A 62,806-nucleotide genomic window follows, 5' to 3' on the forward strand; every position below is an offset into this window, starting at 1 on the left:
GTCAGTGGAGGAAAACAAGGCATCCGCCCCTGGAGCAGGGAGGAGCCCAGGCGAGACTGACTCAGCTGTGAGCTTCACTAATGGGTGATGGTCCAGATCTCCAAGGGGCTCCAAGGAAAGCTCTCGGCAGAAGCCAGAAGAGCAGAGAGTGTAATCCTTCCACTTAGAAATAAAGCACATTTTATTTTTGTGAATGTCATGTGTGAGCCTGATGATTCCAGGTTTTCCTCTTTCTATTTTTTTTTTTTTTTTTTTTGCTAGATGTATTCAATTCCTGCACCACTTTACCTCTTTGAACATCCCATTTTCTTGCTCCTTCCTTCCTTCTCCCTTCCCTCCATCCCTCCCTCCCTCTCTCTTCTTTCTCTTTCTTTCCTTCTTTCCTTCTTTTTCTTTCTCTTTCTTTCTTTCCGTCATTCTTTTCTTCCTTTCTTTCTTTTCTTTTCTTTTTTTTTTGAGACGGAGTCTTGCTCTATCGCCCAGGCTGAAGTGCAGTGGCATGATCTCGGCTCACTGCAAGCTCTGCCTCCCGGGTTCATGCCATTCTCCTGTGTCAGCCTCTCGAGGAGCTGGGACCACAGGCGCCCGCCACCACACTCAGCTAGTTTTTTTTGTATTTTTAGTAGACAGGGGGTTTCACTGTGTTAGCCAGGATGGTCTCAATCTCCTAACTTCGTGATCTGCCCACTTTGGCCTCCCAAAGTGCTGGGATTACAGGCGTTAGCCACTGCACCCGGCCTCTTTCTTTTTTTTCTTTCTTTCTTTCTTTTCTTTCTTTCTTTCTTTCTTTCTTTCTTTCTTTCTTTCTTTCTTTCTTTCTTTCTTTCTTTTCTTTCTTTCTTTCTCTCTCTCTCTCTCTCTCTCTTTCTTTCTCTTTTTGTTTTCTTTTACTTTTCTTCTTTTCTTTTTTTTGACACAGGGTTCCACTCTTCCCCAGGGTGGAGTGCAGTGGGGCCATCATGGCTCATTGCAGCCTCAATCTCCAGGGCTCAAGTGATCCTCCCACCTCAGCCTCCCAAGTAGCTGGGATTACAGGTGTGCGCCACCATGCCCCGAATTTTTTTTTTTTTTTTTTTTTTGAGACAGAGTCTTGCTCTTGTCGCCCAGGCTGGAGTGCAATGGCACAATCTCAGCTCACTGCAACCTCCACCTCCCGGGTTCAAATGATTCTCCTGCCTCAGCCTCCCAAGCAGCTGGGATTACAGGTGCCCGCCACTATGCCCAGCTAATTCTTATATTTTTTTATTTTATTTATTTATATTTTTGAGACAGAGTTTTGCTCTTATTGTCCCGGTTAGAGTGGAATGGTGCAGTCTCACAGGTGCCCGCCACCATGCCCGGCTAATTTATTGTGTTTTTAGTAGAGACACAGTTTCACTATGTTGGCCAGGCTGGTCTTGAACTCCTGACTTCAGGCAATCCACCTGCCTCAGCTTCCCAAAGTGCTGGGATTACAGGCATGAGCCACCGTGCCCAGCTGATTTTTGTATTTTTAGTAGAGATGGGGTTTCACCATGTTGGCCAGGCTGGTCTCGAACTTCTGACCTCAGATGATCCACCCGCCTTGGTCTCCCAAAGTGCTGGGATTACAGGTGTGAGCTGTCGCGCCCAGCCCATGCCCAGCTAATTTTTTAATTTTTTTGTAGAGATGGGGTTTCATCATGTTGCCCAGACTGGTCTCAAAATCCTGGGCTCAAGCAATCTTCCTGCCTTGGCCTCTCAAAGTGCTGGGATTACAGGTGTGAGCCACTGCACCCAGCCCATCCCCTTCTTTCTTTTTTTTCTGTTCTTTTTTTTTTTTATTGAAACTGAGTCTCGCTCTGCTGCCCAGGTTAGAGTGCACTGGTGCGATCTCAGCTCACTGCAGCCTCTGCCTCCCGGGTTCAAGCAATTCTCCTGTCTCAGCCTCTGAGTAGCTGAGACTACAGGTGCGCACCACCATGCGCAGCTAATTTTTATATTTTTAGTGCTGGGATTACAGACGTGAGCCACCGCGCCCAGCCTGCAAGTAGCAGTCTATTGCTCCTTTGAGAATAAAGTGTCTTTATTCTCTAGTTGCTTTAAAATATATTTTCTGGCTGGGCGAGATGGCTCATGCCTATAGTCCCAGCTACTTAGGAGACTGAGGCAGGAAGGAGGGTTGCTTGAGCCCAGGAGGTTGAATCTGGAGTCAGTGCATGACGGCACCACTGCACTCCAGATTCGGCAACAGAGCAGGACTGTGTCTCAAAAACAAACAAACAAGGCTGGGTGCAGTGGCTCATGCTTGTAATCCCAGTACTTTGGGAGACTGAGGTGGGTGGATCACGAGGTCAGGAGTTCAAGACCAGCCTGGCCAAGATGGTGAAACCCCGTCTCTACTAAAAATACAAAAATTATCCAGGCATGGTGGCAGAAGCCTGTAATCCCAGCTACTTGGGAGGCTGAGGCAGAGAAGTGCTTGAACCTGGGAGATGGAGGTTGCCATGAGCAGAGATCACGCCACTGCACTCCAGCCTGGGCAACAGAGCGAGGCTCCATCTCAAAGGAAAAAAAAAAAAAAAAAAAAAAATATATATATATATATATATATATATATATATGTATACACACACACACACACACACACACAGGCCGGCAGATTCCAACTTTTTGTCCCTTTAGCTCTCCCACTCCTTCAAGGCCCTCAAAAACACAGCTCAGGGCAGAGCGTGGTGGCTCACACCTGTAATCCCAGCACCTGGGGAGGCCCAGGCTGGTGGATCACCTGAGGTCAGGAGTTCGAGATCAGCCTGGCCAACACGGTGAAACCCCGTCTCTACTAAAAATACAAAAATTTGCTGGGCGTGATGGCACGTGCCTGTAATCCCAGCTACTTGGGAGGCTGAGGCAGGAGAATCACTTGAACCTGGGCGTGGGAGGTTGCAGTGAGCTGAGACTGCACCACTGCACTCCAGCCTGGGCGACAAGAGTGAAACTCCATCTCAAAAAAAAAAAAAAAGAAAACAAAACAAAAAAAAACCACAGCTCAGCCTCTCAGCAACCTTTCCCTAATTGGCCTCCAGATCAAAGACAGCCAGTCTTTAGAGCTTTCTTTCCCCTCTGGGTTCCCAGTCAGTCTTACTCACTCTTTGATGCTTTTTAGATTTTTCATGTATTTTTCCCAGATTTTAAAATATCTAGTGAGAGTATTGATCTCAGGCATCTAGTCTACCATTATCAAAGTGGAACCTCCCACTCTTGGCTTATTCATGTTCCACAAAACCGTAGTCCATAACTTCACTGTACAAAAGATAAAACCCCACAGGTGTGAAAAGACTTCCTCAAACTTACATGATTAGTGGTAATGCTAGGTTTAGTCTCAGAGCTCAAGATTAATAACTACCAAATATTACTTGCAGAAAACCCGACTGCAAGAGTTTTTGTTTTACTTTTTTTTTTTTTTTCTGAGACGGAGTCTTGCTTTGTCGCCTCTAGGCTGGAGTGCGTGGCACAATCTCAGCTCACTGCAATCTCTGTCTCCCTGGTACCAGGGATTCTCCTGCCTCAGCCTCCCAAGTAGCTGAGATTACAGGCGCCTGCCACTGTGCTTGGCTACTTTTTGTATTTTTAGTAGAGACAGGGTTTCACCATCTTGTCCAGGCTGGTCTCGAACTCCTGACCTTGTGATCTACCCGCCTCGGCCTCCCAAAGTGCTAGGATTACAGGCGTGAGCCACCATGCCTGGCCTTGTTTCACTTTTTAACCTAAGGTAAGGGGAGGGCAATCTTGCCAAAAGATCAGAGGATGGAGGCAATAATCTTACAATTCATAGTTTCCTCTACCACACCTGACCCTAAGGGGAAGTGGGAGAAGAGATCTCAGATATCCAGTGGTCTAAGGATGGGGAATGGAAGAATGCAATCCTCCCCATTCCCAAGTCATATATTATTGATACCTCCATCATCAGTTATCCTTTAACCTTCTCTCTCTCTCTCTCTCTATATATATATATATAAATTTTTTTTTTCTTTTGATACAGGGTATCACTTTGTCACCAAGGTTGGAGTGCAGCGGCGCAATCACAGCTCACTGCAGCCTTGACTTCTTGGGCTCAAGTGATTCTCCTGCCTCGGCCTCCCACATAGCTGGGACTACAGGCCCACACCACCATGCCTGGCTAATTTTTAAATTTTGTAGAGACAAGGTCTCCCTATGTTGCCAGGCTAAAACCTTTAATATTTGTTTTTTTGAGACGGAGTTTCGCTCTTGTTGCCCAGGCTGTAGTGCAATGGCGTGATCTCGGCCACTTTTAATACTTCTTAACATCTGTAGTAACTGAACCAAACCTCAAATTCCTCTAGATCACAATTCTTGCCCTGGAAAACCAAGAATTTGTCATCAGCCAGTTTCTTGTTCCTCAAAAAACAAATGCAGGCCGGGCGCTGTGGCTCAAGCCTGTAATCCCAGCACTTTGGGAGGCCGAGGCGGGTGGATCATGAGGTCAGGAGGTCGAGACCATCCTGGCTAACATGGTGAAACCCGTCTCTACTAAAAAAACTAGCCGGTGGTGGCCGGGGCACCTGTAGTCCCAACTACTGGAGGGCTAGAGGCAGGAGAATGAAGCGTGAACCTGGGAGGCCCGAGGAGCTTGCAGTGAGAGCGAGATCGCCCACTGCACTCCAGCCTGGGTGACACAGCTGTGAGACTCAGGTCTCAAAAAAAAAAAAAAAAAAAAAAAAAAAAAAAACAAATGCAAACACACTCTCACAACAAAGACCACGCCATTTATTTACAAAGGCCAGTGTGGGAGCTGGGGGAAGTAGGGAGGGAAAGCCACACAGACATCTTCTCTGGACTGCTTGGGACCTTTCCCACTTGGAGCAAACTCTGTTCCTCTTGCCGTCATATTCTCAGCCATGGGGTCGGTCCTCCAAGCAGCTGGGCCAAGTAGCAGAGGGAAGAGGTGATATGAGCCTCCTCTGTGCTCTGACAGAGCAATGTCCAATTCCAGATCAAAGGCATCATTGCCACCCTCTCCTCTCCTTCCTCAAAGAAAACTTTCTGGCCTGGAGGAAAATAGTTAAGAACTGAAAGGCCAGGGGCTCTGGAGGAAAAAAAACCCTCTACTATTCCCATAAGGCAGTGAGGGGTGATAAGGGTGCTAGTCACAGCTCTGACAGCTTCCAAAAGGATACCCACATTACCTCTGGGTTACTCAGCATCCAGAGCCCCAAGGGACCTAGCTCTCCTGTATTCCTGCGATGGACTGACCCTTTTACCCACTTGTCTCTGGTAGTGGGAAAGCACTCTGAACCAGAAACCAACAAAGAATCCACTTCCCACACAACTTAAAAGTGTAAGGACACATGCGGATACACACGCACTCCCGTACTACTCACACAGACCCCAACCCCCTTCATGTCTTTGGAGGGGGGCTCAAATTACTGGTGCCTGGGGACACAAGCAAGTCCTGGGTCCATGGAAATGTGTGTGTGTGCATATAAGCACGTGTGTTTGAGGACATAAAGCCAGTATGACCCCTCGTGGGGCATGGCGCTTAGCTTCATTGAGCTCCTTTCTTCAGTTCAAATTCCATTAGCATCTCTAAGTCTCTTCTGCCAGCTTGGGCCTGGATTCTTCTGCCTAAAAGAGCTAAGAGTGCTTCTGCTCCCCAATTCCAACTTCCAAGCCTTTTACTCAGGCTGTCTCCCCTATTCCCTTCCTCCGAATAATCTCATTCCCTCCTCTTTCACACCAGTTTCCAATGGGCTGGTCCAGGGTTTGTTAATTCCTGTCCAGAGGGCTGTCTCATCTCCCTCTTCAGACAGAGAGAACAAGCGTCTTCCTCCTTACCCTGGAAGTCCCAACAGTGCCCACGAAAAAGTGCTGAATGAAGTGACCAGAATAGGGGCCAAGGAGGAAAATTACCACGTGTTTCACCTGCTCCTCCTTTAGAGCAAGAAATTCTAGCATTGGTTGGGCTAGGGGTGGGGAGTAGGGAGAAAAAGAAGGAAGAGAGTTACCAAAAGTAAACATAAGACAAAACCCTAGTGGTATAGATGGAAGACTATGTTCCAGTAAACCAGACAGCTGGTTCCTCCTTCGACTATGCACAGCCACTGAAAGTTTAAAGATTGCAAAAGGTGGTGTGGGGCAAGGAGGTAGAGTCAATCAATGAAACTGTGAAAACTATTTAAGTAGCACTGCTCAAGGAGACCAGGAGAGAAGATTCTGTTAGAGATGTAGCAGTAAAACCATAATTCTCAGATAGAGCTAAGGGGTTGGAGCCCATGCCTCTAAAGTCACCCTGCTGTTTGGAGAGGATGAGGGAGAAGACGGAAGGGATGACAAGCTGCAGAGGGTAAGGGCTGACAGAAGAACCAAACGCTGACATCGAGGGAGGGGAGAGGCAGGAGGCATGGGCCGAGGGATTAGGAGAGCTGGGAGCCCAGCAGTCTCTCGATAGCTGCGTTGATGTCCCCTCCTGTGGCAATCAGGGCCTGCAGGTTGGCCTCACGATTGATGAAGCCCATGGAGTTGAGCTGCTCCAGCTGCTGCTGAAATCTCACTTCTGGAGTCTGCACCTGGAGGGAACAGGCCTTGTGAAGTGGGCACACGACGAATCTTGGGGGCCCTATTTGAATTAAGGGTTTCTAAGACCAGCAGGTCTTCTCTAGTATCCTGAGTCAATCAGGAGGGCAGGGAAGATGAGCTGTAAATGGGGGCCCAGGAGCCTAGGTCCTAAGTCCTAAATAACTGTGTAATGGCTGGGTGCGGTGGCTCACGCCTGTAATCCCAGCACTTTGGGGGGCTGAGGCGGGCGGATCACGAGGTCAGGAAATCGAGACCATCCTGGCTAACACGGTGAAACCCCATCTCTACTAAAAATACAAAAAATTCACTGGGCGTGGTGGTGGGCGCCTATAGTCCCAGCTACTCAGGAGGCCGAGGCAGGAGAATGGCATGAACCCGGGAGGCAGAGCTTGCAGTGAGGTGAGATAGCGCCACTGCACTCCAGCCTGGGCAACAAAGCAAGACTAAGTCTCAAAAATAAAATAAAATAAAATAAAATAAGATAAAATAAAATAACTGTATAATAATAAGGCAGGCGGATATCTTTTTTTTAGATTTTCAAGTTAACTGATAGGCCTAGATCAGTGTATATTCCTCATTACCTTCTGTAAACACTGGAGATGTTAACAGGCACTCCAAAAGCCAAATACTCTGTGGTCAAATAAGATGCATACTAAGCATGACCTCCAAATCCCCTCCTAATAGTCATCACACATACAGCCATATGAAAGGCTAAGAAGGGTCCCAGTTAAGAAGCTATTTAATTTTGTTTCACTGATCAATAGTTATCTATAAAGGAGAAGTATTTCCTTTTTTTATGAGACAGGGTCTTGCACCCAGGCTGGAAAATAGTGGCAGAATCATAGCTCACTGCAGCCTCTATCTGCTGGGCTCAAGTGATCCTCCTAGCTGAGCCTCCTGAGTAGCTGGGGCTACAGGTGTGTACCACCATGCCCAGCTAATTTAAAAAAAATTTTTTTTGGCTGGGCACAGTGGCTTATGCCTATAATCCTAGCACTTTGGGAGGCCAAGACTGGCAGTTTGCCTGAGGTCAGGAGTTCAAGACCAGCCTGGCCAACATGGTGAAACCTCATGTCTACCAAAAACACAAAAAATTACCCAGGTGTGGTGGTGCATGCCTGTAGTCCCAGCTACTTGAGAATCTGAGGTAGAAGAATTACTTGAACCCGGGAGGCAGAGGTTGCAGTGAGCTGAAATTGCACCATTGTACTCCAGCCTGGACGACAGAGTACGTCTTTAAAAAAAAAAAAAAAAAAAAGTGCGTGTGCGTGGTGCCTCATGCCTGTAATCACAGCACTTTGGGAGGCTCAGGCAGGTGGATCACCTGAGGTCAGGAGTTCGAGACCAGACTGGCCAACATGGCAATACCCTGAGACTAAATATACAAAAATTAGTTGGGCGTGGTGACAGGAGCCTACAGTCCCAGCTACTCAAGAGGCTGAGGCAGGAGAATCACTTGAACCCGGGAGGCGGAGGTTCACTCCAGCATGGGGGACAGAGTGAGACTCCATCTCAAAAAAATAAAAATAAAATAAAAAATAAAGAAAAAAATTTTTTTAGTAGAGAAAGGGTCTTGCTATGTTGCCCAGGCTAGTCTCAAGTGATCCTCCTGCCTTGGCCTCTCTAAATGCTAGGATCACAGGCATGAGCCACTGCACTAGGTCTTTTGTTTGTTTGTTTGTTTTTGACACGGAGTCTTGCTCTGTCGCCCAGGCTGGAGTGCAGTGGCATGATCTGCCTCCCAGGTTGAAGCGATTCTCCTGCCTCAGCCTCCCGAATAGCTGGGATTACAGGCACATGCCACCAAGCCCGGCTAATTTTTGTATTTTTAGTAGAGACGGGGTTTCATCATGTTGGCCAGGTGGGTTTTGAACTCCTGACCTCAAGTGATCCACCCGCTTTGGCCTCCCAAAGTGTTGGGATTACAGGCGTCAGCCACCATGCCCAGCCTGCACTAGGCTTTTTTTAAAAAGAAAAAAAATTTTACAGACTCGGTCTCCCTGCATTGCCCAGGCTGGTCTCGAACTCCTGGCCTCAAGCAGTCCTCCTGCCTCGGCCTCCCAAAGCATTGGGATTACAGGCATGAGTCACACTCCTGGCCTGGCTTTTTTTTTTTTTTTTGAGATGGAGTTTCGCTCTTGTTGCCCAGGCTGGAGTGCAATGGCATGATCTCGGCTCACTGCAACCTCTGCCTCCCAGGTTCAAGTGATTCTCCTGCCTCAACCTCTTGAGTAGCTGGGATGATATGCATGCGCCAAGACACCCAGCTAATTTTGTATTTTTAGTAGAGATGGGGTTTCTCCATATTGGTCAGGCTGGTCTCGAACTTCTGACCTCAGGTGATCTGCCTGCCTTGGCCTCCCAAATTGCTGGGATTACAGAAGTGAGCCACTGCCTGGCTAGCCTGGCTTTTCATTCTTGTCATTCGTCTAAATATCTCCTGTAAATGTCTGCTCAAGGGGTGTCTGGGAAGCACGAGCCTTGATTATGAACGAAAGACTCCTATAGCTAGAAAGAGTCCAGCAAGCACTGTCCACCTGGTGTTGAAAGGAACAATGTTTGATCCAGAGAAAGACAGGACTTACCTGGGGTCACAGAGCAAGTCAGTCACTAAGGCCCCCTGACTTGCAGTATAAAAACCCTTTCTGGCCAGGTGCAGTTGCTCACTCCTATAATCCCAGCACTTTGGGAGCCCGAGGCAGGCAGATCACCTAAGGTCAGGAGTTCAAGACCAGCCTGGACAACATGGTGAAACCCCATCTCTACTAACAATACAAAAAATTAGCCGGGTGTGGTAGCGCATGCCTGTAATGCTAGGAGAATCACTTGAACCCGGGAGGCAGAGGTGTCACCACTGCATTCCAGCCTGGGCAACAAGAGCAAAACTCCACATCAAAAAAAAGAAAGCCCTTTCCAGTGCTCCTTGTTGCTTCTCATCACAGTCCACAGAATCTTTTTTTGTTTTTGAGATGGAGTCTCGCTCTGTTGCCCAGGCTGGAGTGCAGTGGTGCGATCTTGGCTCACTGCAAGCTCCGCCTCCTGGGTTCACACCATTCTCCTGCCTCAGCCCCCTGAGTAGCTGGGACTACACATGCCTACCACCACATCTGGCTAATTTTTTTTTTTTTTAATTTTTCAGTGGAGATGGGGTTTCACCACATTAGCCAGAATGGTCTCGATCTCCTGACCTCATGATCTGCCTGCCTCAGCCTCCCAAAGTGCTAGGATTACAAGCGTGAGCCACTGCGCCCGGCCAGTCCACAGAATTTAACTTGGGTTGCACCTGGACTGGATACCACCTAGTCTAGCTCTCTCATGCCTTGCACAAAGCTGTATAAACATACATTTTGGTGGAATGGCTTTTCCAGATGAGTCACAGAGGTCAGAGAAAGGTTAAGAGGCTCACTCAAGGTAGGTCATCCCTGCCCCTCCTGCCAGCCCCTGGCCTTGGCTTTCCCAGGGCTTTGGTTACCTCACCTCGCAGAATCCCCCTTCCCAGAGTCTCGGAGATGGGGGCTGCTTTAATTATCAAAAGGATCCTTTGATATAAGCAGAAATGGTATAGTGCAAATTCTGGAGGTGGAATGCCCGGGTTTGAGTCTTGGCTTCATTATCTACTAGCTATGTAAGTGAGTAAACCACTTAACCTTTCTGGACCTTAGTTTTCCCCATCTTTAACACAGAAATAATAATAATATCTTTCTCATGAAGCTGTTGTGAGGAATGCGGTAAATGAGTCGTAAATGAGCTCTGAAATCTAAAGCATTTAGAACAGTAGGTAGTGCACAGTAAGTACCATTACTCTTCTCATCTCTATTTCACATCTGCACAAACTGAACTCAGGGAGGATCAGTAACCTGCCCAAGGCTAGTAAGTGGCAGAACACGACCTGACTCCCAAGCTTGCCCTACTGCCTCCATTCTATTGCTTCCCTTGAAACCTCCCAGGATCAAAGTGGTGCTCCCAGCACCTGCCCCCACTGCCTCATGTACCTGTGAGTTTCCACTTCCAGCCAAAAGCTGGATCATCTGCTGCATGAGCTGCTGCTGGGCACTGGAAGCCCCTGTTGGAGAAGATGTGGCTGGCGTGGCTGGCGAGGAAGTGGGGGCCTCGGGCGTAGACCCAGCATTGCTGCCGGCTGAGGGTGCTGGGGTCCGGGACATCCCAAAGGAGCCAAGGCTGTAGGCAAGAGAGACCAAGAGGTAGGAGATGGCATCCAAGAAAGTGATGAGAATGTTAAGATCCAGAAGGAAAAGCAGTTGGAAGAAACAGGAAAACAGACCCTCAGAGACAAAAAGGATGCTGAGAGAGTGGCAGAGAGAAGAGTTGAAGGGGAGAAGTTGCCAGAACCTTGCTGCCCTCCTACCACCCTACCCTCACCTGGGTACCAGCCCAGGGGCCTCGGTCTGCAAGGTCTGTAGTCCCTGCTGGATCTGCAGCAATGCCTGCATGGCTCGGGGATTGGTAAGGATGGAGAGTGACTCTGGGTTCTGCATCTGGTGGGAAATAAGCAGAGAAAGGCATCAAGAGGTGGCAGGAAATAGGAGACAATCTCAACTAGGAGTCCAGAGTCAAGCTCTGCCCCAACTTCATTTCCACCCATTGGGCTTCAGGGACTACCCCTTGCCCTCAACCTCCACCCATCTAGGCTCCTCACTCACCTGCTGCAGGAAGACTGGGAGCTGCAGGCGGAGCTGCTCCTGCAGTTGGGGGTTCCCCGCGAAGAGCGGCACATTCACCATCATCTGCCAGGGTGAAGGTAGCAGGGGGAAACCTGGGCCTTTTCACCCTAAGAATTTCCCCACAGTCTCAGACTCCCTCGGCACCCCCTACCACTGCAGGAAATCTGGCCAGCTTCTCCAGGGATCTCAAAGAATCCTGAAGGCCTAAGTGGGACAGTGAGAGGAAATGGAACTATGCTCTGGGCAATGAAGAGTAGGAGGAGTCAGGCTGCTCAGCCCTGGGTCTGATGATGATGACAGCTAACATTTCCAGGTACACAGAGCTTACTCTGTTACACGCCGTGTTCTAAGCACTTAACGTGTATTAACTCATTTAATCCTCACAACTATAGGAGGTAGGAACTATTCTTATTATCATCTTACAGATGAAGAAACCGGGAGGCTAAATAACTTGCTTAGCTCACATAGCTGGGAAGTAGCAGAGCTTGGGATGCAAACCCAGGCAGTCCGGCTCCACAGTGTTTTGACCGCAAGAAACTGCCCCCAGCCAAGAGAAACTCTCTCCCCAGCAACACTCTCCTCATGCTGGTTTGATACCTGAGCAGCAAAGTCGGGGTTCTGGGCAAGCGTCTGCATCATGCTGCGCATGTAGGGTGCTGAGATCACATTCTGCATCAGCTGGGGGTTCTCAGAGATCTGCTGGAGGAGGGCTTGCATTTCTGGGCTATTGAACATCCCTAGGACAAGGGGGAAAAAAAGAAAACAGGAGAGGAAGGGTCCAGATGGAAACCAAAGGCCTCACTTTAATCTACCTTACTTCAGACACCGAATGACTACAAAACTCAGAAAAGCAATGGTCCAGTGGGCACCCTAGGATTGGGGCATGAGTCCAAGTTTCTACCAAGTCCAAGGTCATCTTGCCCTGCTTTGGCCTGGCCCCTTTTCCATTTACTTGATAAGGGCAAGCCAGCTAGGAACTGGGTCTGATTTATGCCCCTCTGGACTGTTCCTGCCATAAGCTCAAATTATGTCCGATTTGGAAAGAAATGATTAAATATCATCTAGATCAAACTTGTCTTAGCAGCAGAGACCCTTTCCTCACACCAAATCTCACTCAGAAACCAAGTTTGTTAATAGTCTGGCTGGAGCTGGGGCAGGAGGGCTGCAGCCTCTCCCATTGGGTCCTTCCTTATCCTGGAGATGAAGACCCTTCCAGGATGCAGGAGCACAATTTTAGAATCATGGATGAAGGCCAGGCGCGGTGGCTCACGCCTGTAATCCCAGCACTTTGGGAGGCCGAGGCGGGCTGGTCACAAGGTCAGGAGACCGAGACCATCCTGGCTAACATGGTGAAACCCTGTCTCTACTAAAAACACAAAAAATTAGCCGGGCGTAGTGGCACATGCCTGTAGTCCCCAGCTGCTTGGGAGGGTGAGGCAGGAGCAACACTTGAACCTGGGAGGCAGAGCTTGCAGTGAGCTGAGAAAGCACCACTGCATTCCAGCCTGGGTGACAGAGCGAGACTCCATCTCAAAAAAAAAAAGTAATAATAATAATAAAATAATGGATCAAGTTCCAGTCCTTGTTTTACAAATAAGGAAACTAAAACACACAGAGGGAAGGAACTTTCCCAGTCAAGAGATCCCCCAGAGTGCAGAGAAATTAGGTCATCTGCTGAAGACATCCCCCAGGCCATGTGTACAGTCATAGTCCAGATAAACGGAGCATCCTCTAGGGTTGTGCAGTGCATAACCTGTTCTTCTGTACATGGCAAGCCCTGCACATCCCTTTCCCTCAGCCTCACATCTGCCTCTCCTCTCCAGCCCCCTCTCCCCACAGCAGTCTGACCCTTTACACTGGATAATACCAGAGGTGCTCATGGAGCTTAGGAAGTGGGGCCTGGTTTACTCATGAGCCATTACTTAGGTCACTCCCAGGGATATCAGGACATGGCCAGAACCAGCCCTCACCCGGCCACTGTCCCAGACGGCAGAGCCCCCTCTGTGGCCTTGATAGTCTCACCTCTGTCTTCAAAATCCTGGAGCAGTATGAAACCCATTCAGTCCTGGGGCAGAGGGGCTGCCCTGGTGACCCCACTAAGCTCCTTCCATCCTAGGACATACCTGACCCCAGGCTAGCCGCATTGATCCCAAAGGGGTTCGAGACTGTCGGGTGCACCTGGCTGGTCCCCGATCCTCCGGTGCCCTCCCCACCGGACCCGGGGGCCTGGGAGGTGGGGGGCGAGGGGCTCCAGGGGTTAGGGAGGGGCTCTCGATTCTCAGTCCGCAGAGGCTGGGAGGATGAGCTGTCGGAGTTCCCGGCCAGGGAAGAGAAGGGATTGTTGCCAAACTGGGAGGAGGGAAAGGTTTTGGGTTAAGGACTGAAACAAATCAGGGACAAGGGCTAGGCCCATTCTCTCCTCTTACTTAATAGCCTCCCCTTCCCCAGAAAACGAGAGAGATCCAAGACCTTGGAATTCCTCAGTTCAGTTCTTTGCCCCACAATGGATAGCTCCTTCCTTGCTCCACAGGGTGGGAGCTAGCTGATGCTAGTGACTGCATAACTGAACCTCTCAGATAATTGAAAATTTCCAATTCCCCATTGTGGCTTTCAATATTTGGTCTCTAAACATCTCCTATGCAACCCACTGCACTTTACACATACTTTTCCCATTATGTAGCCAAATATTTGTGTTCCTGTACCTCAAGGGGCAGAGACAATGTCAGATTTGCTTGTGCACCCCCAGCCCCGACACAAGTAGGTGCTCAATAAGTAACTACTGGCTTAATGGGAGTGGGCTGTCAAATCTGGCTCTCTACTTGAACCCCGACCTTCCCTTTCCCCAGCCTCCTTGGACTAATCCTAACTCCCCAGAACCTTTCCCTCACTCCCCAGGTCCCCTACCTGGCATTCTCTGTCCACCCAGGCACACCACAGTGGTGGCCCCTAGCGGAACACACATCTGGCAAGATACGCCCTCTCTAGATTTTCCCCTCCTGCTCCAAAACCTACCTCTACACACTGGCTGCTTCAGCCGAACAAGCGTCAGTTTACTTCTGATCCACCTCACCCTACCAGGTTCCTCACTGTGCTCCCCAGGATATCTCAGGTCCATACCCCATGGGAAGGTATGCTGCCTAAAGGCAACACTGGAACCGCCTCCCCTCCAGCACCTAGCACAGAGCTCTGACTGAGGGAGTCCCAGACTCAGTTTTCCCTAGTCAGCCTTTCTCATGGTCTAAATGCTCAGTAGCTCCCTCTCCTGAGTTCCCAGGTGGTCCTACCTCAGCTCCTCTCCACCACAGGGTTTCATATTGAGCTGCTTTTCCTGTTTATTCAAAGTGGGTCATGGGGACTGGGGCTGACCAAGGATTCTCCTACTCTTGAGCTGTTTCCCTCACCTCACCGGATGCCTGTTCAGATAACAGAGCTCACAGGCCAGGGTTCATACACCATGGTTTCAGCCTCTGTCCCTGTTTCAGATTTCCTGTTCTCATACTTGCCTAGCACCTCACCCCACCCCACCTTGTTCTGGGCTCTGCTTTATTCTTCCTGGTACACTCTAAGGACGAAATCTCTTTTCCTGAACTACCCACAGTGGTAACAACCGTCATTTATTGAGCACCTACTATGTGCCTGACACATTTATTCTAATGCCTATAAAACTCCTCTAAAACAACGGTTCTCAAAGTGTGGTCCTGGGACCCCTGCAAGCGTTAAAACTGTTTTCATAATTCTAAGACATGAATTTGCCTTTTTCACTCTTATTCTCTCATGAGGATACAGTGGAGTTTTCCAAAGTCTACAAGACATGTGACATTGCAAACTGAATGCAGATCTGAGAACCAGCTGTCTTGTAGTAAGCCAGATATCAAAGAGAACTGTAAAAATGTAAAACAAGGCCACACTTTCCTCTAAAGTTTTGTTTTGGAAAATAAAGTTATTTTTCAAAATAATGGTATTTATGTTAACTTGTAATAAATTTTTTTTTTTTTCTGGAGACTGAGTCTTGCTCTGTTGCCCAGGATGGAGTGCAATGGCACAATCTCGGCTCACTGTAACCTCTGCCTCCAGGGTTCAAGCGATTCTCCTGCCTCAGCCTCCTGAGAAGCTGGGACAACGGGCACCCACCACCACGCCTGGCTAAGTTTTGTATTTTTAGTAGAGATGGGGTTTTGCCATGTTGGCCAGCCTGGTCTCAAACTTTTGACCTCAGGTGATGCACCTGCCTCAGCCTCCCAAAATGCTGGGATTACAGGCATGAGCCACTGTGCCCCACCAACTTGTAATAAATTGTCATTTTTAAATGAATTAAATATTTTTAAAGTTTCTCAGTTTTAGGCCAGGCACGGTGGCTCACGCCTGTAATCCCAGCACTTTGGGAGGCTGAGGTGGGTGGATCACCTGAGGTCAGGAGTTCAAGACCATCCTGGCTAACATGGTGAAACCCCATCTCTACTAATAATACAAAACAAATTAGCTGGGCATGGTGGTGGGTGCCTGTAGTCCCAGCTACTCGGGAGGCTGAGGCAGGAGAATCACTTGAACCCAGGAGGCGGAGGTTGCAATGAGCAGAGATCACGCCATTGCACTCTAGCCTGGGCAACAAGTGAAACTTCGTCTCAAAAAAGCAAAACAGGCTGGGCGTGGTGGCTCAAGCCTGTAATCCCAGCACTTTGGGAGGCTGAGACGGGTGGATCACAAGGTCAGGAGATCGAGACCATCCTGGCTAACACGGTGAAACCCCGTCTCTACTAAAAAAATACCAAAAAATGAGCCGGGCGAGGTGGCGGGCGCCTGTAGTCCCAGCTACTCGGGAGGCTGGGGCAGGAGAATGGCGGGAACCCGGGAGGCAGAGCTTGCAGTGAGCCGAGATTACGCCACTGCACTCCAGCCCGGGCGACAGAGCGAGACTCCGTCTCAAAAACAAAACAAAACAAAACAAAACAAAACAAAAACAAAAAACATTTTTAAAGGTTGTATTAAAAAAAAAAAAAAAACAAGGCGGCCAAGTGCGGTGGCTCACACCTGTAATCCAGCACTTTGGGGGCCGAGGCAGGTGGATCACAAGGTCAGGAGTTGGAGGCCAGCCTGGCCAATATGGTGAAACCCCATCTCTACTAAAAAATACAAAACTTATGCCGGGCGCGGTGGCTCATGTCTGTAATCCCAGCATTTGGGGAGGCTGAGGCAGGCAGATCACGAGGTCAGGAGATCGAAATTTTCCTGGCTAACACAGTGAAACCCCGTCTCTACTAAAAATACAAAAAATTAGCCGAGCATGGTGGCGGGCGCCTGTAGTCCCAGCTACTTGGGAGGCTGAGGCAGGAGAATGCCGTGAACCCAAGAGACGGAGTTTGCAGTGAGCGGAGATCGCGCCACTGCACTCCAGTCTGGGCAACAGAGCAAGACTCTGTCTCAAAAAAACAAAACAAAACAAACAAACAAACAAAAAACTTTGCCTGGCGTGGTGGTGCACGCCTGCAGTCCTGGCTACTCAGGAGGCTGAGGCAGGAGAATCCCTTGAACCCAGGAGGTGGAGCTTGCAGTGAGCTGAGATTGCACCACTGCACTCCAGCCTGGCAGCCTGGGCGAAAGAGTGAGATTCTGTCTCAAAAAAAAAAAAAAAAACAAGTCAAAATAATAAGACCAGTGCCGGGCGCGGTGGCTCACGCCTGTAATCCCAGCACTTTGGGAGGCCGAGGTGGGCGGATCACAAGGTCAGGAGATCGAGACCACGGTGAAACCCCGTCTCTACTAAAAATACAAAAAATGAGCCGGGCGAGGTGGCGGGCGCCCGTAGTCTCAGCTACTCGGGAGGCTGAGGCAGGAGAATGGCGTGAACCCAGGAGGCGGAGCTTGCAGTGAGCCAAGATCGCACCACTGCACTCCAGCTTGGGCGAGAGAGCGAGACTCCGTCTCAAAAAAAAAAAAAAAGATAATAATAATAATAATAATAGCCGGGCGCGGTGGCTCAAGCCTGTAATCCCAGCACTTTGGGAGGCCGAGGCGGGTGGATCACGAGGTCAGGAGATCGAGACCATCCTGGCTAACATGGTGAAACCCCGTCTCTACTAAAAATACAAAAAACTAGCCGGGCGTGGTGGCGGGCGCCTGTAGTCCCAGCTACTCGGAGGCTGAGGCGGGAGAATGGCGTGAACCCGGGAGGTGGAGCTTGCAGTGAGCCGAGATCACGCCACTGCACTCCAGCCTGGGCGACAGAGCGAGACTCCGTCTCAAAAAAAAAAAAAAAAATAATAATAATAATAATAATAAGACCAGCAAGGTACCACCTCATATTTAAAAATATGACAATATATAGATGTTTATAGACATATACGTAGGTAATGAAAGAATCACAATGATAAACCCCAATTTCAACTTCAGCGTAGTAGTTACCTCTGGAGAGAAAAAGAATAGGAGAGGGGTTTGTAAAGGCTACAACTCTACCTATGTCTTATTTGCAAATATTAAATATGTCTAGGAAAATAAACAAAATACTAACATTAGCTACCACTGAGGTAGAAAAGAGCTGGCTGGGAGATGGAAACAGAGGGATCCCTTCTGTAAACCTTTTTTTGGCCTATATACTTTTCCATACTTTTTAAGAATACTGTTTTGTTTACTTTGTGTAACTTTTGAATTTTCTTTTTGAGACGGAGTCTCGCTCTGTCGCCCAGACTGGAGTGCAGTGGCACGATCTTGGCTCACTGCAACCTCTGCCTCCCGGGTTCAAGCAATTCTCCTGCCTCAGCCTCTCAAGTAGCTGAGACTACAAGCGCGTACCATCATGCCCAGCTAATTTTTTGTATTTTTAGTAGAGACGGGGTTTCACTGTGTTAGCCAGGATGGTCTTGATCTCCTGACTACGTGATCCACCGTTGGCCTCCCAAAGTGTTGGGATTACAGGCGTGAGCCACCGCACCCGGCCAACTTTTGAATTTTCAAACATACAAACATAGAATGTGTTTCATGTAAAATTAAATTTTTAAAAAGAACCATGGCCAGGCGCAGTGGCTCACGCCTGTAATCTCAGCACTTTGGGAGGCCGAGGTGGGCGGATCACGAGGTCAGGGGATCGAGACCATCCTGGCTAACACGGGGAAACCCCATCTCTACTAAAAACACAAAAAGTTAGCTGGGCGTGGTGGCATGTACCTGTAGTCCTAGTTACCAGGGAGGCTGAGGCAGAATTGCTTGAACCCAGGAAGCAGAGGTTACAGTGAGCTGAGATTGTACCACTGCATTCCAGCCTGGGCAACAGAGCAAGACTCCGTCTCAAAAAAAAAAAAAAAAAAAAAAAACCCAAAGGGCCCTGAAATTATATATGGCAACATGTTAGGGCAACATTGATTGTTAAAAAAGAATGCTATATTTTTATCTATTTTTGTGTATGTACTTGAATAGGATTCATAAAGCATTTTTAAAAATGTATAATCCTGGGACCCAACCCTAGAAATGGATTCAATAAGCAGCTCAAAGGTGGGGACCAGGATTCTCATTATCAACAAGCTCCCCAGGTGATTCTGATGCAGGTGATCCATGGACCATACTTGAGACATGTTGTATCAGGGCTGGCGTCTGACTTCAGGCCTGCCACCTGGCCTTTGAGCCCCTGGTACAAGAAGTTTGTCAGAAGGATGTCAAGTTCCTTGGATGGATGCTATGCCTCACCCACTTCCACAAGGACCTCTGCTTATCTTTTGTCCATGCCAAATTGGACCATCCCCGGATATGCACTGTTGAGAACTGCCTTCAAGCCAAGGCCCACCCCTCAGGGAACTGGGGAAAGAAAGAAGAGCAGACCCAGGTTTGCCTGGGGTAGGGGTAGGGAATATTGAGCCCAGACAGCCCGACCCACTACCCTGGCCCTTGATCCCACCTGTTCCCGGGCAGCACTGAACATGGGCTCCTGGATGTCCGTGTACATGCGGCGGAGGGCATTATACCCTCCAGGGATGCTCTCAAGGTTGCTCAGGGCCCGATCCTGGTTCCGCATCATTTCTTGCATCATGGCTGGATTCCGAGCAAGCTCCATTGTCTGATCAAGGGAGAGAGACAAGATGGGCCCCGGAACCAGGGGAGCACCAACCTAGGAAAAGGGTGGGCCTTGAGGAAGTGGGTCTGTGTCAGGATCAGGACCAGGGCCCAGGAACTGCTCCACAGTGACAGAAAGTAGAATAAACTGGACTTCCTTCCTCTACTGTAATCTTGGCTCCAGGCCTGCCTCCCTGTGGGTATTTTGGTTGGCTTTTTCTAGCGGAGGACAATGATCCCAGCTGAAGTGAGGGCAGCAGCTCCCCTCCCTTAGGCTCAGAGTGTCCAAAGAAGTGTCAGGATGCACAAGGAAACTGAGTCAGAAGGGACACAGAAAGAAAGGGAAGGAAGCAGAAGAGAAAATTAACATCTACTGAGCACCTACTGTATATGGGCACAGGACCAAGTAGTTTACAGAATTCAAGTCATATAATCTCCACAATAACCATCTCAGGTGGTTATTTCTGTCCCTATTTTGCAGATGAGCAAACAGGCTCAGAGATGTTAACTGACTTGCTGCCCTGGGACACACAGTCACTGAGTGGTGAAGACAGTGTTCAAAGCCAGGTTGGTCGGTCTGTCCAAGACCATACTGTGATTCCTGGTAAATGACTGCAAGTTGGGGAAGGAAAGGATTCAGGCTGGAAAAAGGTACTGACACCCTCTAATTCCCACCTCCAAGTCTTTGGCCTGCCTGAACCTTGAGAAACACTGAGGATGGGGGCTTTCTTCTATGGAGTCAATGGCACAATCTCAATAAGGGGTGGCTATGTCAACCCCAGGGGAGTTCATCACAGAAAAATGAGTGTAACTACTTGTTCGCATTCAACTTGGAATACATTTCCTCTCCTTCCCAAATCTGCTCCACACTTGCCTTTTCTAAGACACCTTTATAACTGATATGCCCAGCTTCCTAGAACTCTGATCTCTTGTCCTGTAATTCATTCATTCAATAAAAATTTACTGCGTGACTACTATGCACCAGGCACTGTTCTAGACAGTGAACAAAACACTCACAAGTCCTTGACCTTACATAAGTTATCTTCTGGTGAGTCCAACACTGGTGTCCACAGCCCTGCTGGGAAGATCGTCTACTCTGATCCTCTGGTAGAGTGGACCATGAGCTGGAACTCCCAAAGAGCAACATCACAACAGTCTCCCTTCCCAACTAGGCCCTGCCCAGCCACAGTGCTCCCCAAACAACCTACTATCTTTCACTCCCAGGCCTTTATATTTGCTATCCCTTGGCCCTGAATGCTCTTCTCTTTTTTCCCCCGGTTTGTCTTCCTCCTTTGGGCCTCAGCTTGGTGACATCTCTTAAGGCCTCCTCTAAGCCTCAGGGTAGGGTCAGGAGCTCTTCTCTATGCCCCTAGAGGATTCCGTGATTATCCTTATGATAGCACTGACCACATTGTATTCTAATTGCTGGTTTACTTGTCCCACTTCCCTTTGACACCTGGAATTCCTGAAGAGCTACGCCTGTCTTTTCATCCCTGTACCTCCAGTGTTCAAAACTGCTGAATACATGAATGAACAAATCAATAAAGGACAAAGTAGGAAAGGCTGGGCAGGGCATGGCTGGGCACCAGCGTCCTCCAGCTCTCTAGCCCTCTCATACTGACCTGCCTCATGAGTTCAGGGTTGTTGAGCATGTGGCTGATCTCAGGGTTCCGCTCCATCAGCTGCTGCATCTGGGGGTTGGCCATGATCATGTGACGCATCAGGTCAGGGTTAGACATCATATCCTGGACCAGGGGGTTCTCCATGATCTGCGACAGCATCTCAGGATTGGACATCAGCTGCCTCTGCATCTGCTGCTGCAGCTCCATGAAGTTGGCAGAGCCCAGGCCCAGGCTGCCCAGCCCCAGGATGCCCCCAAAGCCAGCTGTGGGAGGGGGGCAGGGTCACAGTCTGCCACAAGATCCCTGTCCTCACTTAGCCAGAGCCACTGAATTTGGATCTCCAGGACAGGCCCCAAATGCTTCTCACATGTTCCTCTTCCAATCATTCCCACAGCCCAGCCCTGATCCACTGCTGGCAAAAAAATGTGAGCCTACTAGACTGAGGCCTCTCTGAAGGCTGAGGCTGCACCAAACATAGAACTGAGCAGAGAGAAGGCAACCAGCAATGGTCTGTTGAATGAGTGGCCCATCTGGCTACTGCTGGACCTAACTTTTCCCCAGACTCACAGTCTTCCATTCTCTACCTAGGGTTCCCCATATCCCCAACTCCATTTCTCCCCTCACTCCTAACCCTTAGCCATGATCCCCACCTCTGAGAACTCCTCAGACTAGTTTCTTCCCCAACTTGAATCAAGTATCAATGTCTGGAACTCTATGTCATGAGGTCCCCTATCCCACCAGACCAGGATCAGGAACTCCTGTTTCTTCCTCCTCTTGGCTTTCCCCAACTCTCCAACCCCAAACAAGAGTGTGCTCTCCTCTCTGAGGGCTTACAGAGTATGGACGCAGTAGCACTGGGGGGTCCCTCCCCAGCCCCTGGAGAGGGCCCCCCACCACTGCTCCTCCGGCTTCCACTGCCAGCATCTGAAGAGGCACTGCCAGAGGTGGAGGGCTGGGCAGGGGTGGCGGGTGAAGCAGGTGTGGTGGAGGGTGCTGAGGCAGGGTCAGGTGTGGAGGGGGAAGAAGCAGTGGCAGCAGCTGGATCTTGAGCCCTGAGGACAGAGAAAGGAGAATCCTGTTGGAGTGAGCACTAGAAGAGGGAAGGTACCTCGACAATCTCTGTGCTTGCCGTGGGACTACTATTTTAACTCAAGTCCCCTCCTAGCAGCCCTGAGGCTGGAGTGGGGTGATGGCTGGAGGGCAGTCAGTAAACCAGCAGAGGGAAAAAGGAGCTAGTATTATCTGTCTTCAGGGCATTCTGGGAGTGGTAAATCAGGTTCCCTTCCCCTAGAGAGGAGATCATATTCATCCAGGAGCTACCTGCCTGGGCCTCAGCTTAGGCCCTCTGGGTATGGTCTAGCAATGAGTGAGAAAGTATTAGATGGGGAGGCCCAATCAGAAGCTGGATCTGCTCTGCTCCTGAACTTACTTCTGAGGGGTCTTGATGACCAGATGGACAGTGAGCCCGTCCTTGATTCCGTGCTGGTTCAGTGTGTCCCCATCCTTGAGGATCTTGCCTGCGAAGATCAGGACCAGCTGATCCTGCTGAGCCTTAAACCTCCGGGAGATTTCCTCTTTGAACTGTGATCAAGAGGCAGAGGTCACTGTGGAGGCTGCCTGGACTCCCCCTACCAGGGACCCTGACTCTTCTTTAACAGCTTCTGCACTCTCTTGCTCTCATCTCTAGTCATGGGAAGTCCTTTCTGTAGTCTCGATGCCATTCCTCCAGCTGCAATAAGCATCTCCTTTCTTAACAAAGGAGATGAACCAGTGAGAGGCTCTTCTCTCAGCTCCATCCCAGAGTCTCCCACCTGAGAAAGCTCTTGCTGCCATCTGCCTCCCAGCTTCAGTCCCTCGAACTAGTTCTCTGTGAGGCAGGGCAGCCTCCCCCAACCCCAACTCCTTCAACAGCCTTGGACTTTCAGCCTTCTGAGACCCAATTTTCTCTCCTCTCTATTCCCAGCATTCTCATAACAACTACAACAAATAGATGTCAGTTATTGAGCACTATCTATTCACGAGTTAAAGATATAGTATAGTAATTATCATCTTCATTTTATTTTATTATTACTTTTATCTTGAGATGGAGTCTGGCTCTGTAGCCCAGGCTGGAATGCAGTGGCGCAATCTCGGCTCACTGCAACCTCTGTCTCCTGGGTTCAAGTGATTCTCCTGCTTCAGCCTCCCGAGTGTCTGGGACTACAGGCACACACCACCATGCCTGGCTAATTGTATTTCTAGTAGGGATGGGGTTTCACCATGTTGGTCAGGCTGGTCTTGAACTCCTGACCTCAGGGGATCCACCCAACTACAACTCTTCAAAGTGCTGGGATTACAGGCGTGAGCCACCACGCCCAGCCTTATCTCCATTTTAAAGATGAGAAAACTGAGGATCAGTGAGGTAAGGTAACTTGCCACAGGCAGACCAGAACTCAGGTCTTGACTCCGAAGTCCAGGCTCTTAACTAAACATACAGTCTCTCAATGATAGCCATTTTCAAATTCAGCTTTGCAGGGAACAGTACAGTATTTAAATTCTGAAATTTAGTAATTCTATGTGGTTAGGGAGGGAGCAAGGATGGAGTTAGACTTCCCAAATTCTACCAGCCCCTCCAAAACACAACACAAAACAAAACACAACACACACTTTAAGTAGAAACAGTGCACTTGTTAAGCAGAGGCAGCTTCCAGATCCCTCTCTTCCAACCAGATGGCCTATCTTAAGCCCCGCCTATGTGAAATTATGGAGCGGCCACAGTGGGTGGCAAGCACAGGCAACAGTCCCTCATTCAACAAGATTTTATTGAGCACCTACTGCACACCGTGTAAATCTCAGAAGAGCTGAGAACCAAATGTAACCACGTCGATTTCAAAGAGTGGGAAGGATCTGGGCACAGGGAAATCCTCCCCCGACAGCCCCGTCGCTCAGAGAACACTGGGCGTTCTCTGAGGTACAGAGTAGGCGCCGGCGCTCTCCGCCTGCCCCCGGCCCGTTCTCTCGGTTAGCACCTTCCCTGGGCCCCCACTCCGGCACACTCCCCTCAAACCCAGGGTCCTTCCCCCTTCCTGGTGCAAGGTGTCCCCTCCTCACTCTCCACCACGCCCCCAGCCCAGGCCACAAGGCAAAACCCGCCCCCCAACACGCGCCACGCTCCCCAAGATCTCCCCTCGCAGGGCGCCCCCTACCCGACTCTCCTTCCCTTCAGCTCCTCGGAGTCCCAGCTGGCCCCCGCTCTCCTCTCCGGGGCCCTCCAGGACGCCAGACCGTCAGGGAGGCCCCCATCTCTTCGCAGACCCCTCCTCCGCGCTCCCCCCGCCTCCCGCCTGCTGTACTACCTCCTTGACCGAGGCTCGATCGCAGATCACAATTTCCTCCTTGTCCTTAGGGGTCTTGACGGTGACCCGAATAGGGGGCCTCGTCTCGGCCCCGCTCGGCTCCGCCATGCCGCCGCCGCCACCCGGCCGCCCGCCAGCCCGCCCGGCTCCTCCTCCTCCCCGCCCGCCCGGCCGGCCCGGCTCGGCTCCTGCGCCTCCAACACTCCCCTCTCTCCACCTCTCCCCTCCCCTCCCCTCCCCTCCCCTCTCCTCCCCTCCCCTCCCCTCCCTGAGGCTTCACCGCCCCCTCCAGACCAGCCGCAGCCACAGCGCCCCGGGCGGACCGGGGGGGCCACTGCAGCGGGGTCCGCCCAGGGCCAAGCCCCAGGTCCGGAATCCGGCCAGGGTCTCGCCAAGCGGGGGCTCCTGGGGAGGCTCTGGGCGGGGGAAGGGACGTGCCCTTCACTGCGGGGGCGAGGGCGAACTCCCCCGGGAGACCGCGGCCCAACGCTGCCCGCCCGAGCCGTGCCGCCGTCCCCTCCGGCCCAAAGCCTCCCCGCCCCCTCCGCAGCTAACTCCGCTCCGGGACAAAGGACTTTGTGTGTCGCCGCTTTATCTCCGTTCCCTGTGATAACTTGGTCTTTCTTGGAAGCCCCAAGTCCCTTCCAGGCCAGGGGCCTTTCCCGACTTGGAGGTTGGGTTTTCCCACCAAGCACGTCCACTTAGGATCTCAGCTCTAGGACTGACCCTATAGCCCCGAGGGTCGCGGCCTAAATGGTCTGTTGCGAACGGTTCCAGGGAGCTGGGTTTTGGCTGCGTGGCCTTTCAGAGCCTTGATTTCCTCAAGATAATAATAGTACCTCTCGCCTCATCGCACAGAATTGTGCATAACGGAGAAAACTGTTTTGAAAGTAACCAAAGGCGTGCCTGACAAATATGAGGATGTAGTATAATTATTGAATCGTGGACTGCCAAGCGGACACGTTGATTCCTTTCTCCCCGAAGGGGTTAAATGTCCTTCCAGCGCTGCAGCTGTCCTTTCACTCCCGCTCTTTTCCGCCCCCACAACCGCGTGGTTCGCCTGGAAAGGCGAACTATAGTTCCCATGGTGCCTCGCGAGGTCACGAGGAACTACGATTCCCAGAGACCCCCGCGGCGGGGCGGTGTTGAGTCGGAACCACAATAGCTAGGCGAGGAAACTACAACTCCCAGGGCATCCCGGAGCAGGCCAACGGGACTACGGGAAGCAGCGGGCAGCGGCCCGCGGGAGGCATCTCGGAGGATCTGGGTGCAAAAACCCAGGGTTAGGAGCGGTAGGCATGCTGCGCCCCAAGGCTTTGACCCAGGTGCTAAGCCAAGCCAACACTGGAGGCGTCCAGAGCACCCTGTGAGTGCGGACCATGGACCCCAGCGGCGCGCGCTGCAGTGGAGCGGCGCGCGACTCCCTGAGGGAGGGGTGGGGAAGGATCGCCCGGAAGGGAGGAGGCGTCAGAGGGGGCAGTGGCTGGGGGTACTGGCCGGGAGGTCACCTCTCGAAAAGGGAGGCCGGTGTGCTGGGTGCTTAGGGCACGTTCCGGGACACACTCAGCCGAGAGCCTTGCTGGATGTGCCAGTGGCGGGACTTGAGATGGAAACCCAGACGTTTTACTCCCCGCGCTGAGCACATCGTTATCCCTCCCCGCCCCTCACCAGGCTGCTGAATAACGAGGGATCACTGCTGGCCTACTCTGGTTACGGGGACACTGACGCCCGGGTCACCGCTGCCATAGCCAGTAACATCTGGGCCGCCTACGACCGGAACGGGAACCAAGCATTTAATGAAGACAATCTCAAATTCATCCTCATGGACTGCATGGTATGGAGAGGGGAGCCAGACTTCCCCTGTCCCCCAAGGGGATCCCAAGGGGGCGACCTGGACCCCATCCTGGATGGTTGGAGGGGCAGGGACAGGATCTCCGGAAGATTACTAAGAGTTGGTCTGCAGCAGCATTTGTAATAGGCAGGACCCTATTCATCAAGTGGTGGTGAGGAAGGAGCCCTGGACCTGAGAGGTCTGACTTGGGTTCTGGTCTCAGCCATCCACTTATCAGTTGTGGAACCTTGGGTAAGTCGCTTAACCTCTCTCAGCTTCCTTACCTCATGTCTAAGGAGAAGACAATTTCCCTCTCCCCGCTCCCCTCGTGGGTTGTTGTGAAGGTCAAATGAAATAATGGGTATAAACAGTAGAATGACGTGCAAACACAAAGTGTTGTCATCCCAGCTTCACCGACTCACAGAAACATGGCAGTCTCCAGACCGTAGTCCAACCCCTTAAGGTTACAAAGAAAGGAAAATGAAGTCCAGAAAGGGGAAGTCGCCATTAGACTATGAACTTCCTAGTATCTGTTCAGTTAACAAGTATTTAGGTCCTTGCAGTGTTCTCAGGACTAGGGAAAAAAAACAGCAAACAGAAAGACAAAACCCCCAGACCTAATAAATCTTACACAGTGATGCGATCACAGCTCACTGCAGCCTCGACCTCCCTGGGCTCAGGTGATCCTGCTGCCCCAGCCTCCTGAGTAGCTATGACTACAGTCATGCACCACCACACCTCACTAAGTTTTGGATTTTTTGCAGAGACTGGGTTTTGCCATTGTTGCCCAGGCTGGTCTCAAACTCCTGGCTCAAGTGATCCACCCACCTCGGCCTCCCAAAGTGATGGGATTACAGGTGTGAGTCACTGTGCCCGGCCACATTTTTTAAAATAAGTAAAATATGTAGTATATATTAGGTTTTGAAATTGCAATGGAGAGAAAGCAGGGAAGTTAAAGAGTATGAGTTTGTTGGGCGTATGTGTCAGGGACAGTCTCACTGAAAAGGTGATATGTGATCAAAGATGTGAAGAAAGGTGGGGGACAAGCCATGTGGCTATCTGAGGGAAGAATATTTTGGACAGAACAGCAAGTACCAAGGCCCTGAGGCAGAATTATGCCTGCTCAAGGATCAACAGGGTTGGTTGGTATGGCTGGAGTTGCATGAGAATGGAGGAGGGTTAAGTAGGAGATGAGGTCAGAGAGGCAGGGAGTGCAGTGCTTGGTTCCTGGCATACAATGAATACCTAGTAAAAGTTTGCCGAACTTACTTTTGTTTTTTTCAAATCGGCCAGAGGGTGAACTCTCCAGGAAAGATCTTCATAGTAACTCAACTGCCTACTCTCCCCTACCCCCTGCACAACCAATGCCATTTTTAGTTCAACATAAGACTCCTACTGGATGCCTAGAGCTGGTGCTATAAGGAAATAGCTTTCAAACGTTTTGACCACAACCCAGCCATAAGAAATATATTTTAAAGGGCCGGCACGGTGGCTCATGCCTGTAATCCCAGCACTTTGGGAGGCTGAGGCGGGCGGATCATGAGGTCAGGTGTTCAAGACCAGCCTGGCCAACATGGTGAAACCCTGTCTCTACTAAAAATACAAAAAATTAGTCAGGCATGGTGGCGTGTGCCTGTAATCCCAGCCACTAAGGAAACTGAGGCAGGAGAATCACTTGAACCCAGGAGGTGGAGGTTGCAGTGAGCTGAGATCACGCCATTGCACTCCAGCCTGGGCAACAGAGCGAGACTCCATCTCAAAAAAACCAAACAAACAAACAAACAAAAAACAAATACATTTTAAGGCTGAGCGCAGTGTCTCACTCCTGTAATCCCAACACTGTGAGACTGAGGCTGGAGGATACTTGAGGCCAGGAGTTTGAGACCAGCCTTGGTGACCTAACAAGACCTCATCTCTACAAAAACTTTTTTAAAAAATAAATAAATAAATAGGAAATAATTTTTTAAGAAAGACATTTTAAGTCACAGCTCAACACACACATATACCCACTAAAACAAAAGTCATGAAACAATACTTTTCCTACTACATGTAATATACTTCATTTTTTTCTTTTTTCTTTTTTAATGCTGATCAACCTTCTTAATTTATTTCCTAACTGTGGGGTCAAACCTGCAATTTGAAAAACATTACCGGGCCGGGCGCGGTGGCTCAAGCCTGTAATCCCAGCACTTTGGGAGCCCGAGACGGGCGGATCACGAGGTCAGGAGATCGAGACCATCCTGGCTAACACGGTGAAACCCTGTCTCAACTAAGAAATACAAAAAAAACTAGCCGGGCGAGGTGGCGGGCGCCTGTAGTCCCAGCTACTCGGGAGGCTGAGGCCGGAGAATGGCGTGAACCCGGGAGGCGGAGCTTGTAGTGAGCTGAGATCCGGCCACTGCACTCTAGCCTGGGCTACAGAGCGAGACTCCGCCTCAAAAAAAAAAAAAAAAAAAAAAAAAGAAAAACATTACCATGAGAAAAGAGGAGAAATATCAGTTGAGTTACTGCTCCTGTGTCCCTCTCAGTGTCTATGGGGTGAGCTCATAGTAATAACATCACTCATTTGGACAACTGTGGGCAGATATGAAATTTCATGGTATTAGCACCCTCACCAACTGGGATGAAGTAGGGGTTACAGAAAGAAAAACTGAGTTTCTGAGAGACTGAGTTTCCCAGAGTAACATGGTTAGTAAGTGACTGTACTGAGGCTGGAACCTGGGCTCAGAACCCCATGTTCAGGACTGTGGCCAAAAGCTTTTCTGCTGAACCTCCTGCTGTGCCCAGGACATGGGAGGAAGATATAGTCTCTTTGGGGCCAGAGAAGCCTTTGGGGAGGGAGGGTGCTAATGGTGCCAAGCAGAACATCACATCCCATCATATCACCCCCACCAGGAGGGCCGTGTAGCCATCACCCGAGTGGCCAACCTTCTGCTGTGTATGTATGCCAAGGAGACCGTGGGCTTTGGAATGCTCAAGGCCAAGGTGTGTATGTGCCCATCCCTCCACAGCCCTGGGCCCAGCCTTTGTGCTCCCGCACTGTGTCCAATCCCACCGGGACTCTGTTTCTAGAGTCCTCATGTCTATTCAGTCCATTTCTGATGTGGGCCAGCTCCCAAGAGCAGGTGGGGCTTGGGGGCTGGTTGCTCCCTATGGCACTGGGAGCAGACCTGGATTTGGGGTCCCTAGTGCCAGGCCGTGTGCGGGACTGATTTCTGTTCTCCCTCTGCAGGCCCAGGCTTTGGTGCAGTATCTGGAGGAGCCCCTCACCCAAGTAGCGGCATCTTAATGGCATTGGTGGAAGCTGGGGTCAGAAAAGAGAAACGACCATTTGGAGGGGTGGGGCCTCCTAGAAGAACCTTCTTAGACAATGGAGGGAGGATGGGACTTGGGTTTTTCCAAGAATAAACTTTAATTCCTGTCATGTGTCTTGGCTACTTTCTTGGATGGGAGGAATCAGAGAAGATAGGAAGCAGCAGCCGTCGCTTCTGGGATTCCTCATGTTCTGCAAGGATGGACTTCTACCCACCCCTTCATCATGACCTTCGGCGAACAATGGTTCTTGGCAGTTATGCCAATTAGTCCTTGTCCTCACCAATTGTAACCTCACCTAGACCCTGCAGCTCAGAACAGAGTCTTACCCACCTCATAGGCAAAACCGTGGGAGTGAGCTCAGAGGAGCAAGGGTCTGGTCGGGCTTGTGTTGCACAGAGAATATAAAGGCCCTGGGAGGTTAGTGTCTATCATTCCAGGTTTGGGGGATGTGTGCCTTTTCTCTTTTTTTGAGAGGATCTCCCTCCGTTGCCCAGTCTGTAATGCAGCGACACAATCTCAGCTCACTGCGGGCTCAACATCCTGGGCTCAAGTGATTCCACCTCAGCCTCCAGAGTTGCTGGGACTATAGGCATACACCATCATGCCTGGCTAATTTTGGGGTTTTTGTTTTTTGTGCTTTTTAGGGTTTGGTTTTTTTGTTTGTTTGTTTTGGTAGAGATGAGTTCTCAATATGTTGCCCAGGCTGTTCTCCAACTTCTGGGCTGAAGCCATCCTCCTGCCTTCCAAAGTGCTGGGATTACAGATATTAACCACTTCAACTGGCCAGTGAGTGCCTTTTCTATTCTTGGGGTTGGGAGGGTTTCCCCTAACAGCCTAGAACAAGCCATCCCTTTCCTCGTCTTCCAGGTGTTCATGTGCTTACACAGACCCTCCCCAGATCTTGAAACCCTTTGTAGTCAAGATGCCTTTGCTGTGAAGCCTCAGGTCCTGTTCAGGGAGTAGAAGTAACCCAGACCTCTCAAAGGCATTCATCTCCAGATCCTGCTCCTACACTCAGACCACTCGCTCCAGCTGTCTGTTTCTGCCCCAGGTCTCTGCCTACCCAGTATCCTTAAAGCAGGTCTGTATAGGGAGCTACAAGCCCCCTTCCCTAGTGCCATATAAAGGAACCCATCCCAGAGAAGTGGGTAGGTTTCGAGTCCCAGCTCCACCCAAGATGAGAAACACTGCCCATCCCAGGCCCTGGGCTGTCAAGGAAGGGTGGAAGTTACTGTGGCCACGATGCAGCTCCCACAGCTCTGCATTGCAGGAGGGTGACTGGCGTTCTATCAGCACCTGCTCCAATATCCCTTACTCTAGTTCCTCCAGTGTACCCTCCTACCAGCTCTGAAGGAAAAGCAGGCCAAGTGGGTTTCTTTTTTTTTTTTTTTGAGACAGTCTCTTGCTCTGTCACCCAGGCTGGAGTGCAATGGCGCAATCTCGGCTCACTGCAATCTCTGCCTCCCAGGTTCAAGCCATTCTCCCGCCTCAGCCTCCTGAGTAGCTGGGATTACAGACTCCCGCGACGACGCCTGGCTAATTTTTGTATAGTTTTAGTAGGGACAGGGTTTCACCACGTTGGTCAGGCTGGTCTCGAACTCCTGCCATTGCGATCCGCTGGCCTCAGCCTCCTAAAGTGCTGGGATTATAGGTGGGAGCCACTGCACGAGGCCTTTTTTTTTTTTTGAGACGGAGTCTTGCTCTGTCGCCCAGGCTGGAGTACAGTGGCGCGATCTTGGCTCACTGCAAGCTCCGCCTCCTGGGTTCATGCCATTCTCCTGCCTCAGCCTCCCGAATAGCTGGGACTACAGGTGCCCGCCACCTTGCCTGGCTAATTTTTTGTATTTTTAGTAGAGACGGGGTTTCACTGTGTTAGCCAGGATGGTCTCAATCTCCTGACCTCATGATCCGCCCGCCTGGGCCTCCCAAAGTACCGGAATTACAGGCGTGGGCCACCGCACCCGGCCTTTTTTTTTTTTTTTGAGGAGTCTCTGTTGCCCAGGGTGGAGTGCAGTGGCAGGATCTCAGCTCACTGGAACCTCTGCCTCCCAGGTTCAAGCAATTCTTCTACCTCAGCCTCCCAAGTAGCTGGGATTACAGGCACCCACCACCACGTCCAGCCAATTTTTTTTTTTTTTTTGAGACGGAGTTTCACTCTTGTTGCCTAGGCTGGAGTGCAATGGCGCGATCTCGATTCACCACAACCTCCGCCTCCTGGGTTCAAGCGATTCTCTTGCCTCAGCCTCCCCAGTAGCTGGCATTATAGCCATGTGCCACCACGCCCAGCTAATTTTGTATTTTTTTAGTAGAGACGGGGTTTCTCCATGTTGGTCAGGCTGGTCTCGAACTCTCGACCTCAGGTGATCCGCCCGCCTCGGCCTCCCAAAGTGCTGGGATTACAGGCGTGAGCCACCGTGCCTGGCCTCAAGTAGATTTCTAAGGGGCTATTTCTTGCTCATTAGCTGGAGGACTTGCCCTCACCACAGATTCCAGAAGCCCAGCAATGCACACTCAGCCCTCAGTGGGCTGTCTCTGAAGGTCCTGTCTCTGAAGGTCCTGTCCCTTTTTAGCTTCCCCCCAACCCCGCTGGAGCTGGTTCTCCAGCTTGCGGGAGGCCAGGCTGACAGCAGACACCCAACCTGTCGAACCTGTCTGACGTCATCGTCTCTCCACCCACCTGGGCCCCAGGTCTCCAGCCACCCTGCTCTTCCTGTTCTCAGCTTCCGTCCTCTCAGCTTCCTTACAGCACCCCCACCTGCCAGAGCTAATCCTCCCTCGGCCCTGCCTAACCTTGAGTTGGCCCCCTATCCCTCTGGCTGCAGAAGTCCCCTTACCCCTAATGAGAGGAGGGGCAGGACCAGATCTTTTGAGAGCTGAGGGTTGAGGGTATTGAGCCAACACAGACTTGTCATCTCTACCCCTGAAGACACCTGCACCCTCCATGCGGAGCCAAGATGGGGAATGGAACTGAGGAAGATTATAACTTTGTCTTCAAGGGTGAGTTGGGTTCCCTGAAGCAAGAGGAAGCCTGAGAGACCCAGAAAGAGATTGATAGAGCCAGAGAGGGCCCCATCCTGGGACTCCTCATTCCTTCAGAAAGAAAGCTGTAGGGAGTGGGGGAGGGCCTGGTTGCAGGGGCAAAAATCAGGGAGCTTCTGAGTATGCTCTACTTGGTGAATAATGACGTTGATCCCTCCTTAAGAGTGCTGAGTTAGGCTCCTCTGCCCCGTTCCTAATAGAAACCCAAATCCCTAGTGTCAGCCAGGGCAGCACAAGAGATGGAGGTCAGACTTCAGAAAGGACTTCCCTCTTTTTTTTTTCTTTTTGAGATGGAGTCTTGCTCTGTCCCCCAGGCTGGAGTGCAGTGGCATGATCTCGGCTCACTGCAACCTCCGCCTCCCAGGTTCAAGCGATTTCTGCCTCAGCCTCCCAAGTAGCTGGGAATACAGGCGCCTGCCACCATGCCCAGCTTATTTTTGTATTTTTAGTAGAGACAGGGTTTCACCATTTTGGCCAGTCTGGAACTCCTGACCTCATGATCTGCCCGCCTTGGCCTCCCAAAGTGCTAGGATTACAGGCATGAACCACCGCACCTGGCCAGGACTTCTCTCTTGAGAAGAAAGGGAAACCAGCAGACAAGAGGAAGAAAGTCATCTTTTCTGGGCAGGTGTACAGGGAAGGAGAGAAAGGAGAGACCTATCCCATTATAGGGTGGGGCAATAAATACATAGGGAAGACAGAAAATATCATGAATTTGCCACAGAGTCTGATAGAATCCAGAGGAGTCCTAGGGTTGTAGCCTCGTCTGCCTGTCCCTTGGCCGACTCACTGGATCTGCATACCAGGCACTGGGCTCAACTTGGCTGTCCCTGGAAGCAAGCATGTATCTTTCTAGCCCCTGTTTTTGGTCCCTTTGCTGTTTCCCAGCCCCACCTTCATACTTCCTTTAGGGCAGGGTGGACTCTACAGCCACCCTACCCCGCTGCCACTCCCAACCTCAGCCCGGCCCTCCCTTGAGCTGGGACTCTCACTCCAGCACCCGCCCTGGATCTGGGGAACCTGTACTACTGGCATCTTTTTCAGGAAGGAAAGGGTTAGCAATAGTCTGGGGCAATAATATGAGGAACTACCATTTATTGAGCATTTACTATATACCAGCCACTACCTCATTCATACCATAACAATCCCCAAAAGTCATCTTTTATTTTGAGGGGCAGTGTAACATGGTCAGGAGCCAGACTGGGTTCAGATCTCAGCCCTGCCACTTACAAGTATTGCGGGTTGGTCAGCCGGGTGCGGTGGCTTACGCTTGTAATCCTAGCACTTTGGGAGGCTGAGGCGGCAGGATCACTTAAGGTCTGGAGTTCCAGACCAGCCTGGCCAACATGGGGAAACCCTGTCTCTACTAAAAATTAAAAAATTATCTGAGTGTGGTGGCACGTGCCCATAATCCCAGCTACTCGGGAGGCTGAGACAGGAGAATTGCTTGAACCCAGGAGGCGGAGGTTGCAGTGAGCCGAGATTGTGCCACTGCACTGCAGCCTGGGCAACAGAGCAAGACTCTGTCTTTTAAAAAAAAAAAAGTATTGAGGGTTGGGGTCCCTAGAAGCAGACGCTGAGAAGTTGGGGTGTTCAATGTTTGTTTGTTTGTTTTTTGAGACGTAGTCTCACTCTGTTGCCCAGGCTGGAGTGCAGTGGAGTGATCTCTGCTCACTGTAACCTCCACCTCCCTGCAACCTTCGCTTCTTGGGTTCAAGGGATTCTCCTGCCTCAGCCTCCTGAGTAGCTAGGACTACAAGTGTGCACCACCACGCCCAGCTAATTTTTGTATTTTTAGTAGAGATGGGGTTTCATCATGTTGGCCAGGATGGTCTCAATCTCTTGACCTTGTGATCCGCCCTCCTAGGCCTCCCAAAGTGCTGGGATTACAGGCATGAGCCACCGCGCCCAGCTCAATGTTTTTTTATGAATCAGCACCTGTGAAAGGAAGGGAGAGGAAACATAATTGGGCAGAGGGAGAAGTTAAACAGCAACACAGGCTCGACAAAACCTGGGTCAACGGCAGGGAGCTCTGTGATTGCCTCACCTTGCTTGAGCACTGGGTGTAGGCTGCCCAGAAAAGGCATGACTTCCAGTGAGGCCGCTGTCTGCACCAGAGGCAGATGCTGAAGGAGCTGACAGTTGGAGCCTGTCTGCAGCCTGCACTCCCTGCAGCTTGGGGGCAAGTCCTTCCTTGAAGGCTAATCTGGCCAGCACATCTCTGTGTTTACAACAGGAGCCCTGTTATCTTGGGCAAGTCATTTGACCTCCAAAGCGCCTTGTCTGTAAAAACAGGGAAAATAGTAATGGGATTCATGGCATTGTTATGAGGATTAAATGAGGTAATATGTGTAAAGCTTTTAAGGACACTGCCTGGCACATAGTAAGCATTCAGTACACTGTAAACATGAACCATTAGTATCTCCACTTTACAACTGAGGCTTAGAGGCAAAGTAGTTTACAAAAGGCCACAAAGTCTGACTTCAATGCCCTTGCCCTAAGCACCTTTGGGGTATGAAGCTAGGGCTGAGAGCCCACCCACTGAGAGGGATGGGATGGGGATGTGCCCAGTAGGGGAGAGGCAGGAACACACACACACATACACACACACACACATCCTCTTACCAACGCATATCCAATATTACTTCCAGCTTTTCCATACTGTCTTACACAAATAAGGAATGTTTAGATATACATTTTTTTATTTTTATTTTTTGAGACACAATTTCACTGTCACCCAGGCTGGAGTGCAGTGATGCCATCACAGCTCATTGTAGCCACAACCTACAGGGCTCAAACAATCCTTCCACCTCAGCCTCTTGAGTAGCTGGGACTACATGCACTTGCCACCGCACTTGGCTAATTTTTTTTTTCTGTCTTTCTTTCTTTTTTTGAGTCGGGGTTTCATTCTGTCACCCAGGCTGGAGTGCAGTGGCACAAACTTGGCTCACTGCAACCTCCACCCCCCGGGCTCAAGCAATCCTCCCACCTCAGCCTCCCAAGTAGCTGAGACTACAGGCACATGCCACCATGCCTGGCTAATTTTTGTATTTTTTGTAGAGATGGGGTTTCACCATGTTACCCAGGCTGGTCTCAAACTCGTGGGCTCAAGAGATCCTCCTGCCTTGGCCTCCCAAAGTGCTGAGATTACAGGTGTGAACCTCCACACCCAGCCAAGAAACTTTTAAAGTTGGAGGAGGCCTTTATAGGTTATATAAGCAAGGAAACAGACTGAGAAAAGGTGAGTCACTTGTTCAAGGTCACACAGTTAGTTAGAAGCTGAGCAGGGACCAGAGCCCACAGTATGTGGCTCCCAGTCCTTGGGTGCCAGCCTGCCTTTCCAGAACCACTCCGGGTGGCCTCCTCTAATTCTGTGTGCTCAGCTCAGTGCCAGTGCAATTTGTGGGCTATACTTACATCAGCCCCCTACACTCTACCCCAGCCCCCAGCTCATCCACAGTGGGTAAGACTGGGCCCTGGATGCTGCCCACCAGGCTAAAGGGTCTTCATGGCCCCTCCGGTGAATCCTTTGTCTCTGAAAACCCAAAGGCAAAAACTCTGGCCTGCTAAGAACAATCGTACCAGTCATGATTTTTACACTTACTATATCCTGGGCAACATCTCACTTACTTCCTACAACAACCCTTAAGGTAGATACTAATGTCTTCCCCATTTTTCACATGAAAAGGACAGCTCAGAGAGGTTAAATAACTTGCTGAAGGACACATAGCTGGTCTAACACCCAGTCCCATGCTCTTAACCATGCGGGACTGCCCCTCCTTAGGGACAACTGGAACCTAACTTCTTACACACACATGAGCACACATGCCTTCCTTTCACCCACAGATGTGTCAACTGCCAAACTTTCTCCTTACCCACACTTCGATTCACACCTCTGTTCATTATGCAAACACACACACCAAACCTCCCACTTGTCCTCCCGGCTCATACATATAGAGACAAGCACAATGTTCTCATACTCCTAGTCCTAGTCCAGAACTGTGCACCCCCCGACCTCCAACCATCCCTGTCCATATTCACACACAACAGTAATGTCTCCGCATGACACTCATAAACAGCCCACAGATGTCACCCCCTCACTAGAGATGCAGGCTGACTCTGCAACCATATCTCAACAGACCAGGCTATAACCCGTCAAGCCCCTTTGTTTTAAACTCTTGGCTTTTCTGCCCACCGGGACAGATGCACTATGCTGAGTTGCAGACTCCAGTCTCACAGGAGATTCCATTCCCTAATCTTTTTTCTGAGCTCAGTTCCCTTTTTCTGCTGGGCAGACCCTGCAAGCTCAGGTGGGCTTGGAGCTGCTCTACCCCATGCTCAGCCCTTATCTCTCCACTCCTTCAGTGGTGCTGATCGGCGAATCAGGTGTGGGGAAGACCAATCTACTCTCCCGATTCACGCGCAATGAGTTCAGCCACGACAGCCGCACCACCATCGGGGTTGAGTTCTCCACCCGCACTGTGATGTTGGGCACCGCTGCTGTCAAGGCTCAGATCTGGGACACAGCTGGCCTGGAGCGGTACCGAGCCATCACCTCGGCGTGAGCCCGGGCCTGGGGGGCTGCTGGGTAGTGGGAGTTCTGGGGAAGTCAAGGAACACTTCTGGAGGAGAAGTTGGGGTGGAGGAGGCAAGAGGGCTCAGCAGTGGGCTCTGGGTGGTGGGGGTGGAGATCACAGAAGATAAAAGGTACTGTAAACAGAACCAGCAAAAGCCAGGATATAGTAACACTGACTAGTACTACTAAAAGCAGGAATCATTGCCACTTACTAAGCCTTTGCTATGTGCCCAGGAAGGGACAAGGCACTTTACATTTGGCATTTTATGTAACCCTTAAAGTACCACAAGAGTAAAGTGCTATAATTAATTAATTTCTGTATAAATACAAGCAAGGTGAAATCAGGGTGGAACTGGGATGGGGGCAAGCTGCACGGATCGAGAGCGCCCCCTCACTTCCGCACAATGCTCTGCACTTGGCAACTTTCATCTAACCACAGATGGCCAAAAGCTGAACCTGCCATCTGCATTTTATGAAGACTCAGAGGACACATAGGAGGTTAGGCCTCCTCACACCACATCCAAAGTGACTCTTAGGCCGGGTGTGTTGGCTCACGCCTGTAATCCCAGCACTTTGGGAGGCCAAGGTGGGTGGATTGCTTGAGCTCATGAATTCGAGACCAGCCTGGGCAACATGGCGAAATCCTGTCTCTACCAAAAATATAAAAAATTAGCTGGGCTTGGTGGTGCGTACCCGTAGTCCCAGATACTTGGGAAGCTAAGGCGGGAGGATGGCTTGAACCTGGGAGGTGGAAGTTGCAGTGAGCCGAAATCGCCCCACTGCACTCCACCCTGGGTGACAAAGCGATACTGTGTCTCAAGAAAAAAGTGTCAGCTGAGCACGGCAGCTCACACCTGTAATTCCAGCACTTTGGGAGGCTGAGGCGGGCAGATCACAAGGTTAGGAGTTCGAGACCAGCCTGGCCAACATAGTGAAACCCCCATCTCTACTAAAAATACAAAAATTAGTCAGGTGTGGTGGTAGGTGACTGTAATCCCAACCACTCGGGAGGCTGAGACAGGAGAATCACTCAAACCTGGGAGGTGGATGTTGCAGTGAGCCGAGATCGTGCCATTGCATTCCAGTCTGGCGACAAAAGTGAGACTCGGTCTCAAAAAAAAAAAAAAAAAGTGTCTTTCAGTCAGTGTGAGGCCTAAGCATGTGAAATGGGGTCTGTTTGCCAGGGGGCAGGAAGCAAGAGTCAGGGGCTTTAGTTACACACGCTTCTCGTTACCTGATCTCTCATGAGCCTCAGTGGACTCATCAATAAATTGGGAGTTAGACATCACTAGTCTGAAGACATCCCATCCAACTCCAAGAGGGAGACTGGATGCTTGCAGTGATGCCTTGAATGGTCTGGCCAGGGACTGCTGCAAGAGGTAGGCATTCAGCTAATCCTAGAAAGATGGCCACAGGAGAGAAGAGGCCACTGTTGAGGAGCCATGTGAGGAAGATCTTGAAGATGGCAGAGTTGGCAAAAGCCCAGATGTGCATTGGTGAAGAGTAGGGGCTAAAATCAGGAGGAGGACCTGAGAAAGTAGAGGGGCTGGCTATGAGGGAGCCAATGGAGATTTTAGAGCAGGGAGGTGAAACTTTTTTATGTAGTCAGTCAGTTGAGACAAATTTTCACTCTTGTTGCCCAGGCTAGAGTGCAATGGAGAGATCTCAGCTCACCGCAACCTCCGCCTCCTGGATTCAAGCAATTCTCCTGCCTCAGCCTCCCGAGTAGCTGGGATTACAAGCGTGCACCACCATGCCCGGCTAATTTTTGTATTTTTAGTAGAGATGGGGTTTCTCCATGTTGGTTAGGCTAGTCTCAAACTCCTGACCTCAGGTGATCCACCCGCCTCGGCCTCCCAAAGTGCTGGGATTACAGGCGTGAGCCATCATGCCCGGCCGAGGGAGGTGAAATTTTAGAGGCTCCAAGACTAGTGTCCCTGGAAGGCAGAGGAGCCTTGGGCTGCTCTGTTGGGTTTTGGGCCCCTGGCCTCAAGTTTCTGTATTTCCTGATCTCTAGTACTCTGATCCCGGGTGTTCCAGCTTGATGGCTCTGCTCTGATGCTGGGTCCAATGCCCCTGATCGTATCTCTGTCCATCCTTCTCATTCCCACCCAGGTACTATCGTGGTGCAGTGGGGGCCCTCCTGGTGTTTGACCTAACCAAGCACCAGACCTATGCTGTGGTAGAGCGATGGCTGAAGGAGCTCTATGACCATGCTGAAGCCACGATCGTCGTCATGCTCGTGGGTAACAAGAGTGACCTCAGCCAGGCCCGGGAAGTGCCCACTGAGGAGGCCCGAATGTTCGCTGGTGAGAGCCTGCCACTACCCAGGCTGACTCCTCCAGGCTTACCCCACCTTCCCCTTGCAGCCTCCCAGGCCCTGCCCCCACCCATAGAGCCCCAAGCCTGGCATTCCTCCATACAGTCCTCTACCTCATCCCCTCTTATCAGCATTTCCCAGCACTTCCCCTTTGGGACCCTGTGTCTCCCATGATGTCCCACCACTTGCCCTGAGATTGTCTTTATTGATTTTTTTTTTTTTTTTTTTTTTTTTTGAGACCGGGTCTCCATCTGTTGCCCAGGCTAGAGTGCAATGGTGTGATCTCAGGCTACTTGACTCTGCCTCTTGGGTTCAGTCATTCTCTTTTTTTTTTTTTTTTTTGAGATGGAGTCTGGCTCTGTCACCAGGCTGGAGTGCAGTGGCGGGATCTCCAGCTCACTGCAAAACTCCGCCTCCCGGGTTCACGCCATTCTCCTGCCTCCCTTCCAGGCGCTGCGGGACTACAGGCGCCCGCCACCTCGCCCGGCTAGTTTTGTATTTTTTAGTAGCGATGGGGTTTCACGGGTTAGCCCAGGATGGTCTCGATCTCCTGACCTTGTGATCCCGTCCGTCTCGGCCTCCCAAAGTGCTGGGATTGGGCTTGAGCCACAGCCCGGCCGGGGTTCAGTCATTCTCATGCCTGGCCTCCTGAGTAAGCTGAGACTACAGGCATGCCCACGACACCTGGCTAATTTTGTGTGCAATAGGGTGGAAATTTCACCATTTTGGCCAGGCCCCAGTCTCGAACTCCTGACCTCAGGTGATCCACCTGCCAGCCTACAAAGGATTCTGGGATTACAGGTGTGACCACTGTGCGGCCATAGTTGATTTTAAGGCAGCCCTACCCTGCAATGCTCAAAGATCTTATGGAGAGGATACACTTCCCAGGAGTCTTCTGGAGTTTAGAGGCAGCACAATATGGTGGTTAAGGGTGTTCTGGAGTCCCATGGCCCAGCCTCCCATCTGCTCTTAAGCCCGGTTACTAGAATTGTGGACATGGGCAAAGTTCCTTATCGTTTTCTTTGTGTTTCTGGATTCAATTTTCTTTTCTTTTTTTTTTTTTTTTTTTTGAGGCGGAGTCTGGCTCTGTCGCCCAGGCTGGAGTGCAGTGGTGGAATCTGGGCTCACTGCAAGCCTCACCTCCTGGGTTCCGCCATTCTCCTCAGCCTCCTGGTAGCTGGGACTACAGGCACCATCCACCACGCCCAGCTAATTTTTGTATTTTTTGTAGAGAAGGGGTTTCACCGTGTTAGCAGGATGGTCTCAATCCTCCCTGACCTTGTGATCCACCACGCCTCCCAGCCTCCCAAAGTGCTGGGATTACAGGCGTGAGTACCCCTTGACGATTCAGTTTTCTAAATGAACCTACCTCATAAAATTGTTTGCAAGTTAAATGGGCGGTAGCGGTGGCTCAAGCCTGTAATCCCAGCACTTTGGGAGGGCCGAGAGATGGGCGAGATCAGGTCAGATCCCGAGACCATCCTGGCCTGCAGTGAGCTCCGTCTCTACTAAAAAAATATAAAAAACTAGCGGTGAGGTGGCGGGCACCTGTAGTCCCAGCTACTGCGGGAGGAGTTGAGGCACCCGGATAATGGCTTGAACCGGGAGGTGGGCGTGAGGCTGGATAAAGCCGCACCTCCAGCCTGGGTGACAGAAGAGACTCTGCCTCAAAAAAAAAAAAAAAAAGTTAAATGATCTGCTACATGCCAAGAGTTTAGCACATGGCAAATGTATACAGCAAACATTAATACTATTATTATTATTGCCTTTGACTCCCACAATTAACGGTGTGTTTCCCTTCCTGACAGAAAACAATGGACTGCTGTTCCTGGAGACCTCAGCCCTGGACTCTACCAATGTTGAGCTCGCCTTTGAGACTGTCCTGAAAGGTTAGAGCCTACCTTTATTCTGCACCCCTATTCCATCCCCGTGGCTTCTGCAGGCAGCAGTAGGAATGCAGACACTCAGGCCTCACCCCAGCTAATTTCTCAGCTCCTCTGTGGGTCCTGGCACCACTGCCTGTCCCCTTCAGTCCCTCCCCAGTGCCTCCCACTCAACCTGGAGCTCAGGGAAGGAACAGGCCACACTCCCCATGGGGCTGACTCTTGGTTCCTTCTCCACCCAAGTAAGTAGAAGGGACCCCAATGTCCACACTTCATTTCCTTCCTGCAAAACCTCCAGCAAGTGTAGCCACCCCCATGCTCAGAAGGGGCATGCAGTATGTGTGGAGGGTGGGGGAGGAGGGAGCATGGGCTCTAAATCTTCTGGCCTGATCACTGCCCCCTGCCCTCCCAGAGATCTTTGCGAAGGTGTCCAAGCAGAGACAGAACAGCATCCGGACCAATGCCATCACTCTGGGCAGTGCCCAGGCTGGGCAGGAGCCTGGCCCCGGGGAGAAGAGGGCCTGTTGCATCAGCCTCTGACCTTGGCCAGAACCACCCTGCCCCCACTGGCTTTTTGGTGCCTCTTGTCCCCACTTCAGCCCCGGGACCTTTCCTAGCCCTTTGGTTCCAAATATCAGACTGTTCCCTGTTCACAGCACCCCCAGGGTCTTAAGGTCTTCATGCCCTATCACAATACCTCTTTTATCTGTCCACCCCTCACAGACTAGGACCCTCAAATAAAGCTGTTTTATATCAATGCCTGGTCATTCTGCTGCCTCCCGTCTGTTCTTCCCTTTTCTCCTTGTCTGCACCTCCCCTTCAACTTTGGCCCCTCCTCTGAGTCCCTGATCCCCTTCCTCTGTCCTCCCCACAATACCTACTGCCCCTCAGGGCCAGCTGCCTCTGGAGTTCTGTGGTCTGGGGATGGTGCCAAGGGGATGGGAGGTGCCTGCCCTTCCCTCTGCCAACCCCCAGGGCAGGTGGGGGAGGGAGGAGACCATGGAGGGGAGGGGGTATTTGGAAGGCGAGACAAAGGAAACCATCGGCGGGCACCATCTGGTGCCGAGGGCCCTGGTGCCAAGAACTGAGGTCACTGCAATGCCAGGGGCAAGGGGAGGAGGCAGCGGGAGATACAAGGGAGAAGAGGGGGTCAGGGCCTGTCCTGTAGGTGTGTACTGGGGAAGGGGTTTTTAAGCCTGAGAGGTGGAAGGTCCAAGTCCTCCATCCAGTCTTTTTTTTTTTTTTGAGATGGAGTCTCACTCTGTCGCCCAGGCTGGGGTGCAGTGGTGCAATCTCGGCTCACTGAAACCTCCACCTCTCGGGTTCAAGCAGTTCTCCCTGCCTCAGCCTCTTGAGTATCTGGGATTACAGGTGCCCACCACCACACTTGGCTAATTTTTGTATTTTTAGTAGAGACGGGGTTTCGCCATGTTGGCCAGGCTGCTCTCAAACTCCTGATCCCAGATGATCCGCCTGCCTTGGCCTCCTAAAGTGCTGGGATTACAAGCTTGAGCCATCGAGCCCAGCCCATCCAGTCTTCTTCCTGATCCCAAAGAGGAGGGATGGATTGAATCTGGTGGGGTAAATGGGGAGGGTCCCTGTCTCTTGGCTCTCTGCCCCCTTTCCATAGAGCCTAGGAGATGGCTGTCCAGGTAGCATCTCTGTCTCTGCCTCACCTTCCCCTGTTCTTTTTTTTTTTTTTAAGACGGAGTCTCACTCTGTTGCCCAGGCTGGAGTGCAGTGGCGTGATCTCAGCTCACTGCAACTTCCGCCTCCTGGATTCAAGTGATTCTCTTGCCTCAGCCTCCGAGTAGCTGGGAGTATAGGCACGTATTACCATGCCCAGCTAATTTTTTGTGTTTTGGTAGAGACAGGGTCTCGCTATGTTGCCCAGGCTGGTCCTGAACTCCTGGCCTTAAGTGATCCATCCACCTCGGCCTCCCAGAGTTCTGGGATTACAGGCATGAGCCACTGCACCCAGTCATGAGCCACTGCACCCAGTCACCTTCCCCTGTTCTTCAGGTCAGGGTGGAACAAGGCCTGACTGCACCTCCAAAGAAGAGAAGGGAGTAAATGGAGAGAAAAGGCAGGGGATTAAGAGCTTGAAGACTCAAGCAGAGCTATGGAGAGCTAAGAGGGGGAACTTAAGGGTGGCAAGGAACTCTGGAGACATCCACTACTCACAGGTGTGTAGGGAGCCCAAAGCCACACTAGAGGAAACCCCAAGCTGCAATCCCCACCCAGATCCTCCCACTCACCCCAGGATGGCACAGACTCATATGCTGAGAACAAAGACAGAGCCTTAAGTAATAGTACTTTTAATAAAATTAAGTTCTTAATAGCACATTTAATACATTAACCCTCCCCCTTCTTGGTTTCTCTGCATTTTGTGCAACATCACTTTGACTTGACTATTCTTGGGTCTGTTTTATTTCCCGCTTTTATTTTGCTTTTGAAATCTTTTTCCTTGGTGGATTTGTATGTGTCTTCACTAGATGCCTCAAATTAAGTCTGACCACAATCCTACTCTACTTTCTACAGTGGAGAGACCATCCTCCCTGCCCCAGGGCTGTCTCCACCCACCCCACCCTTCCCCACCCGCACCCTCGAGTGGGGAAGGGGAAGCCCTCCCCACCCCAGACGCTACCATCCCAAACTAGCGGGGTTTCTAGGACAAAAAGAGCAGGGGGAATCTGTCCCTAGGTGGGGCAAGAAGAGTAAACTGGGGAGAGGGAGATGTGTTTGGGGTCTAGGGCCAGGGAGGGGCATGGCAGAGTCATTGGTGTAATGAATGAAGCAGGCTCCTCCTGCCAAAAGGAGAGCCAAGGGGCCTCTCCACCCCCTTGGATAGGAGGGGAAGGCCCAGTGATTGCAAGCTGGGGTTGGTAGAAAGCAAGTGCTTTAAAAATGTTGATTTCTCACATGCAGAAGCCAAGTCCCCCAGTTTTGTGTGGGGAGGGCAGTGTGTTCCCAGGCCAGGGCACAGTGGATGACCACTACCTGAACACTTATAGATGGAGGTGAACTGGAGCAGAGGGTTAGGGTTGGGGTCACCCAAAGTCCCTGTGCCTTTCCCTTGCCTCTGTGCCCATGGGGATGCCTTTCTCCCAGGCCTTGAAGGACAATGTCTCCACTCCACTCCGTGGGAAGTCCCTCTTGGAATCTAACTTTTATGAGACAAGAAAGCACTTTGCAAGTAGGTGAAGAACCAGTCAGCTTTAAAGAACAATTATTGAGATTGTTACCGCCACTGCTGCCATGGAGGTCAAAGCTAAGTGGAAAGCTGGTTGGGAACAGGGGTAGGGGACTGATCCCCTCAGTGCTCTTGAAGCTCTGAAGGTGAGAAGCGTGTGTGCATGTGTGTCTGTTTGTGGAATGACTTCCCAGGCTCTTAAATCAATCTGTAGAGAAGTGGACTGAGGTCACACTTCAAGAAGGACTTCCTCAGCTAGGCCTGGGGGAAGCATGCATGGGAGGGTTTGAGCTGGGAGCCCCAGGGGAGGACATACCACAATGGAGTATGGGCTGCCCAGGTACTAGGGGTGCAGGTGAATGTGCTTGGCCTCCTCTGCTGCCCTCAGCCCAGCCCGTCTTATTGAGATGATCAGTGTGCATCCTTTCCAAGACCCTGGGAAACGAACCCCTCATTTCTTTGTCCTACAATTTAAAAATCCAAGGATTCTCAGAATCAACCCCAGCAGACTGGAAGCTCCCAATCTTCAGCTAGTAACCTGCTCCAACCCTGATATCTGAAGATGGGGTAACTCAGGGTGGACTCAGCCACTTCCCTCCTCTATTTATCTTTTCCTTACGACTTGTATACATTCTACTGGACCCAGGGGCCCTCAATGCTACTAAACTTTAAGCTATCTGAATATTGTCTACTAAGTAACTAGTAATTGTTTCTTTCTCTCTCTAGGATTATATGAAATAAATTTGAATTATTATTATTAATAATTATTATTTTGTAGTATTCTTTTCTTTTAAACCCCTCGGTTTCTCTTTTTCTTCTCTTTCTCGTTTTTGGTTAAAAAAAAAAATCTAGATCTCTTAAATCTCACACATCTCTGAGGGTTCCTATAGGCCTGCTAGGCCTCAATTCTGGATTTCCCCTCCTCACTTGCCCTGGAACAGGGCAGGGGAAAGTGGTGGGGGACACCCCAGGATCCTCAGTCCTTAGTCCTACAGCTTCTTCCTTTCTTGTTAATCCCTTTCTTTGTTTGGCTCTGCCGGCTCCCCTGAGGGGGAGGGGGAGAGGGGAGGAGGAGTCCATGGAGTGAAATCCAATCTACTGGAAGGGCCCCAGGAGGGACCGGGTTCCCCCAGCTCCTCTCTCCACCATTCATCCCGGGATGCTCCCCCAAGAAAAGCAAATGACATTCCTCCCCAAAAAAAAGTGGGGGAAAAAAGCAACGTAAACCCAAACATATATTAAAAACACTTTTTTTTTTTAAGATTTAACTCTGAATACAAATGTATTTTTTCTTCTTCTCTCCCTACATATATTCTAAACCTTCTAAAGTTTTTTTATTTTTTTAAGGATCACTTTATCATAAAATAAAATATCCTTTTCATATAATAAATTACCTAATAAAAAGTCTTTTTTTTTCATATTAGCCCAGGTTCTTTGCTACATTTATATGGTAATAAACGCCTTTATTAAAATAGAATATTAAATTATAAAGAACTGCTTTTTTTTTTTTTTTTTGCTATTTTTGTTTTCTCTCCTCTGTGTTGGTCGCCTGTCTCGCTCCCTCTCATGCTCTCTTTCTCTCCTCTATTTTGTCTCACTATGTGTGTTTTGTGTTTGTTTCTAGGTTTGGCTCAGTTGGTAAGGGTGGGATTGAATTTGCTGAGCCCCCTAGTGTAACAGTCTTCTGCCTTTGTGGGTAAAGAGTGGAGAGGGGGAGGGGGATCGACAGACAGACATCCCTTCTTCCCACCCCCCTCCCCACCTGCCCCCGGCAACCGAGGGTGCCCATTTGGTTTGGTTTCTATTGTACAGACATCTCAGGATGGCTCACATAGGCGGGAAGGAGGGAAGTTGTCACAGGGCAGTTTTCTTGGCTGTGACCTCCTTCCCCTCCCCTCCCTGGCTGGTGTTCTGGAGGGGAAGGCTGTGGAGAGGTGTTAATTCTCGACAGGAGGAAGGAGAGGAGGAAATCCCCTCTGCACCTCCACCTGCTCCATCCAGGAAGAATGGGACTCTGGAGCTTTAAGTGCTCGGGCGATCACTCAGAACAGTCCCACCCCATTATTTACAAGGATCTCCTGGGACTCCCATCCCTCCATCCTCTCTTGGCCCGGCCAGCGGAACCAGGAGGGTGGAGAGCTGGTGGCAGCCCCAAATGAGCATGAGGGAAGCAGCAAAGGGGGTGCAAGGCCTGTAACAATATGTGATTCTCAGAATAGGCCCTGCTGCCCCCCAGTCCTGCTTTGCCCCAGGCTGACCCCTCTCTGAAGACCTGGCTTCTCCTCAACCACATCGGGTGGGACACAGACTCCATGATTTGCATGGAGGATTCAAGCTAATAAGGATTCAAGCTAATAAGGATTCAATAAAGGTTCAGGTCAGGTTGAGAGGGGTGCAGGGAGTTGGGCACTGCATGGGAAGAGCAGCTCTTTCCTCCACCAGTCTCTCCTCCTGCCTCATGCCCTTTCCTGCTCCTTTAAATAGCAGACACACTACTCTGGCGCCCCCACTTCCACAACCAGAATATCCAGCCCAAGAACTACTCCCTAAATATAATGCCCATAGGTGATGAAGGTAGGGGTTTGACCCTTTACCCCAGTATTAGTCCCCTCCTCACATTTTCACTGAGAATGGGGATACATTCCATTAAGAATTTGAGATGTTTCTTTGGAGGAGTTGGGGAGAGGGCCTCTAGATGCCTGAAGAGGAATGGAGGGACCAATCAAATATTCCTCCCCCTACTTCTCCCCAGGAGGATGGTGTCCCCAAAGCTGGGCTGGAAGGGGCAGGGGCAAGGGGAAGGGAAGAAAGACAAAGATAAGGAACAGAGCTGGGAGTGACAGCCACCAAAAGAAAGCAAAGCAAAGAGCTGGAGGGAAAGGAAAGAATTGAGGAAAGGGGAGATCCCAAAGGAAGGGAAGAGAGTGAAGGGGGGAGGGGCAGGGGCAGAGAGGAGCACCCCTCTCCAGATTCCTCTAGCCCAGCTTTGTGGGGACAGATGGCTTCTGAGCCTTTCAGCCATAGAAACGATTGACATCTTCTCTCCCCCAACCCCTAGAAGATCTACGCAACTTCTGATAGGGCTCCAAGTCCCTTACACCGCTGGAAACTGATGACAGTTTCACAAACAGGATATGGGGGTGGGGTGGGGGGTAAAGGGTCATGCTAGGAGGTCGGAGGTCAGGACCAGAGGGCTTAGGGATTGGAAACAGCACCTCTAGATACAGGTGGTAATTCTCCCTCTCCCTTTTACCCACCCCCTCCTCGTAAGAAGGGGTGGAGTGACACAGCGGGGGAGGTGGGCAGAGGGCGTCAGAATGCCTTAGGTCAGAATGCCTTAGCGGCCACCTCTCCTCTGGCAAAACAAAAGTTTCTCTTAGCTGCTTCCAGATTTAAGGGTGTGTTGAGGTATCAGAGTTGTAACTCTAGTAAAATTTTCAGTCTGGCCCCCTCCCAATCTTTCCAGGACAGGGTGACCAGAGGCTCTGAAAGTGGCCCACCCTCCAGCCACCACTGCCTCCCTCCCCCCTTCCCCAGCGAGCGAGTATCTCTAAGCACCTTGCCCCTCAAATCACCGCTTTCCAAAAGGCCTTAGTGGAAAACAGGTCCAGGGTGGGCACCGTGGAGTGGGCCCCGGAGGCATGGGGCACGGGGCTTAGGAGAATATTCGGATGGCTTGCGTGGCTGTGATGTGGCAGACAGGACACTCTGGGTCCGTCCTCTCGCAGATGCGTACTGCACACTCCATGCAGAACAGGTTGTGTCCGCAGGGCACAAGGGCAGCAGTCACTTCGCTCTCAAAGCAGACCATGCAATCCCGCCCGCCGCCGGGGCTCCGCAGGCCGCCTCCACCAAGTTTAGAGAAGCCCTGGAGCGGCTCTCCCGGGGGGCGCCTCGGGAGTCCGGCCAGCTCGGGTCCCGCGGAAGTGGCAGGGGAGCGGTGTGCGCCCGGGGGCCCAGCGCGGGCCTTGGCGGAAGAGGAGGAGGAGGAGGAGGCCGAGGAGAAGAGCACGGAGGTGGGCGTGGCGTTCTCCTGGCCCGCCCACAGCGGGGGGCTAGTCTCCGCCACGCCGTAGTACACATCCTGCTTGCCCACGCCATAGCCGGGAAAGAGGTACCCGCCGTAGCCAAAGTCCCCGCCCTGCTCACCCAGGCGTGGGGCCTCAAAGCCAGAGTCCACTCCGCACTCGCCGATGCAGCCCAGGCTGTTCTGCCGGAAGGTGGAGAGGGGCTTGCAGCCAGGCGGGTGCACCCGCCAAGCGTCGGAGTAGCGGCTATCGAGTGCAGCGTCGGGGCTCCCCGCCAGGAAGTCGTTTTCATTGTTGTACTCGAGGATCTTGCCAGTGCGCACCGCGATGTGCGTCTCGATCTCCTCGCGCGCACGCTCCACGTTGCCTGGGGCACCCGTGATCTCGAACACGGGGTCGCGGTCACGGCTTGGTGTGATAATGTATGTGTTGGTTTGCTGCTGGATGCGCTTGATGGTTGCCCCTTTGGGGCCCACCACCAGCCCCACCACGCGGTAGGGCACCCGCACACGGATGGTCACCTGGCCAGGCAGGGCAGGAGCTACGCCAAAGGCGGCACCTGACTTGTTGCGGGAGGCACGGATCATGGAGAAGTGCTCCGCTGCTGAGATGATTTCCCGCCGGGCGGTGGCCACGTCCTCCCGCCGCCCTGTCACCATGAACACTGGTTCCTCGCCTCTCACCGGAGTCTTGATGTAGGTGTTGGTCTTGGCCCTCAAGGCCTTAATCTTGCAGCCTGGGATAGGGCGGGGAAGGAGGGAGACAAAGAATCGCACACAGCAAGGTTTGTGCTGGGACCAATAAATTCCTGATCCTCACCCAAATACCTAGCCTCCCAGGAACCCTTCAGTCTACCCCTTGAAATGCCCACTGCTGCACACACAGTCCACCCTGACTGGAAGAACCCATTTATCAGATCTCAGATGTACCTAATGTCTCTAGCAGCCACAGATTTCAAAATGTACTAACTTTCCCTGAGTTCCATTCAGGGCCCTCCAAATTCATTCACTCCTCAAAACCCCCAAATAATCACTGACCCTCCCAGACAAGGTGGTAACTCAAATCCATTCACAAACTACACTCCTTTCCCCCAACATTTGCTCTTCCTTCAATTTCTCTACTGATGCCTGGCTACTCACAAACTTCCAAATCACTTAATCACCCCCCACATCTGTCACTGACCCTGATGTTTCCACAGGACCCCAATGTGCTCAGTAATCTCACAATCTACTCATGTGACCCTTGATCATTAAAAGTGTCCTCCAAACTACCCAGGGACCACTGAAGTCTATCTGCTCTATGACTGCCCCACATGCCTTCCCCTCAGTAGTTTCTCTCAGTGGGCCTCAAATTCATAGTGAGTTTGCAGCAGCGATTAGGGTGTGGGGGACTGGGAAGGGTCTGAGAATCATAATTTCAAGGAGGAAAGGAGGAGTATGGAAATAAAGAAACTTCTGTGTGAGGGAACAGTGCCCAACCCCGTGTCACTCTTGTCCCCTTGTACCCTGGGGGCAAGAGAACTGAGCTGGGCTGGGGCTGAGTAGGGTGAGGGAGAGGTATTTTGGATCCACACTCCTGCTTTGAAGTAGGAGTGAGTTAAAGCCGGGAGGTTAGGAAAAGGCAGGAAGAGAAAGAAGAAAAATGAGACAAAGAGAGACAAAGAGGGAGAAGGCTAGAGAGAAAAGTAAGGGCTAATGTTTCTAAAAGCTGCTGACCTGGGGTCTGAACAAGTCCCTCTCCTCCTTACCTACCTTCCTCTTTCCTGCTCCTACCTTCACACAGAGCTTCCAAGACTCATGCCCTTTTGGGAAGCACATGTCACGTGTGTGAGTTCGCACACATGTACCTAAGAGATGTGCCTTTATCTAAATAATACTTATTTAGATAAAATCTAATGTATACTTTTATACACCTCTTTCATACACACATCAAGTCCCCGTGTTTCGGCCTTTCATACATCCCACTGTCCATCCCCATCCTCCCCAGCACACAAACAGCACATTCCTATACACACCCACACCCACGACTTTCAACCCCATTCACATATAGACCCACTCACACCCTTCTCTGAGCACAATTCACTATTACCTTTTTCTCTGCAACCGAAACCAAGTGGTCCTACTTTTCTGCCTGTGCCCCAACCCTCCAACCTGAGACCTGAGGTGAGCTCATTTTTTACTCCTTCCTCCACTCCAGATGGCTGCTGCTTCAATGCTGGCAGATTGGGGGGTGGGGGAGAGAGAGTAGGTTGGGGCCCCTCCCCTCACTTTTTTTTTTTTTTTTTTGAGACAGAGTCTTGCTCTGTCACACAAGCTGGAGTGCAGTGACATGATCTCAGCTCACTGCAACCTCCGCCTCCTGGGTTCAAGCGATTCTCCTGCCTCAGCCTCCTGAGTAGCTGGGATTACAGGCACCTGCCACCACACCCGGATAATTTTTTGTATTTTTAGTAGAGATGGGGGTTTCACCATGTTGGCCAGGCTGGTCTTGAACTCCTGACCTCAGGTGATCCACCCGCCTCGGCCTCCAAAGTGCTGGGATTACAGGTGTGAGCCACCACACTCTGCCCCCTCCCCTCACTTTTAAAAGACCTTAAGAAGGAGAATTTGCTTGTTCCCTCTTGTCTTCAGACCTCTTGGCAGTTAAGAAGTCCTACCTGTTGTCCAGCCCACATCCTTGCTGCTTTAATGTCAGTAAATGATTGTTCTATTTTCGAGGTATGGAGGGTCGAAAAACAGTGAACTCCCCTCTCCTACCATTTCTACTCACATATCGTTTGATGGGCACCTGGGTTCTGGCTCTAAGTTTTGGGTCCAAAAACTTAAATGAGAGCTAAGTATCTTTAGCAGTTGGGGTTGGGGTGAGGAGGACAGGCCAAGACATCCCAGTAAGAAGAAACGCTAGAGGCCTGGAGGTGCAAAACTGGTGGTGGGTCTTTTCCTGGGTTCTGCAACCTTGAAGAAGCATCTCTTGAAGGGAAGTCCTACTGGGCTTCACCTTCCTAGAGGTCAAACAGAGGAGCACTAATACTGCAGCAGGAGGAGGGAGGTTAGACAAGAGGGAGGACTTCCATATACTTGACTGAGGGGCAGGCTTATCTTTTGTGAATAAAAAATCCCCTTACTTTTATGAGGGACAAGCCCATCTGATGCGGAGGCAGAAGAGGAAAGAATGACTCCATTAAATTCCGGGGCCTCCCAAGACCACCCCCACACCCAAGAAAAGGTAGCAATGTCCATCCCCACCCAATTCCAGGGCTTTGGATCCCCAATTTCTGACAAGAGGAAATCCAACTTTCTAAATCAGAAATCTCAAGAGATGGAGTGCCCCAGGGGAATGAGGGCTGTGCAGGGGAGTGGCATCTTCCCCTCCTCCATTCTGGATCTCTCGGTGAAATCCCCCTAACCCCCAGCACTCCCAGTGGATGAGGTGGGATGTGGAGTAGGGGCCCCCCTGGCCCGCCTCTCCTTTTCCTCCGCCAGAAGCCGGCCTCCTCCCGCACTCCCAGCCGGAATGCAGCTCCTCTATTGTTCCCCACTGTGGGACAGCTCCTCCCCCACTCCTCCCCCACCCCACACCTCCCCAGCCCAGCCTCTTTGCAATTTCCAAATCCCGCCCCCCCCCCACTCTCCTTGGAGAAGCCAGGAGAGGGAAGGGTCCCCAAGATCCCGTCTGCTCAATTTGGACCTTCACCAACACCCCCACCCACCCACCCAGGGATGCTGGAGCAGCAGAGGGTGTGGTACCAGACATACTACGCTGGATTAATTCTGCACCCCCTCCCAACAGACCCAGACACATGCCCTCCACCAAATTTCCAGGTGAAGGTTTCTTGCCCCCCAGCATTCCCCCTCCTGCCCTGTCCTACTCTTTCACTACCAGAGACCCCTCTCTAGGCCTCTGGCCCAAGGCCGTGGCCAGCCCAGAACAAAAGCCAGAGAGGGAAGAGGAGAGGTCCAAGCCAGGACGTAGCACTTCCTTGGAGACACCCCTTCCAAAACCCCAGAGACAGTCCAACTTTGGTGTGTGGGTGACCACAGGACCCCCTCCTCTCAGCAGCCCCCCTCACCGCCTCTTCCCAGGCTGGGACCCTCCCCTGGGCCACACCCCCTTCCATTCCTACACTCAGCCCAACAAAGAGACAGATACTCAGTCTGGCTTCGAGGGCCAGGTCTCCCCCAAAGTCTGTAACTCCAGGCGGCTGGGGGCCCCAGGGGTGCCCCCTCCCCAACGTAGGAGCAGATATCAGAGTACAGGCTTCTGAGTAACTCTTTGCACATTCCGTCAGTTTTTCTGGTTAGGAGTGGACACCCCCTCCGGACAGCCTCCCTGGATTGGGAGACCGATCCCCTCCCCTTTCCCTCTTCCAGTGTGAGGATATTTCTTTGTCTAAGGGCAGAGCTCTGGGGGAGGAAAGATCTGGAGAACCGTCCCGACTAGGGGTAGCTGGGAACTTTGTGGCACTTGGAAATCAGGGTAGGGGGCGGGTCTCTCTTTGTGGGGAAGGGACAGAGCCGGAGGCGGGCAAGAAGGGAAGAAATGAACTTTCCGCGCTAGGGACGGAGTGCCCCCACTACAGTCCCTCTCAGTGGTCCCGGCGCCCCGCTTACCTTGCCTGCCCACGATCTCGGCCACGTGCTCGGAGGTGGGCACCGGAACACACTCCGTGGTGTTGCTGCTGCCCTTCAGGCGCAGCTCGGCCTCTTTGTAGAGAGCGCAGAGCTTGGCGTCGCCCGGCCCCTTGGGGCGGTGGCTGGGCAACGAAAGGTGGGCCGGGCCGTCGGGCGGCCGGGCGCTGCGGGCGGCGGCGGCGGGCCGGCTGTGGGCGGCTGGCTGCGCGGGGCGCTGCCCTCCCACTCTCTCCCCTGTCCTCGCCTGCCGTGGGGTATGGGGCTCCCCCAAACCCAGGAGGCAGAGTTGATCGAGAGCCAGCTGAAGGGCGCGCTCGTCTTCCAGCAGCCCTCGGTCCTTAGCGCTTCCCCCGAAACATCCTAGTTCTCCAAAGCCCCCATTTCTTTCCATTATTCCAGATACCACTAGACTAGGCATGGCGAAACAAAAGCTGGGGGAGAGAGAGAGGGAGAGAGAGAGAGAGAGGTGGTGGAAGGGAAAAGAGGAGAGAGGAGGGGAGGGGAGAGGAGAGGAGGGGGTGTGTGGGGAGGGGGGAACAAAGAACTGGGGAGGGGGGAAGAAAGCGAGATAGAAAGATAGACCCTCCCCCTAAGCCCCCCTCCCCAAACACCCTGTAACCCGACTCCCCTCGCCCCAGCCCCCGGGGTGGGGGTGGGGGGAAAGAGAAGCAAAACCAAGAAAGCAGATCTCCTCTCCTCTCCGGGGGTGACGGGGGGCGGGGGGCTGCAGGATCTCTGCCCCCACCCCTCCCGCCTCGGACCTGGGAGTCTCTAGCCCCCGCCGTCCAGGCGCCCCCGTTAGGCTCCCGCACCGAGCCCCAGTCCGGGAGCGGCGCTCAGTGGCCCCCAATAGAGCCCAGCCCCTTCCAGCGCTCAAACTCTTTTGTTTTAAATGAACTGGATGGAGCAGCATGGAACTGACGGGAGGGGGGCGCGCCGGGGGCGCCCGGGGCATGCCGGGAGTTGTAGTTTCCCGCCCTTGGGGGCGCGGGGACAAATTCCTTGACCCGAGGATAGTGCCCTTCGGTCTTTCCTCGCAGCTCCCGGGCAAGCTAGGGGTGGGATGGAAGTCGAGGTCCCTAATTTTGTAAGGGGAGGGTGCGGGGAGAAGGGGTAGTATGCGGAAACGGAGCGGCTTTGAAGCTGGCTAACGCCGCGCGCCCCCTCCCAGGACCCGCTCCTTCCCCGCGCCGGCCGGTCCTGGGGGCCCGCTTTTTTATGGAAATGAGGGGGGGGGGCGGGGAGCTGTCCCCGCTCGCTCACTGCGGCTTTCTCTCCCGCTCCCCTCTCCCCCCTCCCTGCCGCGCTCCCTCTCCGCTTCCCCCTCCCGCTCTCCCAGAGTCGATCCCGGAGCCCGGCCGCGGGGAAAGGTTCTCGGCCGAGAAGACAAAGCCCGCAGCAGCGATGAGGGGAGAGCTGGGCTCTGCGCATTGTGGGGGCCAGGAAGGGGTGCCAGGCTGGGGCTGCAACCCCCTGGCAAAGGATGGGGTCCCCTCATCCCTAAGCAGCAAGCCATCTCCCCTCGTCCGCCCCCCGCCCCCCCCCCCCAGTTTCGGAGATCTCAGAGGCACCGACTGGGAGGTGAGTTAGTTCACGTCCTTCTGCTCGGTGGAGGGGGTCGGGAGGGCGGTGGAGTGATGAGGTGCGGAGGTTGACAGAGTGGAGGGATAGAAGTGGGGGGATAGAAGTGGGAGTCGGACGGAGAGTGGGGAGGCAGGAAAAGTCTTAAAGGCCTGGGGTGACTTAACCGTTTGGGGTGAGGGCCTTGAGCTTTGGGTGTGACAGAAGGAGGGAGGAGAGACCAGGATGGACTGGGAACCCAGACTTCCTTCAGGCCTGGGCTGTGAATACAGCTTGGGGTGATCTGTTCTTTAGCACTCATCGTAATTTCCACTCTGTTTCCTCCACCCCTCTCCCACTGAAAACCTATTCAGGGCCGGGCGCGGTGGCTCACGCCTGTAACCCCAGCACCTTGGGAGGCAGAGGCAGGTGGATCACCTGAGGTCAGGAGTTCGAGACCAGCCTGACCAATAAGGTGAAACCCCGTCTCCACTAAAAATACAAAAACTAGACGAGCATGGTGGCAGGCGCCTGTAGTCCCAGCTACTCAGGAGGCTGAGACAGGAGAATTGGTTGAACCCGGGAGGCGGAGGTTGCAGTGAGCCTAGATCCTGCCACTGCATTCCAGTGAGACTCTGTTCCCCGCCTACACACACACACAAAACCATTCACTCCCGTTTGACTCCGGAAATTCGGTGAGAATGAAGTTTCTAAGGCTTGGAGAATTAGGCACTTTTAGAGTTTCAGGAAGGTGGAGTGTAATGCAATTTTTCCTTCTCCCTTTACCCCGTATCTTCTGCATTTATTTTATATCACCCTTTTTGTGTCTGGATCTTTCCCAAGGGAAGAAGGAATGGCGCTGCAGCTTGAGGGCTCGAGGTCAGACTTTAAGAAGAACTTCCATAAAGAGTTTTATAACAGTGGGTGGGTGAGCCACAGTGGTAAGGTGTCCTTTTCTGGAGTGACTTGAAAAACAAAAATCTGAACTAGTTTGTAAGGTAAAGTCCTGCTGAGAGGCAAGGGAACAGATGAATTGACTTCACAGACTTAGCAATGTGGGGCCTTGAGGGCTGAGCTGTTTAGCCCAGTTCCCTAAACTGTTTCTTGGAAAGAGTGAGTTTGCACACTAATGGGAGTGCTGGAACCTGAGCTGAGGATCTCAGAAGGGGTGGGTTTGTGGGGGCGGGGGGAGCGGAGTTGGCACATTGCAGGGCTTTTTTTCCTTTGCTAGGCAGAAGATCCAGGGAAGGAGAACCTTGACTGAGGAACCCGGGAGGGCCCTGGAGTTGGGGAAGTTTGCCCCCTGGACTGGGGATTTAACATAAGATCAACAGTAAACCTTATTGTGGGATTTGATGCTACTGCCACCAAGCAAGAGTGAAAGAGGAAGAATTGGAGAGACAAAGTCCTAGAGAGTGGTCTGTTTCTGCCTCTTGTCCTGTCCTTCTGTCCCAGGAACCTGGATTGCAGAGACTGTGGTACTGGGGACCATGGGGTCTCTTTGGGAGAAAGTTTTTGCTTTGTGGACCAGGTGACTCTCTTTCACATTAATAGAAATAGCAAACAGTTGCATAGGACTTACTGTGTGCTAGGCATTTTTGTGGGGCTGAGCCTTCCTGTCCCCACTGAAATGAGATTCCCCCCAGACTCCCACCCTGAACTTGCCCTGCCTCTGCTTTCCTCCCCACTAAGCTAATTAAAGCAGGTGGTTAATCACCAAAGAAGCCTTGGGGATTTGGCCAGGGAGGAAAACAAAGGGCAGAAACAAATATGTATGAGTGGGGAGGGGGTCAGCTGCTGAATGGGGAAGGGGCTGACTGAAAGGTGGGGCGGGCGAGGCAGGGTCCCTACTGGACCCACTTCATCCCTGATCCACCAACAAGAATGAATCAGTCCTCTGGGTAAGTTAATGTCCACCCTCAGGGTCCCATTGGGACTCCAGACAAATTTCCTTCACAGCAGATGTGAGCCTGGCACCTGGAGGGTGAAGGATATGTGTGTGAATGCAGTTAGGTGTGTGGCATGGTGTACATATGAGAGTGTGTGCTGCAGATCATGTGGGAGAGTGCCCAGGTGCAGAGGAGGCCCAGAGTAGGCACCTTGAGGAGCTGGATTCTCAGAGCGTTTTTTACGAGTCCTTCGCTGTCTCCCGGAGGCTGGTGGCCTCCTTTGTTCAGGAGACCCCCTCCCTCAACTGAGAAGCTAGATTTCTGTCTACAGGCTCTCCTTTTCCCCGCCTGCCTAATCCAGAATTATGGCAATGAGAGCAGAAGGTCTTACTTAAACAACACTCCCCACTCTCTGCCTTATCACCAGAAAGGTGTAGAGGTGGCATACTTGTCCCCTTCGGGACTTTGGAGAACAGCACTATGTCTCTCATCTTCATCATGGTCCCCAACCCTAGCGGCGCAGAACCTAGCATGCAGCCCTGCCCAGAACAGAAGCTCAATAGGGGAACGTTGAGTGTAACTGCATTTTTTTTTTTTTTTTTTTTTTGAGACGCTCTGTCGCCCAGGCTGGAGTGCAGTGGCACGATCTCCGCTCACTGCAAGCTCTACTGCCTCCCGGGTTCACGCCATTCTCCTGCCTCAGCCTCCCTAGAAGCTGGGACTACAGGTGCCCACCACCACGCCCGGCTAATTTTTTTGTATTTTTAGTAGAGACGGGATTTCACCGTGTTCGCCAGGATGGTCTCGATCTCCTGACCTCGTGATCTGCCCGCCTCGGCCTCCCAAAGTGCTGGGATTACAGGCGTGAGCCACCGCACCCGGCCGTAACTGCATTTTTACAACTTTATGGTGTCAGGAGGAAAGAGCAGGTCTCCAGAGATAAACATGCTGCTTATTCTGCCACTTTGGGCAGTCATTTATTGCTGAGCCTCAGTTTCCTTATCTCTAAAATTGAAATAATAAGCCAAGCTCTGGCAGGGCATGATGGCTCATTCCTGTAATCCTAGCACTTTGGGAGGCCAAGGTGGGTGAATCACTTGAGGCCACGAGTTTGAGACCAGCCTGGGCAACATGGCAAAACCCTGTCTCTACTAAAAATACAAAAATTAGCTGAGCGTGGTGGTGCACACCTGTAATCCCAGCTACGTGGGAGGCTGAGGCATGAGAGTCGCTTGAACCAGGAAGCAGAGGTTGCAGTCAAGATTGTGCCATTGCACTCCAGCCTGGGTAACAGAGGGAGACTCTGTCTCAAAAAATAAAATAAGCCAAGGTCCTAACACAGTGCCTGGCTATCTTAAGTGTTCAATCAGTTTTAGTCTCCTGGCCCTGGTTGTTCTCCCCTTGTGTTTGACTTTAGCCAGATTATGGTCTTCAGGAATTTTCATTTGTTCATACATTCATTCATTCATTCATTCAGCCAACCACTTCCTATTGAGCTCCTGGGATGTGCCTGGCACTGGAGGAGATTTATTCTGACCCATCATAGGTCACTTGAAGTCACTTCTAGGTCTAGACTTGCTGAAATAAAATCATTCCAAACAAATAGCAAATAATTCTAAAAATAATTCCTGTTAAACCCTGGAATGCAGGTGACCTCTGACTCTCTCTCTCTGTCTCTCTCTCTCTTTCTCTCTCTCTCTCTTTTTTCTGTCTTTCTTGCACAAGCCAGGCTTCTGGCCTCATGCCGGGGGAACAAAGGACCCTGTTGAGTTGTTGAGTACATACACACACACAAGCCAGGCTGCAGGGCAGGAAAGGCGACCCAGTGGAGATTCCAGGGTTCTTGTGGAGGTTGGGAGATAGGAGTGGGGTGGATGATCCAGACTGTGTGCTTGTGAGTTGTATCCCTTCTTTTTTTTTGAGACAGAGTCTCGCTCTGTTGCCAGGCTGGAGTGCAGTGGTGTGATCTCGGCTCACGGCAACCTCCGCCTCCTGGGTTCAAGCTATTCTCCTGCCTCAGCCTCCTGAGTAACTGGGATTACAGGCATGTACCACCACGCCTGGCTAATTCTTGTACTTTTAGTAGAGATGGGGTTTCACCATCTTGACCAGCTGGTCTCGCACTCCTAACCTCAGGTGATCCGCCCCCACCTTGGCCTCCCAAACTGCTGGGATTACAGGCGTGAGCCACCACGCCCGGCCAGGAATTGTATCCCTTCTTTCCTCTGAGCACTTCTGAGCACCTGTTATCACTGTCTGAACATTCAGTACCAAGGGATGGGGGTGCACACCTAACACTTGCCCCTCCTTAGCCCTATTTCTCAGAACCCTGAGGGAGGGAGACACAGGAGGCTGCCACCAAGGCTGTCTTACCAAGCAGACTGGCCCTTAGAGAGGTCATCTCCCCCATCTTCCTACTTCTCTCAGGAGGCCTTCTCTATCTGTCCTAGTCAGCTGAACCTCCTCTCCCATGCATAATGGGATTTTCCCATTTTCTTTTCTTTTTTTCTTTTTTTTTTGTGGGGGGACGGAGTCTCGCTCTGTCGCCCAGGCTGGAGTGCAGTGGCGCCATCTCGGCTCACTGCAACCTCTCCCTCCTAGGTTCAAGCAGTTCTCTGCCTCAGCCTCCTGAGTAGCTGGGATTACAGGCGCCCGCCACCATGCCTGGCTAATTTTTGTATTTTTAGTAGAGACAGGGCTTCACCATGTTGGCCAGGCTGATCTTGAACTCCTGACCTTGTGATCCACCTGCCTCAGCCTCCCAAAGTGCTGGAATTACAGGCGTGAACCACCACGCCCGGCTCCCATTTTCTTTTCTTCTCTTTTCTTTTTTTTTTTTTTTTTTGAGACAAGGTCTTGCTCTGTCACCCAGACTGGAATGTAGTGGCTTGATCATAGCTCACGGAAGCCTTGATCTCCCAGGATAAAGCGATCCTTCCACCTCAGCCTCTCCAATAGCTGAACCACAGGCGCATGCTGCCATACCCAGCCAATTTTAAAATTTTTTGTAGAGATCAGCTCTTGCTATGTTGCCCAGTCTGGTCTTGAACTTCTGGCCTCAGGTGATCCTCCCACTTTGGCCTCCCAAAGTGCTGTGATTACAGGAATGAGCCACTATGTCTGGCCATTCTTTCCTTCCTTTTCTTTCTTTCTTTTCTTTTTTTTTTGAGATGGAGTCTCGCTTAGTCGTCAGGCTGGAGTGCAGTGGCACCATCTCAGCTCATTGCAACCTCCGCCTCCTGGGTTCAAGTGATTCTCCTGCCTCAGCCTCCCGAGTAGCTGGGACTACAGGCGCGCACCACCACGCCCAGCTAATTTTTGTATTTTTAGTAGAGACAGGGTTTCACCACGTTGGCCAGGATGGTCTGTATCTCTTGACCTCATGATCCGCCCGCCTCGGCCTCCCAAAGTGCTGGGATTACAGGTGTGAGCCACCATCCCGGTCTCCCCCTTTTTTTCCTTAATATCCCTTTCTTGTGGGAAGTCTGTGTTGCTATCTAACCACCATCCTTCCTGCTAAGGGTCCAGCCAGTTTTCTCTCCTTTGATAGAATGTACTCAACACATTAATTTAATTTTTTTGTTTTCTTTTTTTTTTTTACTTTATATCAGCAGTCCAAATCTCACTAGCATTAATTAATTTTAATCAATGAGAATATGGAATAAAATTCTGTAGGCCACACAAAAGAAATGTGAGACTTGATCCCTACCCTCAGTAAGACACAGAAACTGGCCTACATGACCCAGAGAACGTGGGTAAACAGGATTAAATGTAAGGACAAAATGGTCTTTGAGGTAGGGCATGGTGGCTCATGCCTGTAACCCCGCACCTTGGGAGGCTGAGGTGGAAGGATCGCTTGAGCCCACGAGTTTGAGACCAGCTTGGGCAACAAAGTGAGACCTCATCTAATTTATTTATATTATTTTATTTTATTTTATTTTATATATTTTTTGAGACAGAGTCTCGCCCTGTCGCCCAGGCTGGAGTGCAGTAGCACAATCTCAGCTCGCTGGAACCTCTGCCTCCCGGATTCAAGCAATTCTCCTGCCTCAGCCTCCCGAGTAGCTGGGATTACAGGCATGTGTCACCACACCTGGCTACTTGTTTTTGTATTTTTAGTAGAGATGGGGTTTTATCGTGTTAGCCAGGATGATCTTGATCTCCTGGCCTCATGATCCGCCTGCCTCAGCCTCCCAAAGTGCTGGGATTACAGGCGTGAGCCACCACACCCAGCCTATTTTATTTTATTGATTGATTGATTTGTTTGTTTGTTTATTTTGAGGCAGGGTCTTGCTCTGTCGTCCAGGCTGTAATACTGTGGCATGATCTTGGCTCACTGAAACTTCGAACTCCCAGGTTCAAGCGAGCCTCCCACCTCAGTTTCCTGAGTAGTTTGGTCTACAGGCATGCGCACCCTGCCTGGCTAATTTTTATATTTTTTGTAGAGATGGGGTTTTGCCATGTTGACCAGGCTGGTGTCAAACTCCTGAGCTCAAGTGATCCCCCTACCTCGGCCTCTCAAAGTGCTGGGATTGCAGGCGTGTACCACCATGCCCAACCCTTATTTATTTATTTATTTATTTATTTATTTATTTATTTTTGAGATGGAGTCTCAGTCTGTTGCTCAGGCTGGAATGCAATGGTGTGATCTCGGCTCACTGCAACCTCTGACTCCTGGGTTCAAGCGATTCTTCTGCCTCAGCCTCCTGAGTACCTGGGATTACAGGCGCACGCCACCATGCCCAGCTAATTTTTGTATTTTTAGTAGAGACGGGGTTTCACCATGTTGGTCAGGCTGGTCTCAAACTCCTGACCTTGTGATCTGCCCACCTTGGCCTCCATTGCACTCCAGCCTGGGCAGCAAGAGCCAAACTCCGTCTCAAAAAGAAAGAAAGAAAAAAAGGTCTTTGGGACTCTGAGGGCTACAGAGATTGGGGAGAGAGGTCACTGTGAGTCCTTCTGTTGTTGTGGATCTGATCTCCAAGGGCTTTGCAGGCTCATCCTAGGTTTGGAGCTGGACAAACATCTCTGCTCCTCCCCTGGGACTACCCTGGCACTCCCCCTGCCAGGTCCCCTGCACTGTCTGATTTCCCTAGGGAGAGCAACTCAGAGGGACTGGGACGGAGTCTGGGCCCCTTAGGACAGCTGGTTGATGAGGCCCCTCTGGGACTCAGGGCTGGACCCAGGCGTCCAGGAGGCGGGTGATACTGGAGCTGTGACAGTTGGTCCCCAGATTCCACACTCAGTGGCGCCAGCTCTGGTTTCGAGCTGGGGTGAGGGAGGGGGAGGGGCACCTGGTGCCAGCCAGGGGCTGGATGCTGTCTTGGGGCAGGGAGGGGGAGGCAGTAAACATGCCCTTCCTAGGTTATTGAGGATTTTCTAATTGCCCTCCCTGTGCCAGGCACTGTGCTAGGTACTAACGGGATTCTGCAATGCAAGATGCAGTCTGGCACAGAGGAATTGATGGCATATAGTATAGAATGTCAGAGCTGGACTAGAAGTTGAATGAATGAATGAGTAGGGAAATGAGTGAATGAATAGTTCATCAATTATCTAATGTGCTCATTTTACAGAGGAGACTGAGGCCCAGAGAACCCGAGTCCTGTGACTCCCTTCTGCTTTCTGATCTGTCATGCTTCTTTTTTCAGGAAAGGGAAGAGAAAGGCAGAGGGAGGGGTGGGAAGGGACTTCACACTTCCTGAACGCATGTTTGGTGCCAGGCTCTGTTCTGGCCTTTTCAGACTTGATATAATGGTCTTCACAATTCTGTGAAGATGGACTTGGTGTCTCTGCTTCACATGAAGGGACCTGAGGTTCCGAGAGGTTAAGTAACTTTCCTAGATCACAGAGCTGGTAAGTAGACTTCAGTGTTCCAAACCAGAGCAATCTGGCTCCAGAGCCTGGGACCCCAGAGGTAGACAGTGATACTCAGTGAGTGCTTGGAGGCCACAGAGGGTGGAGGGAGTGGTTCCTGGATGAAATAGATCTGAAGGATGGGTGAGGTTCATTCGAAGGGAGAGAATTGGAGGGATGTCTGGAAGTTGGTGCTGGAGGTGCCCAGGGAGACTTGCTGGTTGAGCAGGTGGCCGGCTTGCATGGATCTTAGGGATCAGGGGACGGGTTCAAAGAAGCATGTCTTTGAACATTGGCCACCAGGTGGCGCCGCAGGCCAATTCCTAGAAGTGGCTCTAGCCTGAGCATCCTCACTAGGGCCCAAGTGTGGCTTCTCTGCTCAGCCAGGGCTCCATGCTGGGCTTGCCTCGTCAGGTGTCATCTCCAGCTTCTCCTTGCCCCTGGCTTCTGGCATCCA

At 51.5% G+C, this 62,806-nt stretch overlaps 4 protein-coding genes and 1 long non-coding RNA gene across 7 annotated transcripts; 3 read left to right on the forward strand and 2 right to left on the reverse strand.

The window, feature by feature from the left end:
• Window positions 1–4,725: 4,725 nt before the first annotated feature.
• UBQLN4 (ubiquilin 4) lies at window positions 4,726–24,460 on the reverse strand. Its single transcript, XM_003892804.3, has 11 exons — window positions 24,232–24,460; window positions 22,326–22,477; window positions 21,731–21,948; window positions 20,897–21,159; window positions 19,120–19,278; window positions 13,361–13,586; window positions 11,835–11,974; window positions 11,217–11,300; window positions 10,936–11,051; window positions 10,548–10,734; window positions 4,726–6,545 (listed from the first exon to the last, which is right to left on the reverse strand). The coding sequence occupies exons 1-11, from the start codon at window positions 24,337–24,339 to the stop codon at window positions 6,393–6,395; spliced, it is 1,806 nt and encodes a 601-aa protein (XP_003892853.1). The 5' UTR covers window positions 24,340–24,460; the 3' UTR covers window positions 4,726–6,392.
• A 909-nt stretch (window positions 24,461–25,369) lies between these two features.
• Window positions 25,370–29,488, forward strand: LAMTOR2 (late endosomal/lysosomal adaptor, MAPK and MTOR activator 2). Of its 2 annotated transcripts, none has more exons than XM_003892808.2 (4): window positions 25,370–25,597; window positions 25,903–26,065; window positions 28,958–29,047; window positions 29,295–29,488. In XM_003892808.2, exons 1-4 carry the CDS (start codon window positions 25,530–25,532, stop codon window positions 29,349–29,351), a joined length of 378 nt encoding a protein of 125 aa, XP_003892857.1. In that variant the 5' UTR covers window positions 25,370–25,529; the 3' UTR covers window positions 29,352–29,488. The 2 variants fall into 2 exon arrangements, 1 of the variants encoding a protein (XP_003892857.1); XR_001894415.2 differs by having other exon boundaries at window positions 25,372–25,597; window positions 25,903–26,314.
• Window positions 29,489–31,779: 2,291 nt separating this feature from the next.
• On the forward strand, window positions 31,780–47,981 carry RAB25 (RAB25, member RAS oncogene family). 2 transcript variants are annotated; one of them, XM_009183278.4, is made up of 5 exons: window positions 31,780–32,374; window positions 36,782–36,977; window positions 39,108–39,301; window positions 41,121–41,201; window positions 44,307–47,981. In XM_009183278.4, exons 1-5 carry the CDS (start codon window positions 32,332–32,334, stop codon window positions 44,360–44,362), a joined length of 570 nt encoding a protein of 189 aa, XP_009181542.2. In that variant the 5' UTR covers window positions 31,780–32,331; the 3' UTR covers window positions 44,363–47,981. The 2 variants fall into 2 exon arrangements, with proteins under 2 accessions (XP_009181542.2, XP_003892855.1); XM_003892806.4 differs by lacking the exon at window positions 44,307–47,981 and adding an exon at window positions 41,608–41,962 and having other exon boundaries at window positions 31,789–32,374.
• On the reverse strand, window positions 43,498–53,932 carry MEX3A (mex-3 RNA binding family member A). The gene is made up of 2 exons (XM_017947836.3): window positions 53,027–53,932; window positions 43,498–49,152 (listed from the first exon to the last, which is right to left on the reverse strand). Exons 1-2 carry the CDS (start codon window positions 53,463–53,465, stop codon window positions 48,044–48,046), a joined length of 1,548 nt encoding a protein of 515 aa, XP_017803325.3. The 5' UTR covers window positions 53,466–53,932; the 3' UTR covers window positions 43,498–48,043.
• Window positions 53,933–54,039: 107 nt separating this feature from the next.
• On the forward strand, window positions 54,040–56,328 carry LOC116269780. Its single transcript, XR_004177585.1, has 2 exons — window positions 54,040–54,628; window positions 55,839–56,328. It is a non-coding gene; the product is annotated as an uncharacterized LOC116269780 (long non-coding RNA).
• Window positions 56,329–62,806: the final 6,478 nt, after the last annotated feature.

The sequence above is a fragment of the Papio anubis genome, chromosome 1 (assembly GCF_008728515.1).
Source record: "Papio anubis isolate 15944 chromosome 1, Panubis1.0, whole genome shotgun sequence".
Taxonomy (NCBI): Eukaryota; Metazoa; Chordata; class Mammalia; order Primates; family Cercopithecidae; genus Papio; species Papio anubis.

Bases quoted from the DNA above. Each gene is read 5' to 3' on its own strand.
- MEX3A (XM_017947836.3), bottom strand. From the start codon at position 53,465: ATGCCTAGTCTAGTGGTATCTGGAATAATGGAAAGAAATGGGGGCTTT. The intron at 49,153-53,026 runs GTAAGCGGGGCG...GCCCTATCCCAG, and splicing joins CGAGATCGTGGGCAGGCAAG to GCTGCAAGATTAAGGCCTTG.
- RAB25 (XM_003892806.4), top strand. From the start codon at position 32,332: ATGGGGAATGGAACTGAGGAAGATTATAACTTTGTCTTCAAGG. The intron at 39,302-41,120 runs GTGAGAGCCTGC...CCTTCCTGACAG, and splicing joins GGAGGCCCGAATGTTCGCTG to AAAACAATGGACTGCTGTTC. The intron at 41,202-41,607 runs GTTAGAGCCTAC...CTGCCCTCCCAG, and splicing joins CTTTGAGACTGTCCTGAAAG to AGATCTTTGCGAAGGTGTCC.
- LAMTOR2 (XM_003892808.2), top strand. From the start codon at position 25,530: ATGCTGCGCCCCAAGGCTTTGACCCAGGTGCTAAGCCAAGCCAACACT. The intron at 25,598-25,902 runs GTGAGTGCGGAC...GCCCCTCACCAG, and splicing joins GGAGGCGTCCAGAGCACCCT to GCTGCTGAATAACGAGGGAT. The intron at 29,048-29,294 runs GTGTGTATGTGC...CTCCCTCTGCAG, and splicing joins TTGGAATGCTCAAGGCCAAG to GCCCAGGCTTTGGTGCAGTA.
- UBQLN4 (XM_003892804.3), bottom strand. From the start codon at position 24,339: ATGGCGGAGCCGAGCGGGGCCGAGACGAGGCCCCCTATTCGGGTCACC. The intron at 21,949-22,325 runs GTAAGTTCAGGA...CTCTGTCCTCAG, and splicing joins GTCATCAAGACCCCTCAGAA to GGCTCAAGATCCAGCTGCTG. The intron at 6,546-10,547 runs GTACATGAGGCA...TGTTCCCTCCAG, and splicing joins CTGGAAGTGGAAACTCACAG to GTGCAGACTCCAGAAGTGAG.